Source organism: Pseudopodoces humilis, chromosome 1 (genome assembly GCF_049639895.1).
Source record: "Pseudopodoces humilis isolate 2021_Gansu_Grassland_sample_001 chromosome 1, ASM4963989v1, whole genome shotgun sequence".
Classification (NCBI taxonomy): Eukaryota; Metazoa; Chordata; class Aves; order Passeriformes; family Paridae; genus Pseudopodoces; species Pseudopodoces humilis.
In genome coordinates this window covers 115,034,569-115,106,657 of record NC_142200.1, presented here as the reverse complement: position 1 = coordinate 115,106,657, position 72,089 = coordinate 115,034,569, and the positions used below count along the sequence as shown (strand labels likewise).

General features: G+C 37.7%; 1 long non-coding RNA gene across 2 annotated transcripts; it reads right to left on the bottom strand.

Annotated features, from left to right (window-relative positions):
* Positions 1-37,854: 37,854 nt before the first annotated feature.
* On the bottom strand, positions 37,855-71,823 carry LOC106628013 (uncharacterized). 2 transcript variants are annotated; one of them, XR_015773816.1, is made up of 3 exons: positions 71,740-71,823; positions 62,898-62,989; positions 37,855-38,026 (listed from the first exon to the last, which is right to left on the bottom strand). It is a non-coding gene; the product is annotated as an uncharacterized LOC106628013 (long non-coding RNA). The 2 variants fall into 2 exon arrangements; XR_001331200.2 differs by lacking the exon at positions 37,855-38,026 and adding an exon at positions 61,106-61,240.
* Between the last annotated feature and the right edge of the window lie 266 nt (positions 71,824-72,089).

Sequence of the window (72,089 nt, the reverse complement as noted above, 5' to 3'; positions counted from 1 at the left end):
TTTGATTGAATTGATGGTGTGTTAAGACATTGTTTTTTTATTAATCATAGAAAAATTGAAAGGTTTGGATTGGAAGGGACAATTAAAGGTCATCAATTTCTACCCACCCTTCTATGGTCAGGGGCATTTCCACTAAACTGAGTTGTTCAAAGTCCCATCCAACCTGACCTTGAGCATTTCCAATTATAAAGTATCCACAATTTCACTGGGAAACCTGGTTTAGTGTCTTACCACTCTTACTGTAAATAATATGTTCCTTATGTATTCTCCCTGAATCTATCTTCTTCAACTTAAAACAGTTTCCCCCGTCATGTCACTAGAGGTCTAGGTAAAAAATATCCTTGTGTTATTTTTATTAGCCTCCTTTAGGTACTGGAAGGCTTCTATAAGTGTCTCTCAGAAGCCTTTGCTTCTGCAGACTGGACAGCCCCAGCTCTCTGTCTTTCAGCTCTCTGCCTGTCTTCATGGGAGAGGTGCTGCAGCCTTCTGATCATCTTCATGGACCTCCTCCAATCCTTCTCCAACAGCTCAGTGTCTTCCTTTCCTGTACATCTTACTATAGTGGGAGTGACACGTGACTGACAAATACACTACTTGCTAAAAAAGCCTGAAGAAGAGGCTGGGGCATTATTTGTTTCACTGCGCTTATACCTTCTCAGCTAAGCAAGCTGCCAAGAAGTCTTTTTCTACTTAATGGAGAGAAAGAAAAGCAATTTCAGGATGGGTTTTTGTGGCCATACTTGAGATATTTAGTTTGGATGAGTTCATTTTTTCTCTAAACTTTGCAGTGACTAGCTTACATGTAGGTATTGGTGTTAAGTCAGGAGAACCAAGTGCAGAACAGAAGGTCACGCAGCCCCACTGGTCTGTGACCAGAGCCTGGGTTTCCTCTCTTCCAGGTCAGTGAAGCCTTTAATACTACACTTTCTGGGAATGCCAGTGGATAGCACTCGGATAATTTTCTGCCTGCTGCCAGGACAATAAACTGTTTCTTTAAATAGCTGTACTTTAAGGTTAGTGCTTTGCAGTTTTCCTGGGCTGCTTATTTCTTTCCTCTCTCTGCTGTCTACTTGAGTGCTGGATTTCAGCTGGACATTGTGTTGAATAAGAAAGAAGTTCTCTCTTTGTCCTGTTAATGAAGAAAACATTGGGAACATATATAAGTTGCCAGCTTGCAAATTTACAAAGAAAAATATTAGGTGAAATGGAGTTGTTTAAAATGTGTAGAGATCATCCAGTTTTTCCTCTTTCAAAATGATTGAGGTCGACTGTTCTGGTATAACAATTAAGACTCATCCCTTCTGGGAATATGATTTACTGTAAGGTCATTAGTTGGACTTTAAATATTTTTACTCTTAAGGGGTATTAAGGGGTAAAATTACCCTTATAATAAACAGGATCCTTTCACACTGACTCAGGGCTTACTTTTGGCTTAATCTTTAATTCAGCAGCATATTGCTTTACACAGTAACACTATCAATTATAAAAATTATCTATTTAGAAGAACTGTGGAAACTCTCAAAGTAGTGTGATGTTATGATGAAGACAGCAGACAAGTCAGTATGCACCCTGGAGAAAGTGAAAATCTCTTGTTCTGCTTGCATTTTTTTTCAAGAAATTCTTGACACCTGCTTTTCCTCCAGTTTTTGATTTCTGTGAGGCAGCTGTCACCATAATATTTAAGTGAAGTGAAAAGAATTAAAGGCAACATAAAATTAATAAAGCGTTACTACTAAGGCAACAGAACCATGTTTTAGAACATTTGGGTTCAATTACCAGCTTTCCTTTGTTCATGCTTTCCTTTGAAATCTTGGGCAAGTTCTTTCTTTGTATTGTTTTCCCTCACACGTTGTGTTTAACAATACTTTCTTTCTCCCACTTATCATGGTTTTGGACTAGAAGTAAAGTTTTGGGGATGAGATCAGTCTTTCACTGAAAGCCTAAAGTCCAGTCTCAAATGTACACATCCTCTCTTAGTGGTGCATAATTTAACTGCAGCTGTGAAATTCTTGATTACCAGTCTCGGGATTCCTGTAGACTAGGCAGCAGTAAATATATTATGACACAGTTTTTAATAAGCTAAAAGATTCTGCTAAAAGGCTTTTTATAATGACCACTGATGGCTAAAAATAGCAGCACGATGAATAAAGTGCACAGTCTGATTAAGTGTGGATAATGTTCCTGTATTTTCAAATTCATATGTTCATGTACACATGAATAAATATAAATTAATGAAAGTAAAAGCTCTTTCCTCAACAGGTAGTTGAGAGTAAAAACTCTGTCTGAGATGAAGAAGGAAAAAACCATTTGAATTACAATGGCCTGGACAGATGGCAACTAAGATCTAATGCAAAAGTTGATTATTTTTTTTCTTAATATTATTTTATTTTTTATATAAAAAAATTAATTTTTTTCTTTAACCTAAATTAGTAGGTGTTTCTAGTGGGCCTGCTAGTGCCAGAGTAAATAAAAATTGTTCTGAGGTTTGAACAGACAATATACTTTTTTGAAATCTAATGTCATTTATTGCTTGTGGAGTGAGAGCAGTTGTGATACTGCACTTACTCTGTGTCTTCTTTCACAGTAAAATGAAAGTAATTGGCTCTTCCAGAACTGGTACTCTAATATACCACACAAGAAACACACTGGCAAGAGAAAAACTAAAGGCCAGCTCTTAGGAAATTACCCATTTGACAGAGGAACAAATGGACAGATTGAACATAATGCATGCCCACCAAGGAGGGTCACCTTGTGTGTTCTGCAGTCTTAGAGAGCAGCATGCTGTAGGAATGCACAATGTTTCTTTGTCTGCGTGCTTGGTTACCTTGACTCGTACTGGATTTGCACTGGAAAGCTTCCCTGTTCTGCACATTCACCTTTTAAAGTTTGGACTGTAAAAGTGCACATCCGTCAGCTGTGGAGATTGTCCCCATCATGGGTTGGTACTGCAGGATGCCAGACTCTGAATTGCACACAGCAGGGCTGATGCACAGAAGGGATATCGATCGCTTTCCAGTTTCACAGGACTCTGAACTCGGCATGAAGTAGAAACCACTGCCTCCTGGAGATGCTGAGCATCACTGACAGATGGCATTTTGCCTGCTTTGTGGTAACATCTCTTGGTTTTGCCCACTTTATACTTATATGCTTAACTTCTAACCTGGAAAGTGAAATATCATTTTATGGGCTGCCTTTGAAAGGACTCTAGACACCAAGTCTACTTCAATAATTGCTGGAGCAGCCAGGATAGCAGCCATCTTTCAAGTCTGTAATACCAGTTCCAAAAAAGAAGAGCATTTGCTTTGCTACTAATAGCATGATTCTCCAGAGAAATGAGAGGATCATATATATAATCCTGACCTCTCAGCCTCCCTTCCAGCATTGGAGATGAGTGAAGACAATAAGATTTTATCTGATCCAAGGCCTTGAGAGAGTAGTGCAAGAGTTACAAAGGGGAAGTACAGCTAGTGTCCTAACTCCTTCAAGAGTCTGTAACTGTAGTGGCTAACAGCTGTTCAGAAAATTAATCAAAGTAAATGACATTAAAATTCCCCTCCAAGATAAGCCAAAATATTAACCCTTAGAGATGCTTAGCTAAGACAGTTTAAAGGCTAAATACCTTTAAAAACCTCAATACAGAAGTTTTATGCGTTTCATCAGATGAGATACATGAAAAGAGTATCCACTCTGAACCTAACCCAAAAGCAATCTGCTCTGTCCTTTCCAGCTCAGGAAGAGTGAGTGAACTCCACTCCAATGATTTCTCTGCTCATATCTGTAAGCTCGTCCTCTGCAAATGCTGGACAAATTTCTCAAATATCTCTCAATCTTCACCACAAGCCCAGACTCCCTAATGTGATAACTTGAATATGAACAGGACCTCATGTAAATTCTATTGAAATTAAATCAAGGAAGATAAACTGCAGACATCTGCTCCTTGCTTTAGTACTGTTTAGGTGTTTTCCCTTGATCTGCATAAAAATGCTAACTTTGCTTGAATAAATGCCAACCCAACATTTCAGCATCTGATCAGCTAAATAACCATGTGAGCAATGGCAGTGAGAAGGTAAATGGGAAGGTAAAGGCATCACAGGATATGGATTAGCTGGCTACAGTTCCTCATTCAAAAATTGCTGATTAGTGATCTCCTTTAAAATCTGATTAGAAAGGAACATTGTTTTCATTCATTTAAGTAGGGGCCGGTCACCTTTTATGCCTCTAAATATATGAGACAGCATTTATAGTAGTATGACCCTTATGGGTGAAAAAAAATAATAATAAATGGCCTTGGGAAAATAACATTTAGACTGTCCTTTAAGCAATGAACACGTTCTCCTTTGCTTCCCCCAGTCCCGAAACTCCTTGAATCATTATTCCCGTGTGGTGAAACTTTATTAGTCGTGACAGACTTTACACCGGAGACTTGGCTGGGATCTTATGAAGTATCTACCTTCTCATACGCAAACACATGACCTCAATGCTACAAGGTAGCCACGATAGGCAACAATCCACAGTGCAATTTCGCAGTTAGAGGGAAGAGCTGGTGGCTCTCTAGGGCTGCAGCAGGCAGTGTCTGCGTTTCATTGCCTTCGTCCAGGCATTGGGCTCTTATTGTCCCAAAGAGTCTGAAACTGAGGAACCACCTCACTGGTGCTCTCAATAGATCCAAAATTTGGACTGGTAGTCTTGCTTCATAGCTCCTCACACTTGTGATATCTAAGGGGTACATGTGCAGAATGCACTCACAGTGGAGCTCCCTGTGGGGCTGAGATCTGAGCTGGCTTCTGATTGTTAGCTTCCCTCTCATTTAGCTTCCCTCTGTGACTGATTGGTAAGCATGCTCCAGTGCTGCTTTTTGAATTGGGCTTCATATGGAGCATCCCTGGAAGTGCTCACTCCATCTCATTCCTCCTTTAATCGTTCACCTACTAATTATAGCTCAGACTTCATGGTGATGATGGGAAGGATTTAACTTTTCTCATCTTTCTGAAGTGATTTGAACCTGGGATTAACTGCTGTGGGCAGACTGAAGATGTTCTCATTCCCCCCATTAAAGCTTCTGTTTTATGTGGAATAAATAAATGTGCATCATGCCAGATAATAAACATGATACAGGAGTGCTTGAGGCATCTCAGTTCTGTTCCTGCTACTCTATTTATATTCAATAAACTCCACAGAGGGATGGGATTTGAGGCGTACTTCTGCTTTAATGTTGCCTCTTAGCTGGCTGCTATCTTTGCAGCGTTTTCCTGCTCTTTTATTCCTTAGGCTGTGGCTGCAAGGAATAGAAAATATGGTTTTAGAACCAGGATTTAAATGCAGGATTTAAAATGTCACAGCCATATGGTATGGCACAGAACTGGTTCAAAGTAACCCTGACTTTTCCAGTGTGCTCAAGGGATTTTTAAGGCAGGCAATTATGCACTAGATTTTATGCCAGCTCTGATATTATCTGACTCTCAGTTCTGATGTTACTCATAGCCAGATATAGCTTCTCTATTGAGAGTGGCATAAACAATTTTTGCCTACCTTCCTAATCCAGGTCAAGGTCATGTGGCTGAATGACCTCAGGAAGTCCAGTCTGACCCTGATTAGCACAAAACTGTGGCCTTATGTTCCTCACAGTTTAGTAGTCTCAGAAATGAACCTAAATGTGATACAACTCTGCCTTTTGCAGTCCTAGCATTTAGCAAAAACTAAAGTTTCTGCATGTTGTTATTGTTGGGATGAAACCTTTAGATAGAAGACAATATTATATTGATTTAATAAAACATATTTATTAATGTATATAGAAGTTTGATTCCCAGATCAGCAGAAACCAAAAAGTGGAACATTTTTTCTCTTATGATTCCTGCCCATACTCCTTTGTTTTCCAGTCTGCATTCCCCTCACAAAGCCTTCCTGGGTTTCTTTTGGGTCAGGGTCATATGATGACTAGCTGCCTTTGGCTTTCTGTTGCGTTCTCTGTGATATTTCTGTGTGTCAGTTTATGCATACACATGCCTACATGTATCTGCAATGGAAAAAAACCAGCTATATCCGTTTGCTTTCATTCTCTACTGGACCTCTCTCTACTGACATTGCTCAGCTTTTGATTTAACCTGCACCACCTTTTTTGGTGGTGGCTCTTGTTTTTTCCTCTCAGACAGAATAAGGAATTTATTCACTTTATACATATCAAGAGGCTATCATTAGTTTTCCCGTGAGTCTTCCATGCACAGTCCACCATCAGGTGACATATGAAAATGGAAATTCCTGTCTGTTACCAGGTGAACCAAATGGCCTTGGGCTTGTCTCTTTAGGAAACAGGAAAACCTTCAAGTACTTATTTTAATCCAGAGTGATGCTGTGAGGTCATTTTTAGTGTAAGTAATTTTATTTCATAGGAAAGAGCTTGGAGGTGTGTGCAAGTTCTGTTTTCTACTACGAACGTGTTAGCAAAGATCTGGCAACGGGAGAAGGCAGACACACGTTGCTGAAACCTGGGTTTTCATATGCAGTAGAGACATACAGTCTGATGTTGGTAATCAACTTTGCTGAATCCAGACATATGCTCTAAGATCTGAATAGCTGCATTACTATATTGCTGGGCATATTTGACTATTTCCTTCTCTATGCAGCCAGATGTGTCTACATGTACCTTGACAGATGTGCCCCTAGCCTGGGCATATCAATATGTGTTTGTGTAAAGTGAAGTTTCGTCGTGTCTTCTCTTTCCTTTCCTCCTGTATGACTCAGGAACTTTGAGTAGAAAGTTATGGCACTGATCTTGAAGAGCTAAAACTGACTCAGTGATGACTCAAGGTTAGGTGACACACTGTTCTATTGGATAATGAGTGCACACAGTGTAATCTCTGGGAAGAACTGTGCTGAGTTTAGCATGTCCTTCAGATGCTCTGGAAGAAGGCATGTGACAGTGCAAATCAAAGATAGCAGACCTATTCCAGTAGGATCTCTCCTAAAACCAAGCAAGAAAATGTAAGATGGTACAGCAGTTATTAGCCCTGGGTGGCTATCACTCACCTTTTAACCTCTGTCAGGTCTAATTTTTATTGGCAAGGTATATATGTAGCGAGATACCAATATGCAAACTGCTGGTACTTCCTCAGTTGAAAAAGCAAGTGGGTCTAATGGCTAAATTGTTTTGTATTTAATGAGCATTGCTACACCTGGAATGAACACACAGTGCTACAAGTTGAAGACTTGATCCAGTAATGTAAGCCAGCTGGGATTTAGTTTGTCCCAGTCTGCTTACACTATGGCACTGGGGAAACTCCCCTGCAGGAATTTCTACCTGTGCCTCACACTCGAAATTACCCCAGGCGTGCTGGTTGTTTCCAGGGCCAGGGAAACACCCTGGAGAAGCAGCTGTTTCCCTTGTTATGTCCTCGACCTGCCACAAGATGACAATGTTTCAGAACTTTGATGGCTAATAATAACAACCAGACAGTTGTATCCTTTCAGCTGACTGCCTAGGCTTGGGTGGTGTCCGTAAATGACTGTGAATTTGGAGTGTTAAATGGGATGTGACGTTATAATCGAGAGAGCAGAGATATAAAAAAGATTGTCAGCCCACTGAGGTGCTGTTCTGCTGGGTCAGCCAGCAAATGAAGGCATTCTAAATCTAGCTCTGTGTCAGGCACTGAGGCGCCTTCCACATACCCACTCAGTCTATATTTCTTGCCAGAGGTCTAAACACAAGGTGTGTTGAATTTTGTCATTCATATCTAGTTTGGAGTTGCTGAATGAAATATCATTGCTTGACATACAAAACAAAACTTAACTGGAGATCATACAGCAACATCAGTTTCACAACTCTTATTTTTATTTAAATTATAGGGCTTTCATAGCTAATATCCCTTGACTATTAAATGACAGTTCTTGTGCTCCCTTTCAAAGAACAGAGACTGAAAGGTTGACAGCTTAGACGTGGAAGATGCACTCTTTCTGCTTCTTTTGACTTGGCTTTACTTTTCAGATGCTTGATTTATATAATAGAGGCTGTTTTTCTCCTGTTATGTTGATGGACTGAAAAGCAAGGAGAAAACCAGGTTTGCATTGATTAAGAATTATGTTACTTGTTTTGACATAATTTGCTACATAAATATGTTTAACAAGCGTGCATATTTAAGAGATCACTCATAATCAGAAAATAAGCAGTACTGAAAAAAGAATCCATGAACTCCTCAGTTAAGAGTCTTTATATAGCTACATGGGGGGATGTCTTCTGGGCTACAACTTAATTTTATTTTCTGTTTCTAATAACAGTTTACTCACAATCTGGTATTCTATCAATAATTTTTCAAAGGTTTGGAAGACCTAGAGTACCATTCCATCTATATATGCCCTCATGTCTTCTTCCATGAAGTGGGGAGTGGGGGCAGCAATATTCTCCTGTTTTTTTCCTCATAGAGTGCTGTGATGACAGTGTGACAGCTCAACCAGGTTTGATGGGTGATGCCAAGTTCAAACAATAAAGTGAAATGATTTAGGAAAACAAAAGCTTTGTTTTGTTGGTGATAAACATTGTTAAAAATATAAGGCAGGAAAAAACCCTAAAATTATTTAGGAATTAAAAATCTTAAATATCGTTAAGAAATCCTCCATGTTTTCATTAATTTCATTGAGAAGGAGAGAAGGCATTAGTCTCTTATAAATTTGGATATCTCAGAGTTATTTATCTAGTCTGACCTATTTACCTGTCATGCTCTATAGTCATGTAGGCAAGTCTTCAAGATAATTAATCCCATATATTTTAGACACTGTTTTTGAATCAACACTCTGTATGGCTGATATTAATTTTCCATTAACTAAAGAGACAGCCTAAAAAACTTGCATAGATCAGGCTTGTTTTTAGACATCCTAAACATCTGACAGTCTGCATGACTAGATCACCCATTTTCAGCTTTAAAAACCTGAAATAGGTTTTTTTAGAGCTCAACTGTATGACATGAATAAGATCTGCCTTTAGGATAGGTAGGAATGGATTCAAAGAACAGTTGAGAAAAGAGCCATTATTCAGAGGAGCCTATATGTTCTTTCTTGGTTACACCTGCAGATTATTTTTTCTACCTTGTGAAAATTTTTCACATATGAAATATATAATATTTTTTTATTTTAAGACAGGGACTTGTTTAAAAAAAAATAAGTTAAATTTAAGGATCTTGTTGCTTATCTATCAAAATACTTTATGTAGCTTTTTAACATTAAAAATAGTTGCAGTGGTTAATAGTCAGCTTAATAAAACAGTAAAAATAATGTCAAATTAAAGCACTAAAACTTTGTTTTGATGAAGAAAACAATCTCCCATTCCCCACTTCTGGGAAATATTTTTATAATTTCTAAATATATTTAGAAATATTTTTATAATTTCTAGGGAGGGAAGAAAACTAATCTTAAGGCTTTCTGTTAGAAAAAGCATTGGGGTTTTGGATGAACCAATATGTTGGGAGAGGAAAGAAATTTCTCACTATAAAAGTTCCCACTGTCTTCTTTCCAGATATACTTGGGAAGTGTTTCATGAGCATTTAGGTGTTGGGGTGAGAGATTTTGCCCCCAGAGGGAATGCACTAAAAGAGAAAGTGACTGATAAATCATTGACACCTGGTGAAAATGTTAATGGAACAGAGACTTTCCTCATGCATTGCTCTTAAAGTCTTCTCTGAGTGTGTGCTGCTGGCTATTTGCTGGCACCCACTCTCTCTTGACCCAACACACAGTAGTACTGGGAATCAAAAAAGAATTATTTGGCTTCTCTCCATGTGCTGAAGAGTCTGTGGAAAGACCAAAGTTTCCGCAATCCATAGTGCTTTCCAGGATTTATCCAAGGATGCCTTCATTCAAAGCGATTTACTAGTTGCTATCCTCTTTCGAAACACCAAATTAGGAAAATAATCCCTTATGCAAAACAGAAGGATAGCATCACATTCCTGCCACAGGAATTGTCTTGGAATGAGATATAGTCACCTAAGACAGCTCTAAATTAAGAGGTCAGAGACTGAAGGCAAATAAAATCTGAGCGATAAATCTTGGAAAGCCAGAGTCTACAGGTGTCAAAGACAGAAGTAACTCTTATCAACCCAAATCCCTTCTTTTGACATGATAAACATTAATGACCACAATTCTTTAGAGTGTTCATTGTGATTTACAATAGCATCAACAGTGCAATGTCTGACTTCTGCATCTGCTGGGTTTATTTCAAATACGTTTTTGGGAGGCAGCTGTATTAAAAGGTTCAGGAGACTGAATCCTCCTTCAACTTCCCTGCTGTGTGCTGTGCTGTGGAAGAGTGGCCAAGCAGCTGTGTGTCCCACCTGACCAAATAGCAGCTCTTCCCACTTTTGTACAGAGGAACACAGTAACTTAAATATATGAAAAAAAATAGCTTCACAGAATGCACAAAAATGAAGAATCAACAAACACACTGATTATTAATTTCTGAATTACTTGTTTAAAAATATTCAGGTCTGAGACAAAGAGTTGATGTCTAAGTTATACTCAGGACTTTTTATAAACTTTAAATTCTTAAATAATTTGATTCACTTAGATGTTCTAATATCACTTAATCCCTACCAGTGGGAAATGGAATTTACATAGTAACTTAACTTGCCTGTCAAGAAGCTATTTAAAGCAACTAAGGTTAGCTGTCTTAATTTACACCTTTGAATAGACTCCCATTAATTGATTCTCTTGTGGCACTCTTCTACTAAACTTCAACAGGTACATTAAGCCAGTTTTAACATACATGAATGACTTAATTTATTGAAGTTGCTGCATGCTGTAAGTTTACAGAGTCTCACTAGCCCTTTGTGCGATGCATTTTGGGATCTCTGCCATTAGAGGACAGAAATTTCTGAGAATACTTCAATAACATTGAAATTAGATTTTAAAAGAAATGAAGGGTGTTTTGTTAATGCTTATTTGTTCTAGGAGGCTGCAATTAACTTGACACATCACTCTAGATCTGTTTCAGAAAACAGAATCAGTCCCAATTAGGTCTTATGATGGTCATTGACATATATGGTTGGTGTATTTGATTCTTGCAGCTTATGTCCCAGAACTCACAACTAGGAAAAACTATTTCACATGGCCAAGGGTTTTGCCAGGGTGCAGTCAAATACTAGCTTTAAAATGCCTTCAATTATGATGTGGCTAATTTTCATATGTAAGAGAAGGTAATTCAGCTCTGAGAAACTATTACTCATGGTGTTGCGACTTTCACCAAAAGCAACAGATGAGGCTGTCACCTCAGCAAATTGATTTTTTGGAGATATGACATCTTCCATTAGTGGAGGATTACTCTCTCTGGTCTTTGTTCCTTCTGCCTACTCTGTCAATGCAGTTAATGGATCTGGTGTCTGAACACAGACACCACATTTTAAAGAGCACGTATTCTTCTCAAATCCAAAGTCAAGTAAATATTAAGGGTGAAAAATAAAATGAGGTGCTCTCATGAGTGTTAGCTTTTGGCACTAGTTCCCAAAATTTGAAGACTGGTTTTATTTCACAAACCGTTTATCTTCTTACAGAGAAACTGTCTCCATGTTCCAGGCATGAAGGTCATGGGGATGTCCTTGATATATTTTCAATTAATAGCTAGGAGCAATAATAGAGCAGCTTGACCTTTGTCTTGGGGGGATGAAAACATGATAATATCATAGGAGGGCTCATCTTCTTCCACATGATACGAAAGACATGCTTGAGGCAGCAAGCAAAGCAAGAGCAAGGGAAAGAGATGTCGATACCAACTGCAGACTTTGGAGGACAAGGTGGGGATCTACTTAAAGATGTGCAATATCACAATCAGAGAGTCCTATTTAACAGTGGGAGCAGAGAAATACAACTTAGATCATGAAGAAAGGGTCCCTAGACAGAGGAATGACTCTGAGTTTCTACAGAGCTCTGCCCTGGGCCCCAACAGGTTTTTGAAGCAGTGAAGAAAGAGGTCAAGTCTTTTTAGAGCTATGTCTAACTCTGGGTCATTCTTCTGCCAAGCATAAGTGAATTTGTTTGATTTTCTTGTTCAAAGTCTTTCAGGGTATCCATTTTGATTATTGTCATACATTGCATTGAATTTATTAATAAACCTCATGTCCTTGCATGGCTAATGTTCTGGAAGGTGACATGCTTAGATTATTAAGATACTGGGATTTCTGAGAGTAGTGCCCACATCCATGCTAAGAGCTTTCAGGTCTTGAACTGAGGCATTCCCTTGTCCCCTAGTAGGACTCCTATGCTAAAACATATGGAATGGTAGGATACAGTGGTTCTCCTTGGAAGTTTATCACATATGGAGTCCTTGTGCTGGGGAGAAAGAGGTTGCCCAGCAAGGAAACAGAAACATGATTATTTGTTGTGGTCTCTTGTGTGTATGTGTAAGTCTCTAGTGATTGAAAAGGTGTGTTACAGTTCTGCTTCATTTCTTCCAGTGCTCTTCTAATCAACTATATTTTTTGTAAATTTTAAGACAGATTTTGTACAATTCTCAGTATTCTAACTTGTAAACTGGAGAAGGAGAATGTTGGAGATGAGGAGGAAGTGAGGTATTTCTTGAGAAAAATAGAGTAATAACATTGTAATAATTTTTGACTAACTGAAGAAGGAAGGAAAAAAATGCAATCTAATACATCACTGTCATTTATTATGAGTCACATATTTCATTTGAGATCCAGATTATCTCCATCCCACATAAATGTGGCTTTCCTTAACTTTCTAGTGATACAAGTTATTGACTTTAGGAAGTGTGTAGCACTTATAGGAGACTATTTTACTAGAGGAATGAGTCATTGCAGATTTCATTATCCAGACTTCGCTATTACTTGTCCTTACGTCTCAGTGTAAGTTTTTTCTTAAATCAGTATTTAGAAAGGATTAAATTTGCTATACTTTGAAGTTGTGTTTTCATGAAATGTGGTCTTAGGGATTGTTGCCTTTTGCAGTAAAACTCAGACATAAAATATTTCAGCTGTGAAAATGTTTGCAGCTCTTTGACGGTCTGTAAGTGGGGAGACTGACACTTTTACCAAAGGAAAGGAAGATGATAAAATAGAAACAAGGCTAAGAGTAAAGAAATATGGGACTAGCTCTATATCAATGGTTCAGTGTTTCTAGGGCACCAGCATCTGCTGGGTAGTGACTAGGGGAGATTTGCATTGGAGGCTGGGTACTAATATTCCATAAGATTAAAAATTCGAACTTGATCTTGACACAGAAAGTGTATAAAGGAAGTAGAAGGCCTCCACAATTACTGTGTAGGTTGCTTAATATCTTGAAATAACTTGAAGATCTGCACTAAGAACAGAAGTGTGAACCTGTTTGGCCATTCTTGTGGGCTCAGCTGGAAAATAAACAGTAAATAACATCGAAAAGAGGCTGTCTTCTTCTTGCTAATGTTACCTTTCTATCTTTTTCTGGGTTACTACTTTAACTCAATAAAATGAAGAAGTATCATACTATAATATTCAACATAGAAAAACTGGCTGAAAACAGAGCATTAGCAAGGTACAAAACCATTTTTCTTTAAACATTTGTTTTCTAAACCCAGTGGCACTTCAGAGCTGACAGTTACAGGTAAGTACAGAAGAACAAAAACAGAGTATCCCATAATCTAGTGAGGATTAACAGGTCAGAATGAAATTAATCTTGATTAATAGACACATTTCACCTTTTTAGTGAAAAAACATGTGTTCAGAAACTAAATTTAAAAAGCATCCTTCTCCTTTCACATCAACAGTGAATAAGGCAGGAAGAACTTTGCTGAAGCCAGTAGCATTAGAAAGAAAGAGATCAAAATATTTTTTAATCTCTTTCTGCTATCTGCAACCTTCCCTTGTGAATATATTTGAGATAGTGAAGTCTCAACTTTAAATAGTCAGTTTCTTACCTCTAAATCTTGATTAAAATCTAAAATTTCTCAAGCTTGGTTTATCATCCCTATTTTAACATAAAAACTAACACTTCCAGGGAGATGCTACTTGAAAATTTCCCCTCCCACAAACACTAGCAAGCATTTTTTATATACATCCTTTCCTAATCAATGCTTACAAGCATTGAATAATTTCTGTCCTCCATTTATTTGGTTTTGGAAAGATGTAAGTGTATTTTGCATCTGCAGTCTGTCCTTTCATTCTGTTCCATTGTGTAGCATTTCTGTCATCATTTTTTCAGTAGAACTGGTTTACATTTTGCTTCCTGCTCTGGATTTTTTTTTTTCCATTACATTGAGACAGATTTCCAAATAATTCATAGTCGTAGCTCATAAATGAACATTCAGGTGGTTCTTGAGCTAATTTCTCCAATTAGAAACATTACTGTGTTTGTAATGGAGTAGTAGTAGTGTAGCAATGAACATCCAGGTTCATTAAATTCCTCTGGGTCAAAGATGAAAGAGTTTCTTTACATTTTCTTCCCAAGAGCATTTATGTATTAAGATCTCTTCCCTGACTGATTATCCTGGGTGCCCTTACTTCAGTAGGACTGAGTTCATTTTTTCATGAGCCTTCTGACGCAAAACTAGAAGTGGAAGTTGGCTGAGTAGAAAAAGAAGGGTTTGGATTTCTCAGGACGTAATGTAAAGCCCAGTGTAATCTGGGGGAAGCCTCCCAGCAGTTTCCTATTAAGTTCTGCCCTGACTTTGCGGCACATTCTGGTACAGATAGATGTGAAATTCACTTTTACATTTTTCCATATGTTTTATGAGTCAAGCAGGAAGAACTACTCCAGGAAAAATAAAAAAAGGTTTCCAAAAATATCTTCAAATGAAATGTAAACCCATCTAAGGTTCAGATAATTCAGTTAACTGCACTGTCTAGTTGCAGAAGAAGAGTAAAAGTGCTAAAAGTACAGTTTTGCTGTACTTCTGTGCTAATTCAAAGAGTGGGCAGTGTGGGAACTTCTCAGAGCCAGTCCTTGCAAGGTTTCTTAAAGTGAGAGATTTAGGAATCTGAGCACTTCCCAGGCTTTGGAAAGTCTCTTGGTACAAATCCTGATGCCGTGGTCACCGGCAGACAGAGTCACTGAGTGCTTGTCATTTCCAAAACAATATAGCTTCACATTATGAATTAAAAGTCTGATAGAGGTAAGTAACCTCTTGAAATGTTTATTTAGATAACAGTCCAGTTAGGTCCTGAGAAGCAATCAGTGTTAAAATGGTGGGTTTTTTATTACATTCAAGAAAACACTTACATGTTGCAGAAATGACATCTCAGATTTTCAAATAGCTAGAAATTGCTGAGCTTAATGGGCACTGGAGTGATGACATAATCACAGTTTTCTCTGGTGTATAGCCCCTGTCATTTATTATTTCAACTACTGTACATTGGAATCCGCTTACTCTGACAGCCCTGCTTCACCAGGTCAGCTTGATAGCATCAGCTGGGAATGGGTAATAACCAAACTGCTCTGACAGCAGGTTTGGCAGAGATAACTTTAAAGGTAGAAATGTGCTTAAAAATACATAAAGGTGTGACAAAAATGAGAATTGAAGTAGTCCTCACTTGAGTTTTATATGGCTCCCTGGATTTTTTGATTTCCACATGTTTTACCTATCAGATATTCCCTGATGGGTTTCATTAAAATTCCAAAATATGTCAGACACTCTCAGCTGCTCAGAGGCATGGTATTGATGATATGGTGTGTAGTCATGTAGCCATGGATACAGAGTAATCTTCCTTTCCTTTTTTTTTTTTTTTTTTTGATAATGGAGAAGCACTGTTTACAATCCCCAACAGAGTTGCTGAAGAAATTTAGCAGTTCTGGCCCTAAGATTCAAACATCATTTTAAGGGACATGTAAAGACCATTGTCTTTACTTGTAAGGCTAAGTACAAACCACTTGTTTGAGACTATGGAAATTAGCCAAGCCTGTATGGCAAGTGAGCTTTGGAAGATCCTGTTCTATACTGAAAATGTGGTTTGTTTTGGTATGGGATATTTTTCCTGAAGCTCTTTCTTCTGTTGTGTTCATTAGACAGCACAGTCACAGTCTTGCTTTTCCTTTACCTACTCACAGATGACCAACTTCTGCCTCCTGTACAGTCTGCAGGAAGCCAGTTCAGTGGACTCCTGCATGCAGAGCTGATGGTGCCCACACTGCCATGGCAGCAGCCGTGACTGTGCCCAAACTGTCTCAGGTCCTCTTCCCCACAAAGTGCTGCCAACTATGGGGAGCTGCATTCAGCCCAGGGAGGCAGGGGAAGACAGCCTGTAGCAGGTCCTTAGGCAAAGCTGAATCCAAGGAAAAAAATACTGAACCGAAGTGCCTTCAGTTCATCACACTCCAGTGTGGTTTTGCTGCTTTTCAGGGCTGCATTTCAGTCTGAACAGGAACCTGGGACTTTGGGCTAGAGGCTGAGGCACACAGGTGGCACAGTAGAGTTGCTGATGGTTCACTGCAGCCTCATTCAAACTCTGAGAGACATGTCTGGCTAAAGCTGAGCAGTACTTGAGGAGGCAGTTGGGGCCACCTCCTGTGGGACGCAGCTTGAGGAGGCTCAGCAAATACCTTCCTGATTCAATGTTCATGAGTATAAGTACTGAGCTCTTTATATTTATTTGTTTCTGTGGTCCTTCTCCACCCTAAACCTCCTCCTTTCCTTGGAAAAGTATATTGGGGTTTTCTTGATATCTCCAAATTACTGATGGTGGGGAAGAACTGCTTGCCAAGAGAGATCATGGAGAGTTTAGTGTTTTTAGTGGAGCTGAAATAAGAACCAGATTGATATCTATGAGCAGAACTGTGTTGCTGTCTGTACAGAATTCAAGGAATTTTCTAAAAATACATTTCGATATGTGGATTCTGCTCCTGTCATCTTACAAGGACATTTTGTGCTCCTAGTGTTTGTGCCAGTTTGTACCTGTTTGCTTTAGTTCCCCCAAAACTTACTGTATCTATTTAATCTTTTCTCCTAAGTCTGTCCCACTCTGTTCCATAAACCAGCCCAAATTAACCCAGTAATATAAAGTATTTTTTTTTTTTTCTTTTCCCCATTTCCCCATTCAGAGCATATATTATTTTGGTAATAAGTTACCCTTAATTAATGAAATAATCCAGAGACAGCTGTAGCAGAGCCATGTAGATTGTTGATAGGGAACTGTTTTCTCTCTACTTTGTGATTAGGTGCCAGAGTTTGCTACTTGGATTTCATGTTCCCCCTCTATCATATTACACTGCAAATTCATGGCTAGTGAGATGTCCACAATTTCTCCAAAGTACACACTGCTATTACTGCTTCCCTGGTTTTCACCTGATCATTGGATGCCTATGTTTCTCATTCATTTTCCTGAGATATTCTGGCTTGCAATTTTTTAAGATTAACTTGATTTTTGGTGGAACTCTCAGTCTGCATATTTCTGTTTTCTCTTCAACCCAGTCACATATTAATTTTTTGCTTCTCTTCTAGAGCCTCATCTGCTTTATCAGAAACATACAGTTTCTGGGTAGTAGAGTTTCCAGGCTCAACTATTTTTGCAATACCTATCACCATGTTCCTTTGTTTTCTTTCATTCTCCTTCTGCTTCTCATCTGGTCTCCCACGTTGTTTCCTTTTATCTGACAAATAAATGTTACCAGTGTATTTTTGTTTTGGCCTCCCATTGCAAGTTTTTCTCTAACCACATTTTTTTCTCTGAAACACAAGGCAGCCTGTCACCTATATGTTATAATTATATAAACTCCAAGATTCCTTTTGGAATAAATGGGAACATCCTGTTTGATATTAGTTCATCAGATGGTTTTAAAGTTCATCATGGTTTTAAAGGCATCCTGAAAAAGAATTTTAAAAAAGGGTGTTACAACTAGGAAAAAATTTTAACAAAGACCTTTTTCTTTGAAGGGGCTTGCTTTCTGGCTTGGTAGATTGTAAATTAGTTATTGCTCTGATAATTTCCTTAAAAAAACCATATTTTATTCTATTGAAGTTCGTCTTTAAAATAGTTTGTTCCATCTTTTAACTGCTGATATAATGTTTGGTCATAAAAACTTGTGGCAAGAAGATGTATTGCAAAAGAAATCCTATAGGCAAGCCATTAAATATAGAGAGGAATAGAACTATTAGCATTAATTTACAGAAAAAGAAAAATCCCCACCTTTTTAGTAAAATGTTCCAAAATGCTGTGACCTTTTTAAAAGAAAATTCTGTTCAAACTTTGAGGTTTAATACCAGAATCTCTGTCCTGGCCAGCAGTAACTATGAAATAGGAGTTTGTAACCTCTGAGAGCTAACACAGGTTTTATATTTTTGTTCACCTACTACTATATGTATGTAACATTCATTACAATGAGTCCTTTCTTTTTCCATGACAGCTGAACATGTAGTGAAACCTATTGAAGGATGATTCTCCAGTATTTCATATCTCGTACTTGATTATTTAATTTCCTCAATCAAAATTTTTTTGAAGATTTAAGGAACAACTCACAATTATCTGTGTAAAAGGGAGGTGAGCAGGTCATAATTTGAACAACTCACCTGAGAATTTCAGCAAGAATTCAATTTTGTAGAAATTTTATGACTCATTCTGAGAAGAAAGAAAATTGAAACGGTTTCAAACCTTGGATTGTGAAAAAAAAGACAATAGAACAAATCCTATTGCAAAGCAAAATTATTGTTACATTAGAGTTATATTTATATTAATATAGATAAGTAAACTATAGCAAATTTTAAAAAATACCATCCTGCCTGAAGCTGTTGGATTCATATATGTGAATAAGTGCTGAATACTGTGCTGAATATGGGGCAGGCATTGGTAGAAGTTTTCCACTAAAAAACAGCATCACTCTGGAAACAAGATAGGGGAAGAAAAAAGAAAAATAAAAAAGTCAAAGCAAACAAAGTAAAATTGAATAGACTACAAGTGATTGTACCAGGTTTTTAATTAATGAGAACACAGGAGATTGCTAAAATGAGTACATTACCTAATTGTGAATTAATATTATATGCTGAAACATCCCACAAGGGAAGAATTGGATATGCTAATATTGTATGAAAGAGACTGCCACTGGCAAATATTTCACTTTTGAGGATTCTACACTAGGAATAAACTCAGAAAAAAACAACCCTCTTAATATATGTAATGAAATATTAATTGCCTAGAAGTTGCTAAGGCAAGATAAAAGCTTGATTATACACCTTTGCATTCTTTTGATGGTCTTTCTTGACCATTGATCCAGAATTGTTTTTAGCTATGCAATGCATTATTGTATGAGTAATAGAACAGACGTTTTGTGGCATGAAGTTATAATTCCTAAGCAATAATATCTGAAACTGTAATTGGCCTAGGCCTAATGGGACATTACTTAGACTATCCTAAGGGGAAGATATTTGGCTTTAGAATTTGCTTTCCTCTCTTTGGTTCAAAAATACTGCCTGCGCTCTAGTACCATTTTGGAAAGCTACTCTGAGAAATGCACCAGTTATTTTCCTTAATGTGGAAAGTGGATGGAAATGCAGACAGAACTGGATATGCAGTTTGTTGTGTCCTACTGCAGCACAATTTTTTTATTTTTTTTTTTGTAAAATACTCTGCAGCATCCCAGGAGTAAGTGAATACATTTTTACAAGTGAACAAAAATGAGGAAGGATTTTCTTAACTTTTATATTTAGAATTTAGATAAACAGTTTTATTTTAGATAAAAGAAAAAAGCTCACAAGTCTTCATGTTTTAGCCTATGACTGTTCAAGGTATCTAACCTGAAGGAAACAGCCAACTTTTATATTGTTCCATTAAAAGCAATAAATCTACCTTTATTTACGTAAATATGCAGTGACTTCAGTAAACTCTGGGGAATGAGATTCAATTTTCATACTTATGGGGAAAACTTAAAATAATTACGGTTTTCTTAAAGTTAAAAAAAAAAACCCAAAACAAAACAATGCTCCCCCAGCTGTATAGAAAGTGACTGCAACAGGGAGACACAAATTTTCAGGTTAACACAAAGTTAGACTGTACACTTTGGAGTGGTTTATTTGCATCAGACACAAATGACACACTTTTAATGTTGCAAGTAAGTGAACTAATTTATGTTTGGTTCAATTGTTTAGTTCCATTGGAGCCATTGTGGTGATTGTTATCACTTCTACTGAATGACTTGCTTATGCTTTCTCTGGCTGACCAGTTGCCCAATGAAAGGTTGATTTCATACCTTTACTTCCCTTTGAATATGAACTTAAATTGGTAAATTACTTGTCAATGCTTTTTCCTTAACATATGATGAAACCTGATTTGATCTTAATGTTCAAGATGTATAAAATGGCAGAGAAGGGCCTTCAGATGCTGCAAACTGGCAAAGATCCACTTATTTCCGTGAAGAGTTTGTAGAGTCTTCAGCAGAATGCAGCTCTGCTACAGTTGACCTATTTTATCTTTGGTCTGCTTCCCAGTTGCCTTATACCCAAAATCAAGAGTGCTCCTGAACAGTTGCTCAGTCTGGAAATATCAGGTGTGTGAGTGAGAGTTTTGTCTTGTGTTTTGAGTGGGAATTTCTGAATAATGATTTCAGCCTTGCTTTTGGTCACTGCACATTTTTATTGTTGGCTCAGTGCTGTTTAGCATATTTTCTTCTTTGGTAGTATTTCTTCTGAGATGCTGCTGCTCCCATTCTCCTGACTTCTGTCATTTTCCTGAAGATGGTATATGACAGTTTACTGCATGTTACTGATTTGTTCCAGCCATTCCATCTTCCAGGCCTGAGTCACAGCAATCACTAAAATCTTCACAGTGAATTATTTAATTAGAAGTAAACCTGTTTGACAGTGCCTTCGGAGATCCGATTCTGAGCAGTTTACTGAGCATTTTGTGAAGCACTATAAATAACCACTTTATCTTTCAACTTTCTGATTAAATGCATTTAAAATACCTTTGTCAAGAAGTACAGTTATATGTAGAAAGCAGTGCTCTGCATTTCTGGTTGCATGCTCAGTAAAGGCTGATGATGCAATGTAAATATGGACAGTGCAGGAAGTCTGGGACTATTAAGTGGTTTCTTAGAACTGGGTATGGAATAGGACTGTGTGAAAAACTAACCAAGGATGTATTTATGGCTGTGACTTCTTTGTACTCAAGATGGAATACAATCTTAATGTCCCTGTTTGGGAAATAAATGCATATAAAGTAAGCCTGAATATAGTCAGTGTCAGATGCAGCCAGGGCATTACCTGGAAAAGTACAGGGTAATTTCAGTTCTCTAAGACAACTGTCTGTGCCAGTTGGGACTTTGTTTTAATTTGTGCTGCACTATGGCAGGAAAATGTGAACCCAGTCTGTAGCACCTAAAATCACCTCCAGGGACTCTTGTGTCAGCCTGTCTGAAGCACTTCAGATGTATATATATATATTTTTTTTTTCTGGAATTAACATTAATTAACATTAACATAATTGGGACAAATGAAATAGGGGAAAATGCTGAAGTTACTAGATAATTCTGCATAATAATTACAAGAAATAATGTGGAAGAAAACAGAATATGTAAGGGATTTCATTAGTACAAAGAAAAGTGAAGGTTGCTGCAGTTCAGAGAACTGTTACCCTGATATGGGTTGTAAGCGCAAAAATATGCCAGAGTAAATTGTTCAGGTGTTGTCTGTGCCTGTAAAATGATGATCAACCTTTGAAAATAAACTCATGGAAAGCAGGCTATGTATAGAAAGCCATTTCTTTGATGGATGCTAGCTGCAGGGGAAGGATAAAACAGACCCTTACCTGTAACTGCATAGGGTAATCATTCCTGTAAGTGAAACTTACTTCCGTAATCTCACAAAGACCTGAACACTGTGCAGGCAAAATCAAAATGCTAGCAGACAAGTTGTCCTCCAGTTTATTAGGGTTCTTTCCCAGGAGGGCTGCATTCAATTATGTTTTCCGGTGGTTTGCCAAAAGAGCTTCAGCGTTAAGCCAGCTGAGTTTGCATTCAGATTTTCTACTTTAAGTTACAAATGTCTTGCTTTTCAAAGCTTTCCAGCTGACCTGAAGTGTCATGCCAACAGTACTACAGCTAATTGAATATATATATCGTTTTTCATTTTTGCAGCTTTACGGACCATTTCCTCATTAAAAAGGTGAGTGTTTGCACAGGAGCAGACGGGAATTAAGCAGCAGGAAAATCTCTATGACATGACATTGTCTTTTTCTTTTGTTTTTGAGCTTGGCAGCTGGATACTTCTGTTAACGCATATTTATCTTGCACTAACATAATAATTGGGAAATCACTACTTTGCTTCTGCAGAAGTACCCTGCAGTTCAGTGTAAGAAGTTCTATTTGCCTCAAGGCTGTGCTCTATTCTGTGTTTATAGTGTCATTTGTACATATATCCCTATAAAATCTGGAGAGACATTTGCAATGATTATCAGCAAAGCACAGTTTTGCAAGGATTGAGGAGGGTAAAAATCTCAGATAATTCATAAATAATCAGTGCATGTGCCTTAGATTCTGGAGTTTGGTGTTATTTGGGTTCTGAACGAGGGATACCACTTTCCATTGCAGTTTCTTTCCACTGAAGAAAATTATTACTTACACACATTTCAAAGGGAACTTAAGTGCTTTACTTGTGTATTGCAGAAACCAGTGCAGACAGCAAATATTAGCATTATTCTCCACGTTGCTTTGCAATTTATAATCCCTTGAACTATTATGGTCATACAAACAGCTGTAGCAAAAGTGTATGTAAGGCAAGGTACACACTGGAGCTGAGCAGAGGTAGTGCATGGGCATGAACATTAAACAATCTTATTGAGATAGAGCAATATTGCTGTTCAATAAAGTTTATTGAAGTAGAAAATAAGTTCAGCCTCAGCACTTTTTCAAAATGACCCTGAATGCACACTAATTCCCACACGACACAGGTGATATTGACTCCCATCTCTCATTTCCCAGATTTCATATGCTCCAAGTAGCATTTTAAGCATTTTCCTTCTGAAAAGTAAAAATGCTTTAACAAAACAGGGTGACAAAATTAAGTATAACTGCTGTATAATGTTATATATTAGAAACCTAACTTTCTGTTGCCCTGGCTTATGAAGATGACCAGAATCATTTTCATACCAAAGAATCAGTGTCCCCTGTATTGAATGGTCTTGTTGTATTTGTCAAGAGAAATGCTTTGATCTTTGAGGAACTTTTCTGAGTGCGCCCCTCTGATTCAGTATTGATGTGGTATGCAGATATTTGGAGATAGTGAATGAACAGAAGCATGATCAAAGAGGAAGGAATGGCCTAAGACTACCCTCAGCAGGAGATCAGATCTTTAGCTTAGAGGGCTAAAAGGTGTTCCTGGTATGTTCAAAAGAGCAGGTGTGCCCAGTGTCTTTGAGAGGAGAGGGAAGAGACAGTGAAAACACTAGCCTTGATTCTGCCACTGCCTTGCATTTCTGGTCAGTGAAGCAATTGAGCAAAACAGAATGACAGAATTCCCTGCCTCAATACCCAAAACCAGCTAGATACATCTGGTTTTGACAAAACAACCCTCTTGCCCAGAGGTTCTGAGCATCTCCAGACCTACAGCTTTTGCTCTTGCTGGCCTCAGAGCAGCTGTGACAGATGAACTGGGTAGGGCTCTAAAAAGTGTCAGTCTTCTGGCTCTTGGAAATCACTGTCAACATTAGTTTTAGGCAAGCAAAATGTTGAAGCTTGGTGACTAAACAGCCTCATTTGAAAAATATGCCAATTATTTAATTGGTTCTTTAATTTCTTGTGGGTGCAGACACGCTATTTTCAGTGATCCTTTGGTCAAGCCTGAGATCTAAGGGGCAGATTAGCAGACTGAAATACTAACATTTGATGAAGTATGTTGTGTGAAGACCTGTATAAGCTGATCAGGATATATCAGAATATGTATTGAAGCCTATCTGCCAGCTACAGAAGAAAATATTTTTATAATTATTGTAGTACTATTTCCAAAGGGTATAAAAGGGTCATATCAGATTCCAACTCTCTTCTGGGCAGGCTCAGATGACTTTTTGGCACCTAATTCAGACTTCACTCTGTTTGAAGTAGCTAACATGTGGTGGGACTTTCTGGAAATAAGATGGACTTTGGAAATAGTTGTGTTATTACTTAAGTATTTGCAAGCGGGTTATGTGTCCACAGTTGGGAGGTGTTCCTGTCAGCTCATACAGATGACTTGCAGGTTCTACTTTTCTTCACTGATTTCACTCCCTGCAACATGCAAAACTTCCCAAGGTAGGGGTTGCACTCTGGAGTTTTTCACATTCACCTTCTTTGCATGTCTTTTCTAAAAACAAAGAGTTGCTTTGCTGGAAATGTCAAGGTGTTTTGATCTCTTATCCAGTGTTCAGGAGGTATTTGCACCTGTAGTGACAGAAAAAAATTCTCCCTCATAAAAGAGAACTCTCAAGTTACCTAGTGAGGTTTTATGGGTCCTTAAGTGGGCTTTGACTTTGAAACAACCAATAATCTGCTTGTGGGTTGCCATTATGGAGTTAGTAGTGGAAATATTTATCCGAGTATTTCTACAGCGAATAAACATCAGATAAGACTGAAGTGTTGGTTTAGGTAAGGCTGGGTTAGGAGTGAGAAGCCTGGAAAGTTACAACAGCTGAACTGATCCTCTTGGCTGTTTTAATTTCTTTAAGCTGTTCTGCTGAGGGCTGTCAAGCCCTACTGGTCACCTCATATTGAGGATATTCAGCAAGCCAGTACTAATAATCTGGAGAGAGAATATTCTAATGGCAGGGTTAGGGTCGGTAGGGCCTTGGACTTATGTGTCCAGGTGAGCATGGAGCAAAGGAAGACAGTTCACTAGGCACCAGCAGTGGGGCACACAGGAAAGAAAACTTCAAAGATGGAAGGTGAAATTTTGTTGGAAATTGTTTCTAAGAAGCATTTCTATCAATACTTTACTGTTAACAATAAGTTCTAGCAATAGATCATCGATGGTTTTTTCATCAGTTGCCTTTGATAGCAGCAGAGAAAAAAAAGACAATAGTGAATTATTTCCATGTGCAGATACACAATTGCTGAGGTCTGCATGTAAGATAACATCCCCTAAAGCATTGGGCTTTATTTCAGTGTCCAGATACAACATTCTTACGTGTTCTGGCACACTGTGACAGATACTATATGGTTTTGGGGAAAGCAAGTCTGTTACAATGCAATGGGATAGGGGAAGACATTGATTTACACATATGCATAGTGAAGTACGGGCAGTATTTGATTACTTGAGAGCAACTCACTTGTAACCAGAACACTGCAAGCTTTGTTCACATAAATTACCTGTCTGATCCACATCCAAGATCTTTCCGTAATATCAAACTCAATCAAAAAGAAGAGAAAAAAGTGCTTTTTTCCCCCTCTCACTTTTCATCAGTCTCAATATATTTCAGATCTGGTAACCAGGATCTCTTTCAACAGTCCATGAACTGAACAGGAAACATAATTCAGATTAGAGACTTTACATAAAGAACAAAAACAAACAAACAAACAAACAAAACAAAAAAAAAATCACTGTAGTCTTCTGTCAAAATATTTTGGTTATGGTTAACTATAGTGTGGTGGAATCTAATCTTTGTATAGTCAAATATTGTACCCAAGAGACAGTCTCTGCCTTGCTTTTGGTGTATTTCACCACAATTTTTGTTTCCTTAATCTTCAGGGGCATCTTTTACAATATGTTCCAGGACTATCTGTAGGGTATTACAAGGCATTCTGCCTTCCATATAGATCAGTCTGGCTATGCTAAGTGGAGAACATGGACAGCCATGCTAGAAGCCTGAGCCTGAGGAGTCTGTGGTGTGGACTTATCTGCTGTCAGCCAGAGGCCATCACTCAGTGGCCCATAAAAGAAGACAGGAGAATGCCCTCTGCAGGTGAATGACCAGTTTTTACCTTGGCAAGCCCTGCAGAGCATCAGGACAGAGTGTGTGTTCTCATTCAGCTGGAGACAAAAGCTGTTAGGGGAAGTAGGATCATGTACTAAAGCAACTGGTATCTCTGTAAAAGAAAAAAAAAATAAAATAAAAGCTTTGGGAATACAGGTCTGTTCATCAGATAGGACAAGCATCAAAATTCAGGCTAAGAATATGTGAAAATCTTGTTCTCAAGGACTGCATGAAGAGCTCCCCTAAACCTTGTGTGAGGTCACTTGAAGGCCTTGAAATTGGTTATACCTTGATGATATAGAACATAAAGATTCAACTCTGAAATTTCCACTAGACATATTTCACCATCACCTTACCTTTCCCTCCTATTCCCTACAAAACTCAAGACATTAAACATGGCTCAAAGCAAAAATACTTAATTTCTTAATAGACAGATTTTGGAAGATGCCTAGACTAGAAGCTCCTCAGAGCACTTAGCTGTTTAATGCTCTCCCAGATGACATGGCTCTTATAGCCCTTTGAAAAACAAGATTTGTACTTGAAAGCCTATGTTGTGGATTAGCCACAGGCTTGAATTTCAGGCATAGGAAAACTGCTTGAAAAGAGAGAGGCTATATATTCAGGGAGTAGTAGAGAAGGAAAGGAGGAAGGCAAACCAGTCTTTAACATGGAATAAGTTGCAATAATTACTGTAATGCTGTCAGGTATTAGGTGAGATTTGGTTAGAGGAGAAAGTCATAATTCCTTTTCCCTTCCTGGTACTGTCAAACTGCAACATTTCAATATGTGACCTTGATCCCACTGTACTTTAGCAAGGTGTATGAGTACCAGGGAACTTGTCTGATGTCACCTAAGTACAGTGACTTTACCATGAACATCAGGAATATGTCATCAAGAAAAAACCCTCACACAGAACTAAAACTTTTCTAGGAGTTACACCAGTGGTGTAACTCAGGTTCTAACTCAGTGGTGCTTAGTCTCTGCACAACAGCTGCCTCTAGGCAAACTTTCTACTGAATAAATGTTACCTATCAGAAAGTATCAATCTCTTGCTCGTGTGAATATGGTGTAATTTAACACTATACTTTTTCCAGACACTCCTGAACATATTCTTCTGTCAGGGAACACAGGAAACAGATCTGTGTGTCCTGCTTCCAACAGAAGGAACACACCATTGCCTCCGTAAGAAGCACTCTAGAAGTTTTGGGGTAATATACACCAGATTTCTCTGAGCTCAGATGCATACAGTACATGTAGGAATGTGTTTTCTTTCCATCCAGTGCTTCCCAGAGGGATGTAAAATATCCAAAGACATTTGTGAAACAGCGGCTTTCAGCATTTGTCCAGCAAACCAGAACAGTGGTCACAATGTCAGTTCCTAATGGAATGGAGATAAAGTGCACAGAAGCATAATTCTGCACTAATTCCTGTGGGACAGAGTAGTGATGCCACTGATACCACTATGCTACCTGCCTTTTATATACTGGAGTATCCTGCATCTTACCTCCATCTTTCCTGGTTTGGAGAAGTGTGGATCTTGTTCAGGAGATATACTGAAGTAGCACAAGCTGTCAGTGGCCCCTCTTTTCTCTTTGAACCATCTGAGTATTCAGAAAGCAGGAACAAGTGGATTTACCTGCATATATTCACCTACATGTATAATGCAGGAGGTCTGCTAATTCACTTGGTTCAGTTCAGTATGTTTCTGAATTTATGGACTGAGTCTTGTGAATATGCTGTCCTTTCTGTGAGGCTACTAAGGCTGGAAATGGGGGCCTTTTCCCTTATTTTTTATTTTTCACAGAGAAGAATAAACATAATGAAATACTGTAGCCATGGAAAAAACGTAGGTTCTTGTCTGCATCTGGTCTCTTCTAGCTGTCCCTCCACCAGGGAGGATGAAGCAATTCATTTCATATCCACACCCCTGGCCTCCCACCAATTTTTTTCTATCCATTAAAGGAATAAATCTTCATCACTCCATCTGCAGTAAAGTTAGAGTCAATTACAATCTGTCCAGTCATGCAAGTGCAACCCTTTGAAAATATGAAGTGTTGTAAGTGCTGATTTCACACTCCTTTTTATGAACACAGTCTTTTCTGCTTATCTATAAACATCATGTTTCTGTTGGTCATAGTGAATGAAAAAACATTTTGCAGCAGCAGCAGTATATGAAAAAAGATACACACACAATACTACCACAAAAATCTTAATGCTTAAAAATAATTTAGCATATTCATAATATAGGGTAAAAGTATGTATGTTTTGAGGTTTTTTTATGTTTTAGAATGAGTCTTCCCCTGAAATGATTGAAATTCTATTCTGGATTGAATTTTTGAACACAGCACTTGTAAAATTTATTCTATTTTATGTATTAAATTTATTGAAAAAAGATTACTTTGTTCACCTTACCTTTGATTTGTGACCTTGATCATCATATATCTTTATAGAATCATACTCTGATAGTCTTATTTATGGACAGACTTTACCTCCATGAGGACAGCAACAACTACAAGTCCTGTCTGATTATCTATCCTGTCCATTAACTATCCTCAGCCTATTATCCTGGGCTCCCTCAGTTTTTTATTTCCCTGAATCATCACCTCTGTTCTAATTTTTTGAAGTGCTGTAGAACTGCTGTATCATTTTCAACCAGGAGACTTAAGGTATAATCTGAAAAACTTATCACCTCCCCTCATTTCCTACCTGTGGGGAATTCAGTTGAAATTGGATCTGGAAATAAACCAGGTATGGTTTTATTTTTACCAAACTACAAGGCTCTTCAAAAATATAAATACTCATCTTTAGTTCCCAATAAATAAACTTAGAATGGCAGGTCTGCTTAATGTGTGCCTGAACACAGCTAAGAAATAGAGAGGCTTTGAGTTTTAAATCAATAATATTTTTTTCCTAGCCTGTAATCATAAGACAAGATGAAACATTAAGTATCTCTTTCAGGACCAGATAGGATTCATTCTGCACATCATCCATCTTTTACCTCACATAAAAACAAAGATAGCTGCACCAGAGAGACACAGAGTGGTTATGGGGACTCCAGCCTACAAAAATTAAATCAAAATAACATCTCTAGTAATTTTGAACTTACTTGAACAATCAGGATAAAAATGAGGCATGCACAGAGGCACATTTGTGTGTATGGTAGTGTACAGAGAGGGGTGGAATCAAATTTGTGTGTGGATGTGGAGTGGTAGAATCAGATTACTGATGAATCCACATCAGCCCTGGTGAGTTGTGAGTATGTTTTTGGGGAGGACTGCTTTATAGAAGTAGACTTCCATTCTCAACTCTAAATTTTTCATCTTTGAAAAAGTTTTTCTTTGCCTTAACTAGTGTTAACAGGTTGGCAACTAGAAAGGTCTAGTATAATTTTTGATCTCTATGGGTTTTTTTTATATGATTCTCCCTGTATTACTGGAGATCCAAAATGAAACAAACTTGAAAACCGGAATCTGGTAAACACAAGGTAAATTCTAAGTCTTCTTCAGTAACATTAAAAACCTCATTTATCAATTTGAATTTTTGTTAGTAAAGACTCTGACAGAGTTTTTTATATGAAGCTGACTTGGTATCTTAGTTTGATGTGTTTGAACACATGTAATTTGAGGACAGACTTGTAAGCATTTATTTATTTATTACCAGGAAAGCCACTTGAAAACCTTAGTGGCCATTTGTAGGTCTGGATATCCACCTTTTCGTACCATCTATGCTTACACTGGAACCTGCAAAACCTGAAATGGTTGAGGTAGTGTGACACAGATAAGGCTGGATATGTGAATCTGTATCTGAACATCCACGAGCTCAGTGTGGGTTAGTCCATTTAGAGCCAGGATGAATTAACCTACTCTGAAGTTTGTGCTGCTTCTGAGACCCATGTAAGTCATAATGAGCTGTTTGAGGCACCTCTGCCCACTAACCGGATGTAGTGCAAAACCAATCACATTAATGACACACAGAACTGAAGCTTAAAAGATAGATTAACTTTTAAATTATCTGCAAAATAGAAAAGGGTCTTTGTATCTCAGTTTTTCCACCTGATCACAATCATTAATACATAACTATTGTGTAAAGTAGTGCTGGACACACAAAAGTATGAAATGACTGTTGAAGACCCTCATGGAGCCTCATTAATTTAAAGATGTGTATGGTGGAGTTCTATGGTTCAGAAATCTCATTCTCTGTTGTGACATTTTTGTATCACTTTTACTAAAGTGTAATGGCAATGATGAACTGAGAAAAATAATAGGTGAATGTGTTGGTAAAGAGGTTTTTTAAAAATTTTCTAAACATTTCATCAAGCCATAATTGATTCCCAACACATGCTAAACCCATCCAAATTAGCACAAATAAGTTTGGAGCTGCAAAATATAAGGACAGAGTCAAGCAAAGATGCAGATGCAAATGAAACAAAGCCTCTTTGGGCAGGAAAAACAAATCAGAAAAGAATTTAGTATCCCAGAGAAGTGTAACAAAGTGGCATTTGAATTCCACTGACCACAATAGGGAGGGAATAGAATGAGAGGTGGAAATCTAGCATGTGCTACAGTTGCTCTTAATTGTTATTCCAACAAATCAGGAGAATAAAAAACATCTAAAGCAAGTGCTCAGTTCTGCCAAGGGGTGTGTGCTTGAGTCTGCCTCCATCCAATTGCTTGATAAACATCTAAGGAGAAAATCCCACGCTGACATCCAGGCACTGAGCTCAGATAGCTGTTTTCAGAACTCTGATTTCCATTCTTATTATTAAATGTTTAATCCTCTATCTCTCTATAGGTTATTACCCAAAGTGTACTGCAGGGCTTCCAAGTCCTTGGGTACAGCCTGAGAGTAGAAAATTTCTAACCATTGCTAGCCTGCTTCTTGAAAAATGGAGCTTATAACTCTGAAAGCAGTGATATCTGGATCAGAAATCTTTTCCCATCCAACAGTCCCATGAAACAGAGAAGACTGCTTTCAGACAGGGTGGAGAAGATCAGAAAGGCTCACTACCTGCTCATTTCTGAACCACTACCAATCTCGCCTTTCTGTACCTACTGCAGTTGATGAACCAAGCTGGAGTCTGGTGCAAAGACCACTCAGACCTTGGCCCCAGATGTGCCATGGGTCAGGGTCTCCAATAGCAATCAACATTACTATCACTCAGTCATAAAACTATTATGTATTCCAGTGATTTCTGTTATTATTTTCCCCCAAAGTGACAGTATACTGTAATTATAACTTGGTGTCTAAACAAGAAAGGGTCAGTTATCATGGGATGTGTGTAAATGAATTAAAATTTGGACAAATTTACACTTTACAGTGAACTGAGGTCTGGAATGCAATGAGCTTTCTAGTCCTGTCTGAACTCATCTGTTAGATATTAAAATACAGGAGAAAAAAATAGACTATATTGAATCTGCAGAAAAGAGTGGTTTGCCTTGAATCAGTATGTAACTTTTTTGACCTGTTCCTTTCTTCACCAAAGTACGTGGAAGTTTTGCCATTGATTTCAGCAGCAGCCAGATCAAGCCCTTTGAGATGGAATTTGTCATTTATGCACACTCTGCCGCTAAGGTTAAGTGCACTTTCTTCCTTTGATTGTTAAAAATCTATACTTTATTTGATGATTGTCTTTTAACAAAATCACTCTTGCTGCGATGCATTTATATTTCTAATGTTATTAAGAACCTCAAAGAGAAGGTAAATTGGCTATGTTTTCTTCAAACTCACTTCCATTTCAATCTGAAACCTGTCTGCATTTTGCAATGCAGCGGACAGCATAAGCTGACATGAAAAAGATAAACTTCGCAACAGAAAAAAAATTAACTCAACATAGAATATAGTAAGGAGGGAAAAAAGGGAAAAAAGAAACTCAAAATAAATGTGTATGAATCTTTCAGAAAAGACAGAAAAATTTCCTTTCTCTCCGTCTCAGCATTTTAAAGGAGGGTAATAACAATGTTATTCTGTTTTAACAATATCTTTCAGATAGCATTTTGATTTTTTGAAGAAGAGAGAAAGCAAACATTTTTAAACAAAGTCAGTACAGTCACAAACATGGCTTGTACTAGAATGCATAAAATGTTTTTACCTCTTGAGTTGTGCTTGCAAAGTGCAACTGGTGAATAACAGAAGCTAGGAGTGCTTTGTAAAAACTAACCATAGGAAAGATTTATTTATATACACAGATGTTGCTCGTTATATCATTGTCTTTTTTCTTTATTTGATATCTGGAAATATCTATTATATGATAGCAATCTGAAATAGCAAATATAAACATAACAACAAAGCCAATGCCTAGAAAGTACTAGAAAGGAATATTTTTCTACTGACCTTCCCTTGTGTGCCCTTTTTCTTCTAACAGAAGTTCTAGAAATTATATAAGCACCTCATGTGTTAATAATATTCATCTCACTGACTTGTGTATATTTTGTAACTCCCTTTTACAACTACAGTTTTTTATAACCTGTTCCCCCTTTCATTTTAATAACATCCATCAGTAACCCCAAAATATAATCCACAATCAGCAATTTATTCACTCACTTTTCTCTTATTCACTTTGTGTAAATATTCACAAAATGCACAAGGGAATAACTTGTAAACTGCTTGTAAAAGTCTGACAATCTTTTCATGGTAATGATTCATGAAAGTCCAAACCACCTCTGTGTCTGAGAACAAAACAAATAACAAAACCCAGGATGGTCCATGTCTTTTCTATCACAGCATGGGGCAGCTGGAAAGGGAAGGTCCAATTGTATTTTTAAGATATTATTTCAGTGTCAAGATAACTCTGAGATTACTACATGTGAAGAATGGTATAGCCATTGGTGTGGTCATACCAGAGCATATTATGACTATCCCTGCCCCAAGCCAATACCCCTCTGTGCCTTCCTGAGGACCCTGGTGGACCACCTATGTCGGGTGGTGCTGGGCTAAGACCTCCTGCCCAATGCCTCTTGCTGTCCTCCAGCTGGAGGTCCAGCCCTCCCAGTCCTGCTGCTGGACAGCATGATATGAGTGCTTCCAAATAGCTCTTGGGCGATGTCATCTGCTCTGGCTCATGCTCCATTTAAGTAAGTCAACCCAGACTGGTTTTTCCTGGAATAGATGAGAGACTTCTTTTGTGATTCCCTCTTTGCTGGCAATGCTGGGAGGTTAACCCTTGGCAGAGGTCAAATATAAACAGCAAAGGAGCAGTAGTGTTTTCAGCTGGCAAACAGTTTGGAAAATGAATGTCTGCCTGTGGCTTTACAGACACTCTGGGAGCATTTACATCAACAGTGGGAGGACATTGGAGAGAGATTGTTGACAAATAGTGCAAAATTAGGCCCAGTACAGAAGAGGTATGTGAAGAATTACAACCTTTTGTAAAGCATTATGTGTCCTTGAAATAGAATAGCCTATAGAGGCCATTAAGCAAGATGTGAGCCATAAATCTCTATACTCATTCAACAAAATAATAGTGCACTCATAAAGGAAGGGACAGGGGATTTTGAGTATTCTGAAATGTCTTAAATGGTTATTCTTTTCACGTCTTGCATTTGGCATTGACAGATAAATAATCTGATTGCTGTCAAGAACGCTCCATGCCACATCTCTCATTCCAGTGGAGGAAAAATATTTGTTTTGCTGCTCAGAGTGCAGAAATGTCTGAGTTGTTCCCATATGTTTCCTCCATAGAGAACTACTCTGTACTGGGCAGTACCATTACAAGGCAATATGCATCTCGGGACTACTCACTGTGTCACAAGAAACTGAGCAAAATTTGCATCACATGCAACAGGATTGAAGTATGAGTGCAATCTGCTCTGTGCACATCGTAGCAACAATAACCTCCCACCCTGTATTGGTCTCACTGTAAAATTAATATGAAAAAGATTATAAACTTGCTTAATTTTCAGAGAAATATGTAGCAATTTATAAATCTGTTTTGAAATGAATCTGAGTTGAACTTTCATCTCACCAAGACACACTGGGTGGTTTCAGCTGTGTTTCTCCTTTATTTTTCCTGTTACAAGTCTGCAAATTCAAAATAATAGAGTTAGAAAAACACATTTTTCAAATGCACTGGCAAATATGCAAACAAGCCTATACATGCCTTTTGTAGACCATGTCACTTTCTCTGTATCAAAATACACAAGGAAAATTAAACAGCTTTCATATTTGTTTTAGGTTGAATAATTAGTGTTGAGGTGCTTTCCTGTGCTTTCAGAACCTTTGTAAGCACATCACCAGTTCAATTTGACTTGCTGTTACTGAAATATTTCAACAATCTATCAAACCTTGGTATGTGTTTCACAAATAACAAATAACTCCACCTTTGGAAAAAAAAAATCCATATTTCCTTCAGTATGTGAAACATGATTTTTTAAAAACAAGACAAATATTTACTTGCTTTGTCATTTAAAATTTTTCACTTGTTTACAGGATGGAACAGCCTGTTGTTGCTTTTGCACTAACTTGGACCTTTCTGAAATTATTAAACTAACTATTAAAATCACTCAGAAGCTCTGACCAACACCTAACTGAGTGTATTTCCAGCACCAAATTGGGTGGCATAAGCAGCTGTGCAGGATTTCCCTACAGTCTTGCACATATTTTAATCAGATAACTGACTCTTTCCTTCTGCCTGAAGGGATCAATAAAGGAAGAAAGCAACACAAGAGCCAGACCCAAACACAACTAATTTCTGTGGAAGTTGTGTGTTAAATCTTAATTTTGTGAAGTAATCTCTTGGTCACAGACTGCTTTACAGATGCTAATAGTTTTCCAGGTTGCTGCTGCCATATCTTGAATACATTATAGATTACAAGAACCAATAGAAACACATTTGTGCCAGTACATCCTGAAATTGCATTTTGTAGCTTAAAGGCAGGGGGAGATGTACAGAAAAAAATGAAGTTTCTTTCATTGCTTCTAAACATTTTCCATGAAGCCAGAAATAAGACTGACCAGCCTGAATCAAAGAACTGGATATGTTCCTTGGTTCCCCCTAAATCTTTCTGCAGTTGTAATATAGGTCATAAAAATGGTATTCTGCCATTTATTGCACATCCATATTTACTACATTAAAGACCTTTCTGCTACAGGGGTATTTTTAGACTAATATTCTGACCTAGAATCTGGAAACAATTAAAGTTGTTCATTTTTCAGCTTTTGATAGACTGCTGCACTTCAGTGATACAGTCTGAAGTGAAACTGCATCTTAAGGAGCTAAGGTAAGAAAAAAAATGTTGCACAGAAACAAAATCTAGTGGGGTAGTTTGACAACCTTGAAGGTGACTTTTTCCAACCCATTGAATATCAGGTTCATGCCCTGAAATGAAGTTCAGTGAGATTCATTACAGTTCCTTCTGTCACTGGAGTATTAAAACCCCAAATGCATCATTAACTCACAAGTGGGCTTTGCCATTTGGCAATAGGGGTTTGACACGACTCCAGTGACAAAACCATCTGCAGGAACACCATGGACTTCTGCTGCATGAAGAAGTAATTGCTTTTATATTAGAGTAAAAGGACTCATTTTGGTACATTTAGTAGCTGTTGTACATTTTATAATGAAAAAAGAGCTTCCTATATAAAGGACCTTGTCTTGATTTCCTCAGGGAATAGAGGGCACACTGTGCTTCTCCTTAGAAGGCTTAAAATACAGGAACACTGAAGTGTACCCACTCTTGCTAACAGAAGCACAGCTACTGGATGTGCAGCATCTTAAAGAATATATGTGTTGACTAACATCTAACTTAGCTTTCAGTCATATATCAGGAAGAGGTGAAAACCTCTAGCACAATGAGACAATTATTCTTCCAGGACATCCTCTGGCCATAGTGATCCTTACTGTAAGTTACCAGACCCCCAAAAATACTACTAGAATAACTTCAGATGTCTCCAGGCTATTAATTTTGTGAACACAAAACAAGAGGATTTTGGAAGGTGTGGATAATTGGTGAGTTCTTTCTTTCTCTCCCTCCTAAATCCACTTTTCCAGCCTCTCCAGTATTACCTGACCTCATTACTTGATGACTGACAGAGTGGTTGTTTGAGATTACTTTCAAAGTGAACCACAATGAGCTGCAAGAGCCACTTTGCAAGGCTACTTTGTCTCTTCAAGGTATTTTCTTTGTCAGTACAAAGTTACCAGTAAACTTTTGACACCCTCACAAAAGGGGATGAGGACTCATAGGCATTTCAGCTTGAATCGTCTTTCTACCCACATTTCATTCACCTCAGACATTGCCTCAACAGTGAGGACAGGCCAGGGCAGACCCCTCCAGGACTGTACCAAACACTGAAGGCTCAGGCTGAGATGGTGCAAAGGGTGCTGCTCCTCCTTCTTACTTTTTCAGGAAAATCCATTACCTTCTCCATCCATCATTAGGATCCAACTCCTGTTAAGAGTCCAAAGCTCCTCCCTTCAGAACCTCTTGCTGTTATTTTGTTGAAGCAAAGAAAATAAACATGTAGCATCAAGCCAGTCTGGGAAGTGAAAGGATGGATACTGGGAAGGATGAGATCCAGGTTAGGTTTGGGTCAGAAAGGAAAGCCCAGCTGATATGTGGAGTTTAATCATTTTCTTACTGAATGACCTTAGGAACTTTTCTAAAGATGTTGTTACAGATTGTGTACATGGGTGTGTGTATATAATGGTGTGTACCATTGTTTTTTTAATCCAATGTGATAAAATTTTGGTTCATAACATGTAGGCAAATATACTTATCCTAAATGCCTCCCACTAATAATGAATCAGAAAAAAACCCCGCAGTTCACTAGATTTCATAAAGTTTAGTGATTACTTGCATAAATAGAGGGATTTGGGCAAAATATTTTTTGGTAGAAGAAAAAGGTCTGGTGGCACAGAGCTCTGTTTTTAAACTGCCCTTTTACCCTTCCTGGGCTCTTGCCAGGATGGTGCAAAATTGCAGTGAATGAAGAGTGACTGTTTTGGTGATATACCTTTAGTGAAAATTCAAGTTAATCAGGGAGTTTCCTTATCACCATCCAATTATAAGAAACTTTTCTGACAGCCTCAGTAGGATTTCCACAGGTTCAGTTGAACTTGAACTACCCTTCTGCTCAGGGCCAGGATCTCTCCAGCAGTTATGGCTGCGGCAGCAAGAACACCTTCTGCAGATGTCTGGGCTGCATTGTGTGATAAAAAGGAAAACCTACAACTTTACTGCCATACATTTATCACCTGTATGGTCATGGATACAAAAACAACTGCAGCATCAGTAGTAATTGCGACATATTTATTACACCATTTGGGCACACTAGTTACAGACCAGGACTGAATTTCTCTAGGCACTTTACAAAGAACAAAGTAACGATCGTGATTCAAGGACTTTACAATCCAAGTGGAAAACTAAGAGCAAAAGATGAAAATAGAAGATGGGAGTAGAAAAAGAGAGCAGTGAGACAGTATTGATCAGAGGACAGCACAGCAGCAGCCTAAATTGTTGTCAAACTGAATAATTTAAATCAGAATACTGATATGGATGAACTGATTCTCTTGTTCATTGCAGTGTCTTTGAGCTGTAAGCCTAACAAATTTAATAGCTTTCCTCTTAAAAGACACAAATACAACAATACAATCAATTCTGCTTTGTAACAGGATGTGAACTTGAACATCGTGAATGACAGCAGGACTTAATAAACTAGACTAGATTATTCTGTACCATAGAAATGCCCATCCAGCAAACAGAGAAGTGAAATTAGCAGAGGTATTGAAGGTCACCTGCTCCTTTTCTTTTTAGGAAGTCATTCTCCCTGTAAAGGGGGAGGATGTAGTCTTCCTGTGAATGTGTTGTTTTACACAGAAATTTGCACCAAATCCACAGGAACCAGCTGATGAATGTAGTCTCTCTACAACCCTGCATGCTCAAGCCTGGGGGGAAGTGATTAAAACAAATAAACAAACAAAAACTGAGAAAAAAGAATTATAATATAAATCTGGGGAAATATTACCTTGCCCAAACCTGCAACACTGGGGATGGCCACAATACTTGGGTCCCCTGATCCTTCCCAGACCTTCTGCTGCTTCATTTGCACAGAGCTTGAAGCAACTGCACAGAGAGCATTTCCCAAGGGCAGCTAGGCAGCTTGTGTATCGAGGGCACTCTGATAGTGTTCTTTAGAGAGCTGAAAAGTCCAACATGTCCAGAATGTGGATGCACTGCTTGAGCTGTAAATGCAGAGACGTGCACCTGGAACACAATGTTGCATTTATTTTGACAGCTTTGCTTTCATACTTGGCTTGCAGAAATGTTCTGCTGTATCAGAGGGCACAAGGAATGTATTTTGGTTTTGCAAAAATTATACAAATTTGGTGATAAGTACCTTAATCATCAGCTATTACATTGTCCCTATGGAATCCTACTCTAATCTAGACATGCATTTTCAAAAGGTCACTGATGATTTCTTTTAAAGTCATCTCAAAGACAATGTTTTTGTTGTTATTTTCAAGAAAATTTTTAGCTTACAGAAAGATAATTAGTTCCTACCTTCATATATTCAGCTTTCTTTTATTTTCTTAAATAGCAAGAGAACATTTTTAAGAAAGACAAAAAGAACTAATAACTTTATTGAGTCAAAGACAACGTGTAATAGTCAGCTTCTGGAGGAAAGCAGCCTGCTTTTTATTATCAATTATTTATCCATTTTGCTACTCACTCACAGTCTCCTTTCTTTTTCCAGTTTTTCTTCAGTCTCTTCATCCTATAATAAGGTATTTGAATTTTCTTTTAGTATAACAAATAGAAGTAAAAGACCCTGGTTCTGTATACTTGATGGAAACTCTTCTGCCTTTTTTCTCCACCAGGGCTTTTCCTTTTCTTAATTTGGAAAAAAAAATAAAAACCCTGCCTCCCACTGACTTCAGGGTACTTGAATAAAATCTTTGTAAAGTCAGGGGAGGTGTTACCTTGAGTTAGAAAGGCAGAAATCTCCAGGAACTGTGTTTGGCCTTTTAGCACATATCTAAGCAATCTAAATGGAAGTGACTATTGATGTGTCCATTTCCTACATGTCACCAAAATCCTGTTCAGAATGAAGAGACAGCCTTAAGCCAATATTTTTAAGATTGGAACCTTCCTCACTGTCTGCTTTACCTGTGTTTAACTATCTGTTCAGATGAATTCATTGAATTCTGGGCAATTTGTAACAAAATGGATATCAGTATTTAAAAAAAAAAATATTGCACTTTTACAGTGCACTCAAAACAACAATTTCCATATACACCAAGGTAAGAAATTAGACCAAGCATTAGTGGTTTTATAAAAGGCAATAATAACAAATCTTGGCTTAATTTTTTCTGCTATTCTGGGAAGCATAAATAGAAGCAGACCCTTCAGTGCATAAAAATATGCTGGAAATATTTACTCAGAACTAATAAGACATTTTAAATAGTCTTTTTCTATTTATAAAACAGACTTGCAGTCAGTCTCTATAGGACTGACTTAGGTGTACTCAGGTGCAACTCAAGGACGCAGACTCCATCCTCATTTGCACCCGTCTGCATTTGAAGAAATGGGAATTACTGGATATGTTGCTGTTAGTGATCGCAAATATTTGAGTGGTAAATAATAATAAAATATTGCAACACCTTAAATGTGGACCATACACTTGACAGATACATAGGAAACCTTTTTTTCATACCTAGTGTCAGAAGAACAAACACTGTGACAAGGCTTAATAATGACCACATATACAGGTGGATGTCGGGCTTTCCCAAGGGAAGGATATACAAGAACCCAGTGCAGCCAGAACTTGTAAAAAACTACTTAAACAAGCATGGTTTAGGAAAAAAAATGGTATTTTAAAAAGGACAAAGACTGAATTAATTTCTCCTCACAAGAATGGGAACTGTCTGCAGCAGTCATTGCTTGCAAAAGCATGAACAGTGTGGATCTGGACACAGGAACACTCTGTATCACCAAATATGACAAAAAAACCCACTTCAGCTCCTTCTCCCAGCTTAGCCTGGGTCTCAGGGGACAGAGCCACCTCACAAAGGACACTGCCTAGCACCAGGAGCTGAGATTTCGTGGACGCATTCTATGGTTGTTAGTATAAATGAGTTGACTCGAAGTCCTGTGTAAAAGAATATGTGTGCCATTTTCCAGCACACACTGGTGAGGACAGAGGTCTGTGGAGAGACACTGTGAAAAAGCATCAACAGAATTTTCATGAAGCAGGGCTGTATTTGCATTACCAAGAGGAACTCCCTTTCTCACAAACAGTAGTGCACACAATTAAGGGATTTTCTTAGTATGATTATACAGGGTTAGAATCTGAGCACTACTTCTAATTCCCAAAATAACCTTGCTATGAAGAAGGAACCTGCAAGAGATGACCCAGAATTTTATGTGAACCATGTTTAGCTATTTTGTAACTCAAGGATCTTGAGTCTACCTTATGAAGCAGGATAGAATTAGGAGAAATATTCAATTTTCATCCTTAAAAATGTTTTCACATCTTTAGCCACAGATTTTTAATTGAATTAGAGCCTGCAGATATTATTGTGCTCCTCTGCCTGTGTAGTCTTTGTGTAATGAGCAGGGATATTTCATTTTCTTCCATCTTATTAAAATCAGAGTCTAGCAACTTGCAAAGACAACACCAATTCTCCACTCAGTGAAAATAAATGCAATAAACAGTATCCAAAGCAGCAATATGCTGGGGCTTGTGCTGTTTACATTTTGGAAGTAGAGTGCCAAGCTCGGGATGCCATTTCCATCACAACACACCTCACAAACTGCACTGATGGAAAACATGATGTGCCTCAAAATAAAAAATACTTTAAAAGGTATAAGAAACCATTGGGTTTTTTCCACTAATATATTCCCCCTCATTCTGTATCCTTGGCACATGTAGACCTGCACTGAAATTAGGGCAATACTCAAGAGCAAATTTCATAGGCTCAGATTCTTGTCTGAACATGAAAAATGACAGAGTAATTAAAAAATCATTGAACTGAAGATACTGAAGAGGTGGGTGTCTGGAATTATTCCAAAATATGACCACAACTGGTCTTGCTCTGACCATTTTCTGGTCATATGAATGACCCAAAGGGATCTGATCCTCCCTCACTTACAAAGGAGCAGACAAAGCACAGGCACACTGGTGTTATCAGTGAAAGGTCAATGAATTATCTAGTTTGAATAGACCTTAAATTTCAAAAAGCTATTTTTAAATGTAGAGGTGAACCCACCCCTAAAAACTTTGGATTTTAACATTTAAGTGTGTGGACTTGATTCTTTACATCGGGATAAATTTTGCCTTCAGAAATGCATTTGCCAAGATGTGCTTGTACATCTTGGTACAGTGGGAGTGACCGGTCTTGCTTGTACCATTGACTGCTGTCTGCAAAAGTTTCAAGCAAGTTGACATATCAAATTGGAAAGGGTGATACCCTGCAGATCCTGCTTCAGCTATGCCATGTGGGATCATCATGCCAGGCTGTATCTGAGCATGTGGATTATTGTAGTCAATTCCGTGGGCTATTAAACAAGAAAGATGGAGGAAAATCAAAACAATTTTGATAAGTTTTATATAAACATAAGACAGACTGAAAGATTATTCTCTGCACCTTAGAAAGGTAATGTGACACAGTACTGTGCATGCTCTTCTTATTGTGCATTTTCCTACATAAAAAAAAAACTGAAGTGGAGTATTTCTTTGAGATGGGGAAATAGATGTAGGACATAAGAATAGGAAGGGATTCTTGAAAAAAGGATGGAAGGAAAGAAACAAAAATTTTCTACCCTGATTCTTGATGTTGGTGTTGAGTGCCTCTTTTAGCTGCAGATATTAGCAATTTGCAATTAGCAATTAGCAAGATGGACTAACCCAGGGTCTGTCTTTATGCTAATAGGTGCTTCTTTGAAGGTCTATGAGCATAAAGCATGGTAACAGCAAAATCTGAAGAATACTTAACTCAGCAGTGAAAAACAAAGCTCAGGAGGTTCAGCCAAATAAAATAGATGGTGGTTTAACGTATGTGAGGGCAAATTTACTTTTCTGAGTGTTGCCTTATTTGTTCTTTTCTTGACCTGGAGAAGTTATTTTTCATCACTTTTTCATTTTTTTAATGCAAAAACTATTTCTGTTGCTAGAAAATTATATAGAAAGGCATGGCAAACTGCCTTGAAATCATCATACCCACACAGAACTGGCAAAAGGCCCAAATCCTCCACTTCACTTTGCAAGTGAAAATTTTCTTACAGCTCCCATTCCAGCTTTCTTCTAAGAAAAGGCCTTGACCTCCTGAGGCCTCTGAGACTGCTCACTGAAAAATGAAACAATGGGAAAACAGGATATCTTTCAGAACCACATTTTTGAAAAGAAGAAAGAATATTTGTGAGGATTCTCCCTTTTTTTTTGTCTTTGCTTTGTTTTCATTATAATTGCAGTAAAACAGGTAAGACAATGCACGGCATGTGAGCACACTAATCCAAGGACAGCATTGCTGTTGGTTTGGCAGACAAGACAGCCTCAATATGGGTAAAAGATTGTCTGGCTCCTCTCAAACAGGGAGGCATCACTAACAACCTTGACATAACCTTGATTTTTAACAAGGTATTTAAGATGTTCTCCCACAATATCCTTTTTGACAGATGGTAAGATACGAGCTGTAGAGATGGACCTGTCCAGTGAGTGGAATGCAGCTAAATTTCAAAACTTCAATGGTGTAATTAATGTGCCAAAGGTGAATTGACATCCAGATACAGAGTTTCTTAGAGGATGATGGTTTTTTCCAGTACAATGTAGCATCTTTAATAAAAGACCTAGATGATGGGATGAAATGTATCCTCACCAAGCTGGTAGATACAAACTAAACTGAAAGGCAGATACTTTTGAAGGAACAAACATTATTCAAACAAAAATCAGTAGCTGAAATATTGAGTCAAAAAGAACTGCATTGTGTATAGCAGATAAATGATAAATATGGTACAGATTCATTCCACGCAGATGAACAGGCTGGAGGTCTGGGTGCTTGGGGCAGCTCTGCTGGAATGGCCCTGGAGGTCCTGGAGGGCATCAGTCTGAGCAAAACATGTTCTGGACTGCATTAGCAAGAGAACAGACAGTGGATCGAAGGATGTGTTTATTTCAACCTCCTCAACACCTTTTAGGCTACACCAGGACTATGGTTTCCTGTTCTGCTCCCTCCAGTTCAGGAAAGATGTTGAAAACAGGAGTGGGTCCAATGGAAAGCTACTGAGATAGAGAATTGTAGAATAACTTCAATTATCCTGGGAGTCTATGATTAATATATTCTACTTGCTTTCTTTTGACTTGGAAAACAGATTGTTTAAAAGAAAGATATATGAATTAGTGACACATTGCCATCCCACAAATATTGACTTTAAATGGCAAGCTTACATTTCCCCACTGATTTCAGCATTTCCTCTTGTAGACTTTTCTGCCTCTTCTGTATCATCTCATCCTTCTGAGGAAAAAAACCACACTTTTCTGTTGGACACTAGAGATTCTTGCTATAAAAATGATTTTGATTAATTTGTTGTTTTGCCCAGACTTCACATTGGGATCAAGAAAGCAAGTGCAGATTCCAAGGGAAGAAACACCTTTTTGATTAATCAAGATTGTATGAAACCTCATTAAACACATTGTTATTCTCTAAGTAAAAATACACGAAAAATAAAAAGATGGAGGTTAAACTGAACACAGCTCTTAATGTGTATGCAGCTGAACTGTTTCCAGATCAATTTAAAAGAAATTATTTGAGGCACACAAGCTTCTGGTGAGCAAGAAAGAGTCAGATTCCTTTTAGAGAACTTCCAAAATATAGTCAAAAGAAGTTTGAAAGGTGATTTAAAATACAAGGGAGAAAAAAGTGGTGTGTCTTATTTTAAAATTGAATTAAAATTCCTTGTGGTGTTGACAGTCAAACAGTCTGTCTGTGTTCCAGTCTTGCAAGGACTTCTGCTGGCAATGGGATCACTCACATTAAAGAAAAGCAAGTAGTACATAAAACATTTGCTCTTCCTCTTTATTTTAAGACCCTGTGTCTGGGATGTTGTTGACCATGGCATCTGAGTCTAGCAGAAGAGAAAAATCTTTCCCTACTTCCTAAAATGTCACAGGTGCTCTCATTACATTTTCTCAATGTTTTCTTCCAAACATCACTTTGACACAGGCATAAAAATTCCTGCACTTACGAAATTCAGCAGGTCCTTATTAATTTAGCAACTCAAATTTCTATTCTTGATATGTAAGGTCTGTAATACTCAATATTTTTCAGCTCTTTTAATAATGCTGCGCAAAAGAGTATTAGTTAGAACTGACACTGTTTCTCTTCACTTAATGCTCCAGGCCTCATCACTTCTTCAGACATGTCTACTGTGCAGAAGGGATAGAAGTTTCTGTCTCATATTGGCATTTGACTTTCAGGGGTGTCAAGTAAAATGCCCAAGAGGAAATGTGTTTGACATTGCCAGTAATAGTGTCCGGTTGATAATCCCTTCTTTTAAGTGTCCAAGTTTCCTTTGGGGAGGAAAAAAGGAAGCAATTTATGCATTTGTGATGAATATTTTTTTTCTGTATGTCTCTATAATTTCAAACCTTCATACTCTTCTTTAGCCAGATATTTCCAAAAGTGTTACACTCTATGACTTCAGACAACTTGATGTAAAACCATATATTAATTTGTTTCCTTTTTTTCTTTCTTTTTCCATTCTGAAATTCCATTGCTGCTGTAAAGCAGTAAAAAAATGTGTTTAAATGCACAACCAAATTGTCTTTTTATATCTTGCCTTTGGCAGAGCTGAGCGCAAGGAAGTCTTAGTGACATGTATAATTTGTTTGTCTAATGCTCTGTCACATTAAGACCCAGCTCACCTAGAGATCAGGTGAGTAAAATTTTTTGTCACGACTCTTGGGCATGATTTGTCTGGGTACACTTGATGAATTCAAATAGTAAGTCAAATTATTAGCTGTTCTGCTTTACCATATTGAAGTTGAGAGTGGGGTTAACTGATGAGCATTATGCCATTTTTGCAATGGATATGGTACAGCTTAAATTTCTTCAGTTAGCTTTCTGGTGTGGGTAAGTTGAACATATGCAACCAATTGCAGTTAGCAGCAAAATGATTTTCGTCTGACTACAGAGGGTTTCACCTGAACATACCCATCATGCTCGAGTGGTGGTGAATCATTTCTCAATTCTGGTCAAATAGCTTGAGAAAAGCCTACAACTGAAGTGTTTCTGCTGAATATCTAATTATCATGAGAAATTGTAATAATTTCTCACGATTTTCTCCCCGTCGCTTCAAGCATCAGAAAAGCACTGAGTCACCACTTGACCAAGTAATTTGTTAATTTTTTTCCAAGCAGTTGCCTACCCTACACTCATAAATTAAGCAGTAATAAAAATGGTCTCCATCCTGATTAATTTACCACTGTGGCTGTCTAAGCAAACTGTCAGCAGACAGTCCTACAGGGTGTATGATTCATAACCAGTTAAGAATAATATTTGCTTTTTATATATTTTCTTTGACATAGTCAAATATAAAGAAGTTAAACAATCTATCTGGTTTGACTCATCACTAAGTTTCATTTCCCTCCTCATATAGACCCTGGTTATTATGAAGGAAATGACTTAGTTACAAAGTGGTAATATGACTTGGCCCAAAAATCTGGAGGCAGAATGCAGAGCTGTGGGAGCAATTTGGGAAGGTTTCTCATGCTCAGTCCACAAAAGTGATCTATTGCTCTGTTACTATTTTCCTTCCAGCTGTAGCCAGAAAACTCTGCTGTACTGAGGTACGTTTCTAAATTGTGGCTGTATTATGCCTTGGATAGAAGTCAGACACTTTTCTGAAGGGGTTCCAGTGAGGCCTTAGATGCTGATCATGCCAGGAAATAGTGTCTAAAAAAAGGTAAATTTAAATCCCATCACTTAAAATCAGTTTTGCAGCAGACAGACTGAAAAGAAGATCTCAGAGACACTCTTCAGAGACTTTCTGGAATTTTAATCCCCTTGGTAATCAGTCCTGCTCCACAACAGCACTGGGGAACAATTATCAATCACATGCTGAGGAAGTTTTACTGATGCAGGAGTTTAAATAAAGCAAGCTGTTCAAGCCTTTTCTCACTGTTATCACTGCCAACTCAGCAACATTGGTAATGGCAAGGGTGGGAAATTTTTTTTTTGGAAGACTTTTCTTAGAAGATAGTTTATATACAGCTGTAACTTCTTTTGATCCCTGTAGAAACATAATCACAGTAGCATAGATAAAATCTTAAATTTAGGCATTTATTTCCATTTTTTCTTATGAAACTCTTACTCTGTTTCAGTCATCTGTTCAGTTTGAGGGAATTGGATAAGTATTTAAGAGAAATAAAAGCTTTTAGAAGTTTAATGGATAAACTTTTATAAAAATTATGAGTACTGACTTTAGAATGTTCTGTCAGTATATGTTTGGAAAACAAAATAGTTTCAAAGAAAGGCTCAACCCAACTGCTTAAGATGTTTTGGGAAATATGACAGTTGGAATATGTTCTTGAGGAAAGTTAATATTCATAACTAAATATTTACACAATCTCATATGATTGTGTGTTTTAATGGAGTTTAACATGTAGGCATTGTTTTTAGAATGTTTAGTTATATGAGAATTTAAAGAAAACTTGAGAATTTAAATTATTGATGTGAAAGAAAGCAGAGACTTATCCCCAGAACTTTATGTTTACATCCCATTCTTCTTCAAAGGCAGCATTTGCTCCTTAAATCTGTAAGTGTTGGAGAGCAAAGAGCAAAACTCCATGAATTACTAAAATTAAGTATCAAGAAAAAAATCTATGTGATTAAACGTGGAGTCATGAAGTAGGAAGGTACCCAGTGTCCGCAGATGATTTAAAAAAAATGCTTTAAAATGCCTTTTAAAGCACTTTAAGGCACTTTTGAAAGGCACATGAGTCATATCACAGCCAGAGGCAGAAAAGGAGAAAAAGGCTAGAGAATCTGGCAAATGTTCTTTCACTGAAATTTTTAAGCTCTCAGAATTATTTGAGATAAATATTGCAGAGATTTGGAACAACATTAAATAACAGAACTTAGATGACCAACAATATCAGATTTTACTATTTGGCTTGGGTTTGCAGTACATTTTGGGTATTCTCTTTGATATTATGTCCTTACCTCTCCCTCCATCAAACCTCTCTCATTGCCTTCAAGTCCACCTTTTCATTGGTCTCATCAGCTTGTTATGTCTTGGTTTTCTGTAATGTGCTACAACTATGGCAGATGCATACTTTAATAGATGGTTTCCAGACAAATGAGCCAACAGGTGAGGGAAATACTAAATATGCCAAGCATACTCTTCCAGAAACTGAAGCACCACCTGGAACTTTGCCAAAACCCGATAGGGTCAGTTTTCATTGATTGATTTTTGGGGTGGGTTTTTTGTTTGTTTTTGTGTTTAGTTGTTTTTTCTTGTTTGGTTTGGTTTGGTTTGGTTTGGTTTGGTTTTGGGTTTTTTTTTTTAGGTTTACAGCCTAGGTTTGGGGCTGCCATCTGATTTCTGAAGTCCTCTTGCTCATGAGCAGGTAGATGTGTCTATAGTGTTGCTCTGAACCTCCTAAGAAAAAAAGGCTCTCACGCAGTCATTAAGTTCTGCCTCCAAATAACTTCCTATCACCCTGTCCATTATGGGATACCCATGAGATTGCCACCTGCCTCACTCAGATGTAGAGACAAGTGGCATCAACAGAATCACTTCAATTTCTCTTCCTCGTTTTCCCCTCTTCTGCTCTTAGATCCAGAGGCAGAATCAAGGGAGTGGACCCAAATGAGTAGCTCTTGTTCATCCCTGCCTTCTTGTGAGGACTGGCTGGGGCCCTTAGGGGAAAATCTGCTGTGTCCCTGTGTTTTGGCAGGATGGAGGAGAAGGGCTGGCAGGTGATTACCAGGATGAATTCAGAGGTTACTGCCACTGGGAGGCTGGCTGAAGGGTTCTGTACACTTCAGCTCCCCACCCAATCTGGGCATGTCAGGGTTTATGCATGCTGCCATTTTGCTTGTGACTACAGAGGGCAGGGAGCCCCACTGAAGAAATTCTAAATACTCAGAGTGATGGTCAACTCCTAGGCAATACTTGCTTCCCCTCATTTAGCATAAAACAATAAACAGAACATAAGTGCTTTACAGAAAAGTATATAATAATTTATGTGCAAAATACCATTTACTAAAGATGAGACATGCTAATGACATCATTCTTACAGAGATGGCTTACAGTCAGTGCAATATTTGAGACAAGTCATAAGCTTTTGAGGGCAATTTAGTTAGCAACATTTCTGTCCTGTAATTTTAGGATACTTGTAGCAGAAATGGTGGGTTTTCAAGAGTCATTTTGCTCAGGCTGAATGTCTGACTGCTAATTACATTCAATATGTGATCTTGTTCTACTGTATCAAGTTGAATACATGCACAGAAGCTGTTTAAATAACTTTTCTCTGAAGGGCTATTTCTGGCTAATATTATCTCTATGTATTTATTTCAGGTTGCAGTGAATTCTGTGAATTATCTCTATAGTATCTTGCTTCCACTGCAGTTGTCTATTTGTGAACATCTTGTCCACAACTTCCTTCCTTTTTATGAATGTGCAATGTCCCCAGTATGACTTCTGCCAACACTCAGCCACTCTACAGACCAATATAAAATTTGAAGTTGTCCTTTGCTGGAGTCATAGCACACAGTACTTCTTTGAAAGGCCTAATAAATCTCCCCACTAATCCCTTTTTGAAGAATAGAAAGGGGAGAATAGGACAAGTTTGAAATTTTTTCCTTCTGGAAAATGGCCAATCTGTAAGCTGGATAGAGTTTCCTACTTTGTACAATTTGTTCAGAGTCTCACATCATTAAAAGCAAGCCATATTGGATTCACTATCTGAGCAGCAAAAAGGCCCCAGGAATTAGTTGAGTCCTTTAGGTGGACTTATTAAGGCATTAAAATATCTTATTAAGTGTTTTAACATCCACCATAATCATGAACCCCATCAGACTTAGTATATATCATGCAGGTGGTTATTAAGGTGTTGAATGTTTGAAAGTGATCAAACAGTATATCTGGGATGCATTGTGTTGACTGATGTGGCTTCCATGTCCTCTGTTGGTGCAACAATACTTCTGCCACACACACACACACATAAAAAAAAAATTAAACAAAATTAAAAAAGAATAAAATTATGATAGAATTTAATTTTTTGCAGTTCCATGCTAGCCTTCGTGAATTTTTTGGACTATGTGTATCCTGAATGACATAGGAAGAATCATTCCAGTGCCAGACATCCAGACATGATGATGCCTGTGGCTGTTATTTTTATGCAAAGATCAAAACATATGTTGGTACACTCATATCTATCCATTTCTGGTTTCTTTATAGCTTTGTTGAATTTCATTTACTTTTATGATGCAATTAGTTGTCACTATTTGCTTTCATATTCCTAATATTTCTATCAGCAATTCTGACAGGAGATATGTCTTTTTATCCTTTTTTTTATCCTCTTTGTTATCCTATCCTTAAATTCAAAGAGTAGGAGAAAACACCATAATCTGGAAACCATGGGCTTGGGTTGATATTATAAATTCTCAGACTACAATCTGTGTAATGAAGAGGCAATGAACACACTGCCCAATAGAGAAGTTCAGGATGCCCCATCCCTGGAAACATTCAAGGACAGGTTGGATGGGGCCTTGAGCAACCTGATTTAGTGAGTTATATCCCTGTCCATGGCAGGGTGTTTGGAACTATAGCATCTTTAAGGTCCCTTGAACCCTAACTGTTCTATGATTTTATATTTCTAAATGTTATTTTCCATATTTATCAATGATCAGAATGCATATTTATATCTTCAGGGACAAGTATGTATTTTTCTGTTTAGTTTTAATATAACTCTTTGAGAACTGTGCAAATACTCTGGAGAGGTGTTCAAGTCTTTATTTCTCTATGGCTCTGGTAGAAAACACATTATTGAGATATATGTATATACATGTAAATATTTACATATGGCTATAATATAAAGCAACCCAAAATACTTTAGATAACCCAGTCCATGTGGTTTGCCAAACAGCACCTGAAGATGATACTTGAAATACTGGCATCTTATTCTATTGAAAGTCTTTCCTGTGTGTTCTCTCCCACATTCTTCAGACTCCGTTTCTAGGCTGAGTATGGTAAAGTCCATGCTCTACGATTGCTAGTAAAGTATATATGAATGTTGAGCTATTAAAAGAAATAGTGACCAGAATCCAAGTCTGGCTTAATTTTAAAATCACGAGAGATATGGATGGCATCATTAAAATGCTGGCAGGAAAACTATCTCATTAATTCCACATAACCATGGTTAAAATTCCTGAGTCCTCCCCATGCTGAGCTCTCCCTCGGTTTCTGACAGCCACAGAACATGCTGACAAGGTTTGTAAAAAGTGTGGCCTTATCCCCATTTCTGGCACATTATTATTTCCACATAGTAAGATGGTAATATCATCCTTTTGCAAAATTGCTGGGGGCGGGGGCAATGTGGAGTTCAAAATTAGACATATGCTTGGACTGATCAACCAAATGTCTGTTGGCTGTTCTCTATGAGAAAATACAAGTAATTTCATGACATAAAGATTTAGTACATGTTATTTAATTTTACTCTCTTTTATAATGCTTTAGTACACAAGGGAGCAAAACTTCCTGTGTATGCTTTTGGAATACTATCGCTTTCTGTAGGTCTACAGTTTTTGCAGTCTGGGATGACACTGCTATGAAATGACAGAAACAGGAGTCTCTGTTTTCATGCTGCCCTCAAACTATTTCCCCAGCCATCTTTTAAAGGATTCCTGAACTTCTTTGTTTATTATCCTCTAAATTAAACAGCTGTAAAGATGCTAGATCACTCTCAGTGTATTCCATGCTGTCATATAACATTTATGAATGTAGTGCTCTCTTCTTGGTCTCATTTTACTTATTGTAAAGTTTTCATGATTCTGCTACAGTTTTCCATCATGTTTAATATCTGTTTCTGTTCAAAAAGCTATTCATGAGAATCACTTGGGATCAGCTGGGGCTTAGACAATAACCATTCGCAAATAGCTTATTTTACATTTGGCACATAGACCATGTACTTAATGCAATTCTTAAAGCCCTTGTAAAACTGGAAGGTCCCCTTTGTTTTCATTAACCCAGCTGGATCTTGAGGGGTGATTTCATTTGGTTTTTCATTTCTACCTGTACAATTAAAATGTTCCACAATCATCCACGGGTGTTGATGTGGATAACTCAATAGAAATTTTACAATCTGTGCAAATGTGTTGTTGGTTAGTTTGCAGGACATTGACAGGCTTCACATTTGAATATAACTCCAACTCCCATCACATCTTTTAAAACTAGTACCTTTTGATTACTTCTGAAATTATTTCTTTTTATGCAGTCTTTCAGTGTTTCTCTTCAAGACTGTCTTCCATAGAGCATTGAACACTTCTTTTTGGCTGAATCATTCCTCTTTTTTTAACAGACAACATTCTAACAGCAGAACTGTCTAGAAGTTGATTTTTTTTCCCTTTGTTTTGTCGGAAATATCAATTCAATTAACCAAATGCATGAAACTGTATCTGAGAAAAGTTTCTTGGGACTGGAAAGGAATTTCTGTTCAGAAAAGAAGGTAATGACTGTGGTCCCAGAAGCACCAATTACTTTGGTGTATAATGCATTTGTGTGGAAAATGCAGGCTCAAATCTCTGTTCTGCATAAATCAGACCAGCACCTTCAACCGACTGCTCCACATTCCAGCTTCACGCTTGCCAAACAAGTTACTGATTATTCTGTGAAGAAAGACATCAATCCTTCTTTTATTTGTCATGAGAGAAGGAGAAAAAAAAAGGAGTAAAACAAGGAGAGGTCACCTCATCATCTTGATGTGAAACTGGAATTTTTTCAAAATCTTGTGCTGTCTGACCAAGATTCAAATCTGCTGGTCTGTTTAGTGTTGGATGCTGCAGATTTTAGACTTTGGGCACATAAATGGATTAGATTGTGTTATGCTATGTTAATGAAGTACCATTCAGGAATGGAGCTGCCACAGCACATTTTAGTGTTCAGTGTCTAATTTCATTAAGTCTCTTATCAATTGCATTTGTTTGCCTCTAGCAGTACCTTCACAATTTCTGTGTGTCTACAGTTTGCTTGCCCACTTAACACAATTTCTAGAGGACTCTCTGTCCCTGTGAATTTTAGGATTAAAAAATACAATTACAATTAAATTACAATTAAATTAAAATTACAGTTGCTCAAAAATCAGATGAGATTAAAAAGCCCCTGTCAGAGGGCTTGAAGCACTTCTTGCCCTCTTGTATTTGGAGCAGTCTCAACTCCTTAAAAGCATACAGTCCAGCTCCTTCACTCTGCAGTCTGCTTACATTGTTCTTATATCTCAATATAATTTTCAATATGAAGACTCAGATCTTCAAACTGTGCTTGGAACTGCAGATGTCACATTGAATTCAATGGCAGCTTTGACACACTATTGCTTTTTGCTCCATCAGAATGGATGTTTGTCAGCATCTCTGAAAGTGTGGAGGGTAGATACGCAGTGTGAGTTTTTTCTGTAAACAGCATTGCATGTTACATGAAGTGGGAATATCTCCAGTACATGTTTTTCCAAAAATGGTATTCCATCAGGTCTTGACTAATCTAACATCCACCTTTAACTGAGTATAAATTTAACAACTTTAGATAATAAGTATTATAAAACTATATGCAATAAGTCATCCAAGAGATTGGCACTTAATTTTATGCCTTCTCTGGAAGAGAGTATGGGTTTTTTTATACTATACAGTGAGATTTATTTTACAAATTATCATTAATGTTAAACAAGCAGCATTTTATCTGCCTAACAATTACTATGGCCTTAATAAAGTAGTTAAGGGGTTCAGCCAAAAGTATCCCTTGAAGTTTTACTTGTTCTCTTTTCCACATAGCAACCACTAGCCCTACAGACATTCTTTGCCTACACATAGTAATATGATAATGAACACAGTAACAGCTTTGTTCACAACCTATCTTTGATTTCTTGCCCTTGACATTCCTCCTCCTCCAGCTAGTCTGTTTCTGTTCCAGAGCTAAATGATTTATCATCTTGTCAGTGGCTTTCTTCTACACCTTGTATTTTTTGTCCCACCCTATGCCTCCCAGTAATTTTTATCTGTTTTTTGTATTGTTTGTCAATGTCTTGACAGTTTTCAGAATCTGACGCACAGTACAGCATGTGGCCGAGGAGAACTTTCCACAGTAAAATGGGATTTTTAACAATTTTTAAAAATTTTATCACAGAAAGTCCACAGATAAATGGAATAACTTGTTTTACACAAATGCAGACATTTTTTAAGACACAAAATGTATGTCAGATTTTCTTATGTTGTCTGGAAAGGTCTGAACTCAACTTCTAATGCTCCATACAGTTTGCTCTAGAACTATTTTACTGTTAATTAAAACCTGGCTATGGTGGGGTCAAGGCTTTAAATGATGTGACAAACTGAACCAGAAATAGAAGGAAGAGACTGATGTGTGACAGACAGCTCTTGTAGCAGAAGGATTAGAATTAATTAGAGAAGTTAAATTTAAGTTCAAAGCTACAGATGGTTTATGTTATTATAAAAAAAAAATCAATTAACATTTTAAAAGCTCTCCCCATGTTAGCAATCAAGTCACAAGTTAAAACACTCTTGGACTTGTGCAATAAGCTCCAGTTCTTCCAGTTACCTGGTGCTCAGCCAATTTCCCAACTGTGCCTATAATAGTGCATTAACAGCCATCCAGTCTGTTCCCCAAGCACAATATTGGATCTGTCACTGCAACAAATTGCAGATCAGTGACCTCAGTGGTAAATGTTTAGTGTTGTGTTTGGCCTGGGCGTTGTATTTTTGATCCAAAACAAAGGCAAAGATTCAAGACAAACACCAATGTTCTCTATAACCTTACACCTCATGTTTTAAAATAAAAGTGACATGGAGGAAATGGCATTTTAAACAGTAAAAAGATGAGCTGTTTCCCTCTCCTTCATTGTTTGTCTTTTTGGTGGTATGTTCATGGAAAAATATGGCAGGAAAAAATAAAAAGAAAAATAATGAGTAACAGCTTGCCTCTCTTTGGCATCACATGTAGGGAAGCAGTGTCCTTCCTGAGGCAAAGAACTTCCACAGCAATGGGTTGGGACCAGTGAGCCAGCTCAGCTGTGAGAGCGACGTATGAATGAGAAATCCCAGTGTGCTGGGAGGGGCTTGCAGAGCTGTGCTTTGTGGGCTAAAAAAGTTCTTGGGACCCAGCAGAAATACTGTGGTCATGTGTTGTCATGTGTTGGGGTGTTCCATTAGTATACTAGATCCAAGGACTGCGTGTCTGTCTGTTATGGGAGAAGATTGTGTTCATGGAACACCTCCTCTGGTTTAGTGACATCTCAGTGCAATCTAGCTTGGATATGCCAGAGCTGCTCTGCAATGTGAACAATAGCAGAGTAAAAAGTGGCCAACACAAGTCTTACTTCAAAACTGTCAAAAGGACATGGGAAGGTAGACAGCACAGACTTGTGTCTAGGAAGTGAAATAATCATTCAGCAAGGTGCATTTTGGTGTCACAAAGCATGAATAACTAATATCCAAAAGCATCTTAATATTCATGGATATAAAATGTTATATCATATTATAACATTGTCATCATTATATTGCCGTGCACTCACCATCTTTTCTACCTTCAGTAAATCATAGTGTGACCTATGGAGGCTGTCTTCTAGATGAGCATGAGTTTTCAATGGTGTTTAAATCAAAATACTTTTAGGCATCCTGGAATTTAACTTTGAACAAACGTAGATGTTACTTTTTCCATTATAATGTAGATTTTATGCCCTCACTAGATGACCGTCTACCTATAAGTGTGCTCTGCTCTTGGGGTAGATGCAATGGCACTCCTCTTGGGATAGAAGAAAAGACTCTACACAAGGAATTATTTATTGTTTCTGTAAGTCCACCTCACAAATTGCACTCCAGCTATCAAAGGAGGGTCTTTTCTCCACTGTCTGACCTAAATATATTATTTAAGCTGATAGGTATTCCAGATCTTAAAAAAGACAGTAAGACTGTGGATGAATAGTTAATTTGGACTGAGGCCTGAACAAATAGGACAGCTGGGAGTAAATTTTGGCCAGGTGTTAAGCTGTTCTACAGTCTATGAAATGAGACAGGGTGGTCCTTCAGAAACCTCCAAAGAGGACTTTGGTAGCAAAAACCTAGGCCTGACTCCTAACACCATGCTATTAAATATGAAATTCAGCTTTATTTTTGTGTGAAATAAAATACTACCTCTTTATTATTATTTTTAATTTTTTTATTACTCAGTTCTGTAAAATCATAGAATCATAAAAATATTTATTTTGGAAGAAACCTCTAATGCCATTGAGTCCAACTGCTAACCCTGCCTTGCCAAGTCAACCACTAAACTATGTCCCCAAGTCCACATCCACACCTCTTAAATACCTCCAGGGATGGTGACTCAACCACTTTCCTGGGCAGCCTGTTCCAATGCTTGATCAGCCTTCCAGTGAAGAAATTTTTCCTAACATCCAATCTAAACCTCCCCTGGCACAATTCGACAACATTTCTGCTCATTAGTTGCAGCCTGTGAGAGGAGACCAATTCCCCACATTGCTAGAACTTCCTTTCAGATAGTTGTAAAGAGTGATAACGTCTCCCCTGAGCCTCCTTTCCTCCAGGCTAAACACCCCCAGCTTCCTCAGCCATTCTCAAAGGACTTGTGTTCCATGTCCTTCACCGGCTTAATTCTCTTTTCTAGACACACTCCAGCACCTCAATGTCCTATTTGTAGTGAGAGCCCCAGAACTGAGCACAGGATTTGAGGTGCTGCCTCACCAGTGCTGAGCACAGGAGGTTGGTCACATAGCTACAAGCCTCTGTACTCATATAAGCAGGTGTTTTTTGTAGGTGTTTGGGCAAACATCCATGCAGGTAGATGTCTGAGGAGGAAAAAAGAACTTTAAATTGCTTCAAAAACAACAGCCCATGAGAAGCAGAGAGCTTTACTTTCTCATGGACAGGCCCTGGCTGATATCTCTTTGTTAGTACGCCAGACTGCATTATGTGTGTTTCCATAGTTACTTCTCTCAGGTGTTGGGAAAGAAACTTTTGCAGCTACTTACCTGTTAGAGTGAGAATCTAACATCAAACTTTTTTTTTTCTTTTTTTGTTTACACCATTCACAGAAAATCAGCAATTTCCCCATCAGCAAATTCCCCATAAGTTTTTATCTTCCCCTTCCATTTGTTGTCAAATGAACTTTTTCAACAAAAATGGAAGTCATTAAGATTAAATACATTATAAAAATTTTTCATTTCATATCTTGCTTCAACTTCAGTCTAGAAAATTTCTACTCAAAAATGAGTGCCTAAATGCAGATTTATCAATTTTTGTTTGGAGCTGCTTGAATAATAACGTTACAGCAAATAGAATTTGTATCACAACTTTGAATCTTGTCTTTTAACATTTAACAAAACAAAGGTTATATATGTCAGGCACACTTGAAAAATTTTACTTCAGTTGAAATGAACACAATAAAACAAACAGAAATCTATCTCAGTATTTTTACCTGTAACTCCTCTATTTGATTCTACTTTTTTTCCTTTCTATACCTTTAGAAATATGTCATAAATGGGTATAAAATTTTTATTCAGTTGAGAATAATCCATATTTCTGGGCGCTGATTAAAGATATCCCAAAAGTAGAATTACAAAGCAATACTCATAAATGTAACACATTAGTTGTCTTCTGTTCTCTTATTCTGAGTTATGGTCAAAAAAACTGTACTCTAAAGACTTCTGCATTATCAATGGGCTTCTCTTAACACCCTTTCTGATTTATTATTTTTCTGCTCTTTTTCTCTTTAATAATGTTACATCTTAGGCATTCAGGAAAACCTCTTCTCAGGGTTGTCCTGCTACCTTCCAGACCATCATTCTAACATCTATATTGATGGAGAAAATGTTCTGGTACACAAACTCTTTCCGCAGTCCCTTCTTTGCTTGCCATGTAATTTTATGCCAATTTTCATTTCACACACAAGTATCTTACAATAATATCAGTCTCATGGAAATCAACAGGACTCATTCATTTTAGTGACTCAAATATTTCTCTTTTGTATTTCAAAGTAAAACTTTATCCAATAATTTCAGTATATGATTACTGCTGCCTCTAGAATTGCAGGGCCCTTTCTTTGCAAAAAAAGAGACCTTTCTATCTTTTATTTAATTATTGTGTGTTTAGATTAAAGCTATGTTTGGGCCCATTACATTATACAGTATTATTGCCTGAAGAACTCTAAGAGATATTTTCTTTCAAACTGAATTTGTTTCTCAATTGTATGTCTCCTCCTTCTTATGACTCATTTATGAGGAGAATTGGAGAAACATTTCACCAGTCTTCTCAGAAATGTTTATTTTGCTACCATCCCACTCATACCCTATGATAGAGATAAATATCTTGGGGTTTGATACTATCTGTTGAATACTTGTTTTTAAGGTTTTTTTGTATTTTTATTTCTGTAGCATCTTACAGATAGATAATACAGGAGTGCCATTATGAAACACAGGGTACAAATACAAAGCAAATGAGTCCTTTCTCTGAAAAGACTCATTTAAAATATGGCAACAGTCTGTAAAATAAGATGCCGCTGGGGTTAACAAAGCTGCTATAATGCATATTTGTGTAGAAGATTCAGTGCACCCACTGTGAGTTGTGAATTACAGGTAAACTAGATCTTGTTCCAAGTGTGATTCAACCCTACAGAGAAAAGGTGGAGCCACAATTATAAGATACTGAACTGAGTTATTTTTCCCTGGGCCTACTCAGAGCAACTTCACCATTTTCACTTCAGTACTGGCTTATATCAGCCTTGCTGTAATGTCAACAAAGCGAGATTTAGAAGCAGACAGTTTTATACGTAAAAATAAACCAAATTACAAGCACCCTTCAGTCCAGTATTCTCTCTAGATTTTTCCCATTGTATGGAGAGCTGCCCCTCCAAGTCTGCATGCTTTTTAATGCAAGCCTCCAGCTCACATCAAGGCCTGAATTCCTCTAAAGTATCTGGACTTTCAATCCTTATGAGAAGTGACACCTTGGGAAAAGTGAGAAACCTAAGTACCACTTGGAATTTTAAGTTAAATATTTAGGGACTTATTCTCATCTTGTTTAATCAGTTTAAAATTTACAAAGGTGGTAGGTTTTTGGTTTGGTTTGGTTTGGTTTGGTTTGGTTTGGTTTGGTTTGGTTTGGTTTGACTTAGGGTTTTTTTGGGGCAGATTTTACATCCATGGTCAGGACTGATTTTAATGGAATATATTCTACTTATTGCTTTGACTGCAAGTACAGAAGTGTCAGTGTTCAATGTGCCACAGGAAGACTTTTAAATTTAGATCCTTAGAAGAACAAAATTTCATGCCTTTTAGGATTCTGTAATTTATCTGGTGTGATATCAACTTGGTCAGATAATTCTCTGAAAAACAGTTCAAGTTGATTTCATGGCTCAGGAAAACCAGGAAAAAAGTCATACATATAAGGTAAAATCTTCAGCTGCAAATTACAGCAAAAATGGAATGTAAAGCTTTATTTGCTCATTAGGTGGATCAGTCTCTGTTAATTATCTTGTGCATATGAAAAAAAAATACCTGACATGTACGTAGAGCACACCCTGAGTTTCCTTTTTGAATTTCCCACCAGATTTGGTTATCAAAAATGTAAGTTAGAGATGGGGTAGATTCAGTTTCTGTATTAGATATTCTGATTGAAGGTTTTGGATTTGATCACTCTCTAAGTGAGAGAGTGACTTCTTTACGTTCAATATTTCAGTATTTAAAGTGAGGTTTAACTGCCTCCTCAAAAATTTATACAGTATCTGTGATCATCTAATGGAAAAAAATGTTTCCTCATTTTCATGTGTCCCAGACATCATGCACTTGATTAGTTCAGAGGTCAGACTGCAAAAAAGAAAGCTATACTCCATATATAAATCGCATAGTAGTACAATAGCTTAAAATAATCCTTGAACCAGGATGTCTACAGACACACTTGATGTTAAATAAATAACAGCACATGAATTACAGAGTGCAAGTGGTGGCCAGTTTTAAGTTCAGCACCTTGTTTGAGAGACTTCACCAATCTCAGTTTCTATGACTTACTAACCTGAAAGCAGTAATCTGTAGAATGCACTTAGAAATAATTTTTAATTTCTCTTCTTCTTCAAAAAAACACCCACCTACCAGCAGCAAACTTTTTAAAGGCTGTCAGATGTTAATAGCTGGCTGTCTAATAGGGATTTGCTGCTATTGCAGTACTGGCTGTGGTTTATAGCCTGTAGAAATTAGGTATTTCTGCCTTGTGTTTGGCATTTATCCAAAAGAAAGTCTGCAACAGGTATAGTTCTCTTGCCAGTCCCACTTAGATCTGTTTGTGTTGGCTGCCCCATCCCCTGGAGTGGATTGTGTGTTGGAGCTATTCCATGCCCATGATGGGAATGTCCTTTAGGTACTCTGTGAAGTGTTTCAGCTCAGGGTATTACTGTGTCAAGCTACCAACAAACTGCAGAGCAGGTGGAAGTCAATTGGCACTCTGTAGGAATACTTCCTGGATAAATCTGTTAATTGTAAAAGCTGTAGTACAAATCAGGTTGAAAGACATTTGTTAAAAAAAGTATGTCCTTTTTTGAGCTGGCTGAAATTGTTCAAATTGCTGAAACTGTTCTTTTTCCAATTAAGTGGGGAAAAAAAATAACAGAAAAGCAATAAGGAGACTCTTTGCTCAAGAAAGCACCCATGAAACCATAATAGAGAAAATGTATTTGCAGAAAAGGAACTGAAATATATGTATTTATTTATTATACATATAATTTATTTACCTTGATAGGCTACTGAGCCCATCCTTCAAGCTTAGATATCTACAAAATACACAGAATACATAGAAATACTAGTTCTTTTGGATACTCTAACCAATAGCTTAAAAATTGTAAAAAGTGTTGTTAATTTTGCATTAATCTCATTCTGCTACTTTAATAGCCTTCTTATAAATAAGATATTTGAACTTCTATAGAAATTGCTATTATTTTTCAATTCTCCATACAATATGTTCCTTTGCATATGGAACACATATAAATCAGTTTAAATGTTCATAATACCTTCTCATGGGTTTCATTAACTTGCATAATTATGCAGACGAGATACCACAGTAGATGATGGAACTAAGGTTGACAGTGCACATCAATAATTTAAGACAAAATGCATTAGAAGGAGCCTCTAACCCCAAAACCCAAATGTTATAAATGAGGAAATTCAGAGTTAAAATTACTTTTTAAGGATACATTAAACTGAAACTATAGCAATATTTTAAGATGGACACCTAAATAAATATAATTGTATCCAAAATTATTTTTCCCACAATCATTTTAATGTAATAACCCTTATCCTGAAGAATTATGAACACTCTTGAATTTCTTCATTATAAATAGTCATACTGACATCAGTGGGAGTACTCATAGTGCTTAATAATTAAGCAGCTGCCTGATCCTTGGAAGAATCTTCAGAGCAAGTAGTTTACTTTTAGATACATCTTCCTCATTACATAGCTACAGGGATTTATGCCAAAGCAGTGTCTCCAATGTCTGAGGTTTACACTGACCTTCTCTTTCTCCTGCCATTAGGACAATTTGTCATGGGCTGTGCACGATGCCACAGTCTTTTGTGGGACTAGGAGCAGAAGCAGGTTTGTGGCCCATCACAAGGTCCAGAAGTAGAGGAAAGAAAAAGGACAACATAAGGTTGCCCTTTGGAGCAGACACACAAATCTATATTTTGCTGATATTTAAGTCAGAGTTTGAATTATAAATTTGGAAGTGAAGTCTTTTTATAGACAGACCTCTGTAAGATTATTTTTTAAATACATGAATATGTATCATTGGAACATTTAATTTTTTTCTGGGGTAATTACTCGTCAACACATATGGATACTTGTGATATTTGATAAAACTGCAGCTGAGCTGATAAATTTGTTTTAGTAACTACAAAATCAGTTGATAACAACCTTGAAGAACATAAAAAAACCCCTAGAAAATCTTGTGGCATCAGCAGAGCAGCCTTTTATTCCCATCCCTGTTATTCATGTTATCTTGACAAGGAACACAATTTGCCTCATTTTCGAATTTATTTTACATTTGTTGTCCTAAAAAATGTGCTTCTGGTATCACCAACTTTTCTGTATGTTTGATACATTCTAAATAACAAGGTAATGTGCTGGCACCTGCAACCACAGGGAGGATCTCCTTTCCATGGTCCAATAACAGAGGTTGCAATGAAAGAAGTGACATCTGCAAGAATAAATGTATTTTGAAAGATAGACTTGCAATGAGGATAGCAGGTATAAAACCAAAGTGCATCTATTCTCTAGACAGATTTACTACTGTGAGGATTTGCTAGCTTAGCCAAAAAAGAGTACTGCAATTGTCAGTAATTGGCCTTCCTGTGTTTTCCCAGTAAAAAACTTCAGTCTGGAGGGAAGAAAACTATATAAAAGAAAAGGTACCATCTCATATATGGAGGTTGCTTTGCCAGGAACTACAGGGTGCTGAAAATGTAATGTGTGAAATTTGAATTAGATTTGACTGTTCTGGTGATAAAGATGGGACTTCTTCCTCTTAGGTTAGAAACAGTTTGTGAACCTACAGTTCACTTGAAATGATGATGGAAACTCAGCATTGTCAGATATATCTTATGTGGAAAAGCAAGAGCAGAAAGCATCTTTTGGGGAAATACTATTTCTTATTCATGCTCTGGGCATGTATATGAGATTGTGGATTTATAGACTTATTTTTCCTTTAGATGGTATCTATCCTGCTGTGCAGTTCATTGCCCACAGTGAAGTGATTTAAGGCAGAGCTTGAGCACTGAGTTACTAGTGATGGATGAAAAAGCTGATTTTCAGAGTAAAATGGCAGTTGAACTGGTCACTCCTTTTCCTAAAAATATCTGTATTCTCTAATATATAATGATCTGTGACAGACGTGACCCAGATATACCTTTTCGCTGGTCAGTTGTGGCCTGCAATAATGAATTTTGTCACCTAGGGAAACAATTTATAGCTGGCAATAATAGCAAAAAGTTAGCTGAATGGCAGCAATTTATATGTACTTAGGAAGATTGCATAATGTCTTTAATAGCTGCTGACATGACCAGTAGAAAGCAGAAGATGCAGTCCTTGGGTAATGCTGTTCAGCATGTGCCAGCATAATCACCCCAGGACAAGGACTATATTGCAGGGTTGTCACTCTGTCAGGTAACGCTGGAAGGTTATCAGAAAGAAGTGGGGTTGCCAGCTTTCACTCAGGAGAAGCCCTTTTCTAATGACAAAGTCTTAAAAATTACACACTGGGTTTGTTTTTTTAATAAATGAGATTCATGGAAACAGCCACCGTTAGGTCAACCACTGAGCACGAGGCACAAGATGTGTCCCTGTCGCTTTTACATTTCAGCCTGGTGGCTGAGGCTGTTTATCCCAGAGCTTTGTCAGGGACCAGCATGTGACAATCCTCACACAGTAACCAGAAGATGACTGATAGCTGGCACTTAGTTGGTGAGGCGCAAGGCAGGTGAAAAACAGCCAGGGCAGAGAAAAAAAAAATAAAATACTTTATTCAGAGCCCATGGGGTTATGTAGTGACTGCAAAGTCAGGAGTGTTACTCATAGAGTAAAAGAATTACTCATAAAAGAATTACTGTTACTCCTAGAGTTAAATAATGGATTAAAGTATGAACATTTCTTGTTAAAAGAAAAACAAAACCAAAAGTAAACTCTAATTTTTCCTCAAAGTTTACAGGGATGATTACAGGATGAATTATAGATTGAACATAAGATAATTTTTTTTTCCTCTCTCATGTCCAAGTAATGAAGAAAACCAATAAATATGTGTCAGTAACAATAATACATCTTCAGTAAATATTATATGCTAGTACTGAGCACAAAATTACCTGAGGAAGAAGAACAGAAGAAAATGAAAGTTCACTCTCTTTTTGTCCCATTATCTCTTTTCATCTCATCATCTTCATCTCATTATCCATTCCTTCAACAGTAACAATAAATAAATAAATGTGACAGCCATTCCTAGATCAGAAACACATTTATTATTTAGTATTTCAGTCAGTGCACTTCTTTCTATTTATAAATAGACCATTGAAAGAGAATGTTTTCTAATCAAAATGGTTTGTTACAAACTTCTCCAAAATCCCCACAAAACCTACAGAGTGTCTTTGACCTCTGAAGGGTGGGAATCTACTGTAGTACTTCTGGAAGATTAAGGATACAAAGACTATATATATATATATATATATGTTTTAACTTTTTAACAAGGAATGATTTTTTACATTATCTTATGAAAAATACTGAGGAACTGACCACATTTTGAAAATCATGGGTGAGTGAGATTCAGTATCAAGATCAAGGACACAGGAAATTTCTAACCAACGGCTGATGTCTTATGCTCTGTATATGTAATTTTCTCTTCTCACAGAGACATTGTCTGTGCCCCAGTCTAACAAAGGAAGAATGCCTTCAGGCTACCAGAGTTGCACACTAATCCTCCCTCCATTTTCATGTTTACTCCTTGCCTGGCAATGGATAGACTAATACAGTAATTTAAGTGGCTAACCTTAATATCTCCAAAGAATAGCTGTCTGAAACAGTCACGTCAGCCCTCAGGCACAAGGGCAGAGAGCACTTGTCTGAATGGAGACATCAGCTGAAGAGTTTCCACAGTGAGGGTTTCTGGGAGTTGGGCAAAGAGCTATGCAGCTGCACAACAGTGACCTTAACTTCCAATTTTTCACCAAAGCCTACTTTCTGCAGCTCTTTTCTGAAGTGTGCTACAGGGAAACTACGTAGAGAGCCCACTGAACTCATCAGCTTGCTCAGCCATGAGTTGCCCTTTCTGAAAGTGTACCAGCCATTCCCAGTAACCTTCTTTTCCTTCTTTTTCCTTCCTTAACCGCATGTGGCTGTGAATATATTCTCACAGAATGGACTTAATGATCTTTCTAGGGACTGATAAGATGCTGACCAACCCATGTTTGGTTACCTTTGTCTTCTTTCTTTTCTTTCTTAAAGGTAGGTAAAAACAGCCTTTTCCCAGGCTGTCAGAGACCTTCCCCAGTCACACAATGGTTTTTCCACAGTCACTTTAATGTTGCCTTGTTGCTGTCACCTAGAAAGCCTCTTGCTACTTCGAGCAACCTCTGCTGACTTTTTGTCTCTCTGTGAATTAGATTATATCCAGCTTCTCTAAATATTCCCAAACCTGTTTCTCTCCGGTTTCTGGATGCCTTTCTTTCTACAGTATGTTGGTGGCTGAGAGATTTGAGAGCAAACTTTGTTTCTACAGACGAAGGCAAGAAAGGTCGAGTGCTTCAATCATTTCTCTACTACCTTAGTTAATGAAAAAGAAAAATTAAATTTAAAAGAGTAATTTGTATTTTGACCCCTATCTTCTTTCTTTCCCCTCTGTTCCATATGCCATTTTCCCCCAGCAACTTGATTCAGAGGCCAAACAAAAAAATATAAAAAGTATTTTTTAAAAAGGGGGAAAAAAAAGAAACAAAAAGAAACAAAAATCTGTCACTCTTAAAGTTTGACTGGGCTTCTCATCCAGCGAAGAGATACAAGTAATTTGTCTTGGCAAATAACAATCTCTTACATGCTGTTGTTTCTTTCAAAGAGCCATTCTCCATGAGGATGTTCAGTTCAAGGAGAATGCCTCTGGCTGTAAGTAGTCAAGTGGTCTGAACTTCTCCCTCAGCATCTAAATTCTTCTTTCATCTGATGTAGACTGACACAACCATTGATATGGTTAAGTTAATATCGGCAAACTGCAGTTCTCTGAGATACACTCAGCTGAGGAGAATTTGGGGCGTAAGTGAATTGAAATCTCAGTCACAGCTCGGGAAGGACCTCTAAGTAATTAGGGGGAAAGAGCACATAGCTGTGAAATTATGAATCAGTGTTTCCTAATTTCTGCCTCTTTCATGTCCAGTGTGTGGTCGTCTTCTCAGTCTGGGGGACTTCCATAACACATTTGGTTAGTGGCTTAAAATATGTAGTCATTTTTTGAGTCTATGTTGGCCAATCTGAGTTAAGCTGGTTTTCAGCTTCTCCTTTATACAAGAGAATGCAGAGCTTCTGAGGACAAAACTTGTCATCTGCCTTAATTTTCTAACTATGACTCAGCAACAAGAGTCCATCAATTTAAAATGTTGCTGAATAATGAGAAAACATTTGCCATGATGCTGCAGGAAGGATTAAGAAATTAATATGAATTTATTGGAGGATGTCATGTAATGGCATGTCCACTTTGGGAAAGCAATCGTAAACTATGAGGAGATTTTCCCATACAGCTGGGAATTGTGTGACCCTACTGCCTCTGAACCTTCCTCTTCCAAGGAGAAGAGCCTCTGAGAGAGCCTCTTCTACTTAGGCAAGACTCTACTGTCCTCCAAAGAACTCAACAATGGGTAGTATATACACTTAGGAGATAATTTTATGGGTGATATTTAATGAGAACTTAAAGTGAAAAAAAAATAAATCAGCTGTCACTTAATATCTCATTCAAGTCTTTCTGTTGTCCGAGTTACCTCAGAAATGTCACAAGCTGTAAGAAAAAGCACATTCTTTGCACTGATAATGTGAAAATATTTTTTTTAATATACAAAAGAAAATATATATTACTAAGTGGTCTTTAGTTGGATCATTGTCATGTTGAGCCAGAGATGTGCAGAAATGTGCCCACAATGCCTTTAATTGCAACAGCTGTTATTGCCCCATTCTGTTTAACATCTGCTTCAGGGTAATAATTCCACTGACGCCTCTGATGTATCTGCCAGCTGTTTCTAATAAACCAGGAAAAGTTACAACCCTTTTAAGTGACAATCATTCAAGATGCTCATAATTGCATTTCATAATTGCATAACTGAATAGAAGAATGAGGCTCTTTCTGAACGCGATCAACTGAATATTTTGATTATTTACGTAGAAGGCTTTTATTTCTGGATGACTGCTCAAGTGAGGGAAAAATTCAACAAAACAGAAAAACATTCCACACCAAAGTTTATCATACCATCTGAAAGAAATCAGGAGGGAAACTTGAAGAAATTTCTTTAGTATGAAACCAACTAGAAATTTCAAAGACTCATAAAGTTTGTAGCTCAACTGGGCATTTATCTAGCAATTTATATTAAACCCTGAAGGCATTTTTTTCTCTTCTTCAGCAGTAGAAGATGGGTTACATGCATTGTAAATTATAAAAACCACAGTAGAATAACAAAAGGGAGGTATTCTCACTGGTTCTTTTCAGAAAAAAATCTTCATAGGAACTTCCACCTTGAAAAATATTCAGTGAAATATTTCCTCATAACCAATAATATCGGTGGTAGTCATCTATTATAGCCAATGCTTTGTTACAAGAATTGAATAACTCCAATTTCTATAGAGTAAAAGCATACTTTTTCCAGGCAAAGAAAGTTATGTATTATATTTGCTTTGTCTGGCTCAGTGAGATATCTTGTTTTTTATTCCCTTGTGAGTACAATTAGGGAAGAGCATAAATTCTGAGCATAGTTTTGAAATGTTATTTTTTTTGTTTTCTGTCATCTGTAAAGCTCCCAGATAGCAGGGTTTCGCCCATGTTTCAGGGGTTTTGTCCAATACTTTGAGCAGATTGTATCTCAAAACCTCAAACCAATACCTGAGAAGATATTTAGGCTTCTCTGTGAGTCCCAGTCAGTGGTGTACCATGTAGATCATAGGGTAGGTCATGTCTCCATAAAATCAAGGACATCTTAGAGAACACCACAAGCTGCACAATTTCTGCACATAGAATATCTTTCTTCAAGGGGCAGGTTCCTCCATGTGCATGTCAAAAGATAGTTAGGGGTTATCTAGGAATGCACGTGCATCTGAGAGTTTAAAAATATTAATTTGCCTTCAAGTTGAGATGTAATCACATAGCCCTGCTCTCAGCAGCTGTATTGTGATGTGCCTGCAGCTGGATTGCCCTGCTCCACTAAGGAGCTCAGTGAATCACTCTGGGTACTTGGGTATTTGTGCTGTGGACATTTCTGGAGTGCAGATGGGAGGCTTCTCTGTCTGTACAGTATTTTGCCCTTTATGGTAGTAACTTTTTCAAGATCACTATGGTATGAATGTCTTCCTGTGGGGCCAGAAGGTCTGGAAAATCAGCTCATGAGGGGAAAAAATTGCTTTTTGCTTTGGCAATCAAGCTGAGTTCTGTAGAATACAAGCAGTAGGCTGAAGACAGTAGAGAAAAAGAGGGTTATTGTCAGCAGGTACATACTTTTTTGCACAGTGATTGAGGTATCATTTGATCTAAAGGTGTGCAAAGCAAAATGTCCAATGTGTCATTTTCTTCGAATCAGTTGTATGCTTTCTAGAAGATGTTTCCAACTTGGCCAAAATCCTTTTTTGAAGCCTGCATGTCACACTTTACATAAAAGCCAGTGTTGTCTTGCGTGTGATATTGACCTCTGTTTCAACCTTTTCATGCTTGGTCTTGTTCTTTTTTCCCAACAAACCAAAAGTAGAACAAGTAGAAAACACAACATGATGTTGGCTGTATGCACTGTCTATGTGAAGCAAGGAATGGGTTTTTTCTGAGATATGAGTACATGAAGTACAAGAGAATGAGGCCAATGTAAAAGCAACCAAGCAAGAGAATAATTTATCTTACACATGGAGGGCTGCAACCCAACCCCATTTTATCTTAGCAATACTGCTAAGAACTGATAGTGGAAGCAACATTTTCACAGTTATAGAAGAGTCTTAGGAGAGGATAAAAAAAGAAAGGGGCTCAAAAATAGCTATTTGCACACTGTGGGACAGGAGATCCTTAAACATTTATAATATAACTAGCTGAAAATTGATTGAGTCTTAACAATGGTAGGGAAATAATGTAATGTTATAAAAAAAACACTATATCTGAATGCTATAGTCTACTGTCAATTATATCTAGACAGAAAATAAACATATTACAGATCTGGGGCAAAAAAAATATATCCAGCATTTTTTGCAATACTGAGGAATACAGAGGCAAACTGTGTTTAATGTTGATGATACAAAACTAGATGAGGCATATTCATTTGGGCTTTCAGGAAAGCAAATCCTTCCCAAGCAGAGATAATATGCAGGCCATAAACTAAAACTTTTCTGAAGGTCTGAGAAAAAGAAGTCTGACAATAGCTTAGCCGGAAGTCTGTCTGTACCTGTACTGTGATAGCACATCCTCACCCAGGAAATGTCAGTTTAGAAAGCAGTGCTCAAGAAAACTAAAACACTGTTACTCTGTGTGCAAAATCACCAGTGACCAAGCCTATCCAACAGCAACAACAACAAAAAAAAGTCACAAATTCCTTGTTGAACCAGCAGGAGTGATTTAGCAGTGAATTTGGGAGTGAAGGATAACAGAAGTTATCTGTCACACTCCTCCGAGACTTTATAGTCTATATTCCATCAAAACTTCAATCTGAAAGGAAATATTTCACCATATCAATTATGGAACAAGAAAAGCAAAAGAGACATAGTACATGCTAAAGCACATTGTATCAAACCAGCACTAACAGGACAACGTTTGCAAGCACCTCCAGAGACAAAAATATACCAAATAAAGCACTATGCATGAGTCATCTGTCACACTTAGCTACCACAACATAACAGCCAGAACTGGAACTAAGCTTACACATACTTGAGGTTTTCTACTACTTGTGTGATTATTCTGATCAAATCTAAAGAGCTAAATGACAGACTTAGCCTCATCTATATTTAGTATTGTATTTAGTAGATATATTTAGATGACTAAGGAATATTTAAAAATGACTAGCTGATGAAAACATGATGACTGGTTTAGAAGAGAAGAAAATCTCAGCAAATCAGAGGAAAGCAAGGCATTGGGAGAACATACAATTCAATATGCAAAAAAGACTTATATTTCCCATTTTGGAATTATGCCAGCTAGTAAAATCCTTCGACAAAAGAGCACTAGAAATTTTGGAAAGATTGTTGAGATAGCAGCTTGTAATGTGATAAAAACAACATGATCTTGGAAAGGGACCTGATATCAACAGCTCATATATAACTATCAGGTTCAAGAAAACTAAAATTCCATTTGTGTTAGGACAACTAAAATACATGGAATCCATATTCTTATGAAGAATCCAGCAAATGACAAAATGAAGCCAAGTGACAAAAGCTGAAGTCACAGCCAACAAAAGACCAAAAGGCTCTTACTAGTCCATAAAAGGACTATGACTCTGAGAGATGCATGCTGTGGCAAAGGGGTGAGAGAAGAAGGGTGCTTTTGTCTGCTCCTGCAAGAACATGACTTATTTGATTAAATTATGCCCAAGGAAAAGAACTTTGTGTGTGGCCTGAGAGAACACAAGGCACAATGTGAACATATCAATTTAAAGAGGGCAAGCCTGACTAAGAACAGCAACAAATAAACACCACTCCAGCATTTGGATCACACTGGCTCATAAGTCAGTAATTTCTCAACAGCAGTGCCAGGCTCTGTGAGGTTTTATCTCATACAAGACAATGGCCACTTCTGATGGCATCTGACAGACCTGCTACAGCTTTCTCTGTCAGGCCACACAGCAAGCTTCTGATATATTAAAGCAGCAGAATAGGAAAAAATTAGGGAGGGAGGGAGGGAGGGAGGCAGGAAGGCAGGAAGGCAGGAAGGAAGGCAGGAAGAAAGGAAGGCAGGAAGGAAGGAAGGCAGGAAGGCAGGAAGGAAGGAAGGCAGGAAGGAAGGAAGGCAGGAAGGCAGGCAGGAAGGCAGGAAGGCAGGAAGGAAGGCAGGAAGGCAGGAAGGAAGGCAGGAAGGAAGGCAGGAAGGAAGGCAGGAAGGAAGGAAGGCAGGAAGGAAGGCAGGAAGGAAGGAAGGCAGGAAGGAAGTCAGGAAGGCAGGAAGGAAGGAAGGCAGGAATGAAGGCAGGAAGGAAGGCAGGAAGGAAGGCAGGCAGGAAGGAAGGAAAGAAGGAAGGCAGGAAGGAAGGAAGGAAGGAAGGCAGTAACGAAGTCAGGAAGGAAGGCAGGCAGGAAGGCAGGAAGGCTGGCAGGAAGGACGGCAGGAAAGAAGGAAGGAAGGAAGGAAGGAAGGACGGAAGGAAGGAAGGAAGGAAGGAAGGAAGGAAGGAAGGACGGACGGAAGGAAGGAAGGAAGGAAGGAAGGAAGGAAGGAAGGAAGGAAGGAAGGAAGGAAGGAAGGAAGGAAGGAAGGAAGGAAGGAAGGAAGGAAGGAAGGAAGGAAGGAAGGAAGGAAGGGAGGAAGGAAGGGAGGAAGGAAGGGAGGGAGGGAGGGAGGGAGGGAGGAAGGAAGGAAGGAAGGAAGGGTGGAAGGAAGGAAGGAAAACATTAAATGATGAGGACTTTTTTTTTTCTTTTGGTATGTTCCTCTAGCAAACGTTTTTTCCTGTGTCAGCAAGCTGTTATTTTTGGCAGTTCTTGGATTTCAGTACTCCAAATATAGAAGAAACTTCTACGTAATATTTTTATCTAAGTTTGAATTCAGCTCATTGTGTGTGTATGTCACTTGATTAGGTCTAATTCCTTCAGCAAGCAGACTTCCAGGGCTAAACTTCCCTATTCTTGTCCCCAGCACACTTTGCATGTGTCTTTTCTCTTGGAGAATCCTGTGCTCCCCAAATATCACCCCTTTACCTGGTTACTAGTTCATAACGAAGTAGCATATCTGGATCTGCATTTCCCCATGATTCTAAGGCTGGCATATTTTCCCATGACACTATTAATATTATCCAATAAGAACCTCCTTTTCAAGAGTAGTGCTACTACAGGCTGCCAATCTGGGAAAATCAGTTATAGCTCTGAGCATATTAAATGAGCAGTATTTCTTTTCTTTCAGACCCTCATTCAGAAAATCCAAAATTTCATTTCATAAGGATGAAAAAATATTATATATATATATATATATGTGTGTGTGTGTGTGTGTGTGTGTGTGTTTGTGTGTGTGCGTGTGTGTTATATATATATATATACAGTCCACTGTCATCAGTCTGTTCTTAATTGTAAAGAATAACAGAAACATTAAGGTTCTGAAGGAGACTATCTGTTCATGGAATCAAAAGTTATCTCAAGTTAGTAGGGACCCATAATTGAAATACATTCTCCTGAACTATTTAGAAAGATGGTGAAGAAGAAAGAATAATATTGATTTATTTGTAGCAAGTGATAATCTAACCAACAAGCAGCACAATCTTAGGGCTAGAAGTCTCTGTTGGGTGCACATTTTAATTCCAAATCATTGTGTGCCTCATTCCTAGTGCAAGGATGTTGAAAGCAAAATACAGATCACCTCTGTCAAATTTGTCTGTGCACTCACTTTATCATATTGGCAATCTTCTTCCTTACTATCGACTTTCTATTGTAACATACTACTAAAACAAAATGATGTTTTTACTTGCGAAATAAAAAATGAAAAGATTATTATAAAATAACTCTCATGTTGTGGTAGTGAACACAAAAACCCCCCAAAAAATAATATTTAGGAAAATGTAAAATTAACAGTGATGAAAGATGTCATGAGTTTCTGTAAAGTCATAAGTAAAGTCCCTTCTTTTTTTTTCTTTTTTTTTTTCTAACAAACCTAGTCAAATGCTCCTAAGAAAAACATACTACCTTAGATCAGACAAGGCTCCCAAATTTTTGTCAGTGTGACTCTTGTATATCTAAAATTTCAAATCAGAATAAAAGAACAGCCCCTGTCCCTTAAACAAGGAAAAGCACACTCACCCTTAGAGTTATGTTTTTGTACAGGGGCTTGTCCATTTTGTGTTCAGTTTGTGCCCACGCTTGAGCTGAAAATATCAATCCAGGATAAAACTCTAAATACTTGATTGCAGGGAAGAAGCTGGTAGTTAGAGATTTGAATAATCAGCTGTTCATATAAATCATACTTCAAATGCAAAAAGGATTACAAGACCCAGCCTCTTCAAATGTTTACCCTTGCATGTGTATTTTAATAAAAGCAAATGCTAGCTAAGGGTCATTCTTCTTCATAAATCCTCCAAAGTTTGAACTCCCACTCTCATGAGATCCCTTGATCTCCCATATGCATGTACTCCAGCTGAAAATTTTTGCCC